Source organism: Sinohyriopsis cumingii, chromosome 2, assembly GCF_028554795.1.
Source record: "Sinohyriopsis cumingii isolate HCF-2022 chromosome 2, ASM2855479v2, whole genome shotgun sequence".
NCBI classification, from domain to species: Eukaryota; Metazoa; Mollusca; class Bivalvia; order Unionida; family Unionidae; genus Sinohyriopsis; species Sinohyriopsis cumingii.
This window is the reverse complement of record NC_142962.1, coordinates 120712941-120785029: the sequence shown is the minus strand read 5'-3', so window position 1 is coordinate 120785029 and position 72089 is coordinate 120712941. Positions and strand designations below refer to the sequence as shown.

The 72089-nt window shown below is 36.1% G+C and overlaps 1 protein-coding gene across 4 annotated transcripts; it reads right to left on the bottom strand.

The window, feature by feature from the left end:
- Positions 1 to 19069: 19069 nt before the first annotated feature.
- On the bottom strand, positions 19070 to 49033 carry LOC149805707 (uncharacterized). 4 transcript variants are annotated; one of them, XM_089950373.1, is made up of 9 exons: positions 48687 to 49033; positions 48098 to 48252; positions 46217 to 46307; positions 43471 to 43564; positions 41758 to 41975; positions 39038 to 39202; positions 32813 to 32875; positions 31500 to 31590; positions 19070 to 23415 (listed from the first exon to the last, which is right to left on the bottom strand). In XM_089950373.1, the coding sequence occupies exons 3-8, from the start codon at positions 46291 to 46293 to the stop codon at positions 31533 to 31535; spliced, it is 675 nt and encodes a 224-aa protein (XP_089806499.1). In that variant the 5' UTR covers positions 46294 to 46307; positions 48098 to 48252; positions 48687 to 49033; the 3' UTR covers positions 19070 to 23415; positions 31500 to 31532. The 4 variants fall into 4 exon arrangements, with proteins under 4 accessions (XP_089806499.1, XP_089806498.1, XP_089806496.1 ...); XM_089950372.1 differs by lacking the exon at positions 48098 to 48252 and having other exon boundaries at positions 48687 to 49030; XM_089950370.1 differs by lacking the exons at positions 48098 to 48252; positions 48687 to 49033 and adding an exon at positions 47433 to 48067.
- Between the last annotated feature and the right edge of the window lie 23056 nt (positions 49034 to 72089).

The window sequence follows — 72089 nt, the reverse complement described above, 5'->3', positions numbered from 1 at the left end:
AAGACAATGAACACAAGAATTGCAAAACTTCTTGAACTCCAGATGCACCTGGAATACGCCAGGCGCCTACTTAATGAGCTGGCCGCAGAGGCTATTGTGGAAGAGGGAATGATAAAGAAGGAGGTGGAGGAGAGAAGACAGAAGGAAGAGGAGGAAAAGAAGAAAGGGATCCTGCCTCACGTAATAATGAGGCAAAAAGTGAGGTGAAACCCATGGTGAGGGCACCTTCGCAACCAGTAGCTACACCACAGCCACATACACAACCTCTTCCACCAGTACAAAGGCCAGTAGAGGTACGTGTGGAAAATAGAACGAGGCCACAGCCACAACAGCATCCACGAATCCAGCACAGACAGAGGGAAGTCTTCAGGGTCCCAGAGAGTGAAGACTGGGATTCTGAAGCAATTCAACCCGCCTCTGCGCTCCCAATCACAACTGTAAATTGGCAAGGAGACTGGAGTAGGAGATGCGTGTGCGGTGCCAGACCAGGAAGGTATCAGCATTAGATCAGTGCATCTGGAGTTCAAAAACAAACAACCCTTTTCAGGGCTACCCAATACTCTAGAAGAGAAATAGTAATCAATTTGCCAATGTGTGAATGTGGAGTAGTGTGATTATAAACACTCACTCCTTTCATGGTGTAATTGTATGTGTTTTATATATATATATATATATATATATATATATATATATATATATATATATATATATATATATATATATATATATATATATATATATATATATATATATATATATACATATATGTGTGTGTGTGTGTGTGTGTGTGTGTGTGTGTGATTGTAAGCGCTCAAGTACGTATGTGGGGAAAGTAAATTATGGTTATGTTTTTCCTGCTTGGCGTGTGTGGATAGTAGATTTGGGTTTGGTTTTGCTGCTTACCGTGTGTGGATAGTATATTTGGGTTATGTTTTTGCTGCGTGACGTGTGTGGTTAGTAGATTTGGGTTTGGTTTTGCTGCTTGTCGTGTGTGGATAGTATATACTATAAGATGACAAAAGTAGGGGATGTTTTCCTTCACGTCCGCGCTTTTTATTTTAGAACCCACAACGTTCGTCGTTCGCACTATCCTATCATACCACTCTTCTACAACGTCCTATTCTAACAGCTAAAACCTTTACCGTCTCTACCTAGGTGACAGCTACAACAAACCTAGACCTAACCATAAAACCCCAAAATAGAACGTATAAGGTGGTCGCAAGACAAGACCATCAGGGACACCCGCAATAGGACCCCAAATTAGTACATATAAGGTAGTCGAAGAAACCCAACGACTATCAGGCACGGCGGCACAATGCTGCAAAGTAACAAACAAATAGAGTAATACCCTAAAAATTACATATATAAGGTAGTCAAAAAACCAAATGACTATCAGGTCCAGCAGCACAAGGCTGAAACCAAAAATCAAACCCAGGAAAGTAGGACCCCAAATAAAACAAAAAGATGGACAAACACCAACTCCATCCAGGGCCAGCAGCACAAGGCTGCAAAACAAATACCAAAGTTGAATTCACTGCTGTCACCTAGAAACTAACCTTGACCTCATAACCTCGATAAGCTCTCTCTCAAAAAACAAAACAGCACAGAGTTTATTATACCAATTTCAAAGACGGAATTTAGGACCAAAAATATCATGGATTGGAAGAGCACTACTAGCCTGTGTCAAGACACCACCACCCGAGCCTAACCACTTTCACCCTTTTCCACGGACAGACACCAAAACCCATACGTGCAGTGCACGAATCATAATTTAGCAGAAAAAGCGAACTTAGATTGGGTCCAATCCCACTAGTCGCAGCAAAATGCAACTGAAAACTGAGTGTGTGCTGGGTCCAATCCCACTCAACTTAGGCCTTACAATCAGATCGATATGTACACAAATAGTACCTCGACCTGACGGCCCAATCAATAAGTGTTCTGTGAACACATTAAAGCCTGGAGGAAGTGGCACCATTCCTTCCCCCAGGAGTAATCAAAAAGGTGCCTGTGGCATCATAAACCAGTGGTACATGCTCAATGCGAGCGCACACCACTTTAATTCAACTCAACAACAACAACAAATCGTTCGCACCATCATAATTAAGTAGTGCGGCCATCGCACACAAACACGGGATGTAGTGGCTCCATTCCTACAAACACGACCAACTAAATAGCCTGGTCATCAGGCATTAACAAGACGCAAAAGTACTAGTTTACATAAGCGTCTATAATTTTATATTCATTCATTCATTCATTCATTCATTCATTCATTCATTCATTCATTCATTCGCACCATTCTACGGAATAACTGAAAGAAGAAGATGGTGACTGCGACGGAGCTGTTGAATAATTTGATAGGCATTTATTATTGGATAGTGGATGTTATATTTGTAATGAAAAAGATAGAGGAAGAATTTAAGTTAGAAAAGTATCTGGACTATACTAATAGTCTAAAGGAAGCAAAAGAGTTGATACAAGGGATAATGGAAGAGGAGGAAAAGAGGTTAAGAGGCTTGATTCATCCTCCCTATTTAAGAGTGGGATCACTGAAGGAGGCCATAGATCATCTCACAAGAGTCAGGGGCTTCCTGGAAAACATTTTGGCATGGAGTCAGTGGTTATTCATAAAGTGGGGAGTAAGTCAGGTGAAGAAAGCTGAAGAACAGTTACGAAAGTGATGAGAGAAGAAGTTAAGAAGATAAAAGACAACTGGACAAAAGAGAGAAAAGAAAGAGAAAACAACAAAGAAAGGAAGACTTTGATATCCTCAGTCAGAATTGGATAAAAGTCAGGACGTTCCGAGGATTGGGTCATCCTGACTGGATGCCAGAGAAGGAGAAGAAGAAAGGAATGATGGAAAAAGTGAGAACTTGGTGAAAGAAGTGGAGGAAATAGAAGAAGCAGAAGAAGAAGAAGAAGAAGAACCCAAAAGCCATTTTCAGGGCCACTCCAATGTCTCGAAAAGACATTCACTTTCATGCCTAATTTTTTTCTTTTTAAAAAAAACGTCTATTGTCTGTGTTCTCTCCCTCTCCCCTGTTCCATTTTCCCTTGATGCTATACAGTCCCATCCCACCATGTTCAATTTCCCTTGACGCTATATAGTCCCATCCCACCATGTTAAATTCCTCTTGACTCTATATAGTCCCATCCCACCATGTTAAATTCCCCTTGACGCTATAGTATCCCAACAATTTTCCAATGTTAAATTTTCCATAGACGCCAGGGTACAAACCACCTATTTTAACATGAAAGTCCCCTTGACGCTACGGTATCCCACTTCACTACTGACATCACGAGAGGGGAGCAATGATCTATTTCCAGTAGGACAACTGACAAAAGATTTAGGCTGCTTCTCTGTTTATTTTCAAATCGTAAATAGCTATATTGACGTATCCACGTACCTACTTACCCAAGTATCTACTTATCTTCGAACTTACGTATCCACATACCCACACCAAGTTTGAAAGCCGAAAAGAGGCGGTTGGAGAAGGAAAAAGCGAAAGGACCGAGAAGAACAGTCGCATTGACGTTGGAGTGAGCCGGAAATAAACAGGTTATGAAGTTGTACAAGGCAATGACTTCGATTGTTCACTCGACTCTATGATGAACCAATCCTATCATTTAAGACAGGTCGGCTGTTTATATAAATATATTTGTTTGAAATTCGCTGAATGATTTATTTAAAAAAGTGTATCTTCCTAATTTAATGTATTATCACAATTGTTTATGTAATTGATTAAATTGTTGGTTTTCATGTACGGGGGCTTGTGTCATTCTATTATATATATCTGCTCTGATCTCTGTTTATTCCATCTATAAGTTTCACACTTTATTTTAATATTTACTCGATCCGGGCAACAATACCGAGGGCGATTACCTTATAGATAACGATAACAAAATAAAGTGGACACCTTGCAAGATGGTACAATCCGCCAATCAACCACACCACCCACGACACCGCTACAAATAGGCTACTCTTAAGTTAGAACAATTGTTTTTATTCATGTGACAGGATGTGATTTTCGGAAGGAAATTTTTGTTCAGCTGATTCTTCATTAACTACACGTATTTAAAATGAGAAAACAGCTTTACTAATTTGGTGCACTCTTACACACAAAGACACTTATGCTCTCATTATATTAATATCTCTCTCTCTCTCTCTCTCTCTCTCTCTCTCTCTCTCCATAAATTCACATCTGAACAAACACACCCAAAACAAACATTTAACAACCTCAAACCGAAAAAGTTATGTTGTGCCCCAAGAGGTTTTGATTTTCAGCTCAGTGATAACTTTCTCCTTTGCCGCTAATATAACGGCAGTATACAGTATGATATTCATCTCCAAAACTACATTTCACAGTGCTGTTCTTCTAGTGTGTCGCTATTAAATGTTATGTATATCTAAAAGTGTTGTAAATTTTATACTATACTGGATGTTTAAGTGGTTATCTATAGTAAAATTTTATGTACGTGTATAGGCTCTATTTTAAGGTACTAAGAATGACAGGATTGCGCAGGATCTATAAATGGCTTTGATCAAATTACTTGTGATAATATTGGTAGTAAACATGTTGACAAGTTTGGGATAATTTCCCATTGGATGGGTTTAGGCCATGTTGGTTCTTTTACGATGTGGGATATTTGCGAAAAGTCACGTAGGAGTAGTAGCAAAATGCGTTTCCACCTCTTATGCTTGGAGCCGGACAATTTTAGTCAGTCTAATGTTCTTGTTGCAAGGTCAGTCTTCAAATGTATTTAGTGTTGTGCTTAGATATTATCTGAAAAGAAACATTTGTTTATAATATTCATTGGAACTACAAAGTGCTCGTTGGACTAAAATGTTACCCTGGAACTATTGTGAATTATTCAAACGAGTTATGGACAATCCCTTTTTTGATAATAGGGCTCTTGGCAGCCCGGTGCATTCGAGGGTCTGAAATTCATTCTGAATACTCGATTCTTTTTGGACTTGAGTATAACCTTTTAGGATTATTTTGGATTCAATTCATAATACTGTAAGTTCCTCTTATATTTTCACAGTATAACCTTGATAATTAAATTATTTGTTAAGTTTTACAAAACTTGTTGGTTTTTATTCTTTCTGTTACTTAGTTTGTGACCATGGAATCAAGGACGTCATTTCAACTTTTTTCATTGGGGGGGGGGGAGCACAACTTGATTCATGCAAATATCAACGCGCTGGCTTAGGCTGAATAACAGATTAGAGATATAGTAATAGCAGGGACGTCATTTCAATTTTTTGTGGTGGGGGCAACACTTGAGTGTAATTTTAAACTTTGGTGCATGATTTCATGGTTATGTGCATTTTGGTAGGTACCAATTTTGTAGTAGAAATTGTGGATTTGTGGATTTTGTGGTTAGCGTCTAAAGGGATTTTAAAACTATGCCGTCATTTTGAATTGTGTTAGGTCAAATATTGTTTACAAATGGGTCTATAGGTGATTCAACGGACGAGTCGGACAATTTGTAACGTTGTAACATGTTAGGTACGTTTAGCGGGATTAGTAATATGTGGCACTAACGGGAATTAATATTGCGTTGGGGGCCGATCTATTGTCAATTGCAAGTTAGCATTGCGTCTCCAATGGTATGAGCGTTTATAGGGTTAGACGGAAAATGTGCTATGAAATATTGAAATATTGATCCACTATTCACCACTTAGCGATCATCCAACACCCAGTCAACAACTATCAAACAACACCGCACTTTACCATATCCGAAACTGTCACTGACTTTAGCGGAGATACAACAAAAATCAAGAAAAATTGTAAAATTGTTGACTTAGACAACTAAAACGGGTCTTACAATTCCGATACGTATTTCTAGCTTCTCATTAGGATTCCATTTTAAAAGTAAACGAGTAATGACACACCGTAATGATCCACTTCCACCTGGTTTCAATTTTTTTTTTTGGTTTATCAGACAGTTGTGAGATGTCCACTTTGTCTTTTTTTTTTAAATAGCCGTTTGTTTTTGGTGTGGTATGTGAATGATGCCTTATAGTAATATACTTGTTGCCAAAACAAACCATCGTCATACTTCTGTAAGACTAGCTTTTAAGAAACGTGAACGTACTTGTGCAACTGTTTCGCAACTGATGGCATACAGTTCACGAATCAATTTGGCAGGAGGTTAAGACTGACAGGAAGGTATGTTGAATACCGTTAGAAAAAAAAGAAGTGAATGATGTTTTTATAAGGGTTTTTACAGATGAACACGGAAAAGATTACTTTTAGATGACTAGACCTCATCCATGGCACAAATTATGTAACAAATTTCGTACGAACATGTGGCGATTGAGTGGCAACATCATAAGTATAATAAAGCAAAGGTTTTCATAGCTTTTTGTCCAACACTTGGGCTTGAAATTTGTCTCTTTGACTTTTAAACAATGCCACACAGTGTGCGTTAAGCCTGATTGGGTGGTGCGATTTGCTTTGTTGATATAAATTTGGAGTAACGTAAATAATACTGGCAGTGTGATAATATCTTTTTTGTGTGTAAACAAAAGTTTAATTTCTTCTTCGTCTTCTAACATATCATCGACTATGACAAGCTGTGTTTGACTTTTAAGTTAAACGATCCCGATGTCTTCGCATATAATTCATTCTACAAACGAAATGTATTGACACTGACTTTCTTTAAGTTATATACAAGCTGATTCCCACTCTTTGTAACACCACACAATAAGTTGTGGAGAACAATCGAACAATTGTAATGTGTGTTTGGTCAAACGTTTGCCAAATTCGGTGTTGCCTGAACCATTCCGTTCAGCAATCTGCATATTAAAGGGATGACGGAGACATAGTGGGTCCCAGCTTTGATGATCTCACTTTTTGTCAGTCACTTTGAGAACGGACGATGCCAGTTTTAAGCTGTGTTTAGAATTGTGAGGTTCCATCAAAGATACATGCGCAAATAAAGTGTCAGTGGTCACGTCTTTGCTACATTTATTTTTCACAATTCTGCCCTCCCCCCCCCCTCCCGGCCAAGTCATACCAAAGACTTATAAAAATGGTACTTGCAGCTGCCTCGCTAGGCGCTCATTAGGAGTTGAGTGTTATGGCTAGTCGGCCTGGTGTCAGGATAATGTGACTGGTTGGACATCATGCTACATGTCTGCGGCATGATACCCAGTCCTTGACATCACTACAAACTGCCACACTGCAGATTTCATAGTCATATGACTGACAAAATGTTAAAGCTACGTTAAAAATCCAACACACACACACACACACACACACACACACACACACACAGACACACACACACACACACTTTTGCAATAAAGATTTTGCTGTTAAATGAAATCCAGGAGACGTATTTATTTAGATGGACGTTACACGTCGTCAAACATTCAAAGGAATCGTATCATCTTGTGGAACAGTTCTTTTAAAGGTTCTAGAATAACGTCTTGAAGCTGCCATAAAATTCTTTCCATGGAATGTGATGTAATGACAGAAGCTGTGGCATGGGAAGTCTTGTAAAGTCTTTGCAGTCTTGACGGAGGGATGAGCGGCCTTCAGACATTTTAATATTAAATAATGTTTCTGACCCATATTAATACGAAAAAAGAAATAAATATAAACAAAGCTTTAAATAGATTACACTATGTTTATTCCACATACATATAAATGTACCGTATAAATCTTAACATGCCATTGCAACTTTATATTTAATATATCTCTATCAGACTTACCGACACAAACTGACATAGAGGAATGCGTAAATAAATTCATATAGACAAACCTAATCGCTATTTGACTAATAGACAAACCTAATGACCTATCTGACTAATAGACAAACCTAATTACCTGTCTGACTAATAAACATGCATAATTGCCTATTTGACTAATAGACAAACCTAATTACTATCTGACTAACAGACAAACCTAATTACCTATCTGACTAATAGACAAACCTAATTACCTGTCTGACTAGTAGACAAATCTAATTACCTATCTGACTAAAACTCCATCCAGATGATTTTTGCAATGTATTGCTAATATTCGCCAAAGGACTGGAAATATTCCCAAACTATTGCAAACATTTTCAAAATTGTTGCTCATACCTGAAACTGTATTGCGAAAAAGTCTTGTAAACATATTGGAATTATTTGCAAACGAGTCATGAATATTTGCTGATTAATTAATTTGACTTAAGTCAGTAGCATCTTTTCCTCGTCCTCATGTGAGTTGCCTTTTGCATAAAACTGTTCAATCAAATGTAGAACAGAAGTCAAAAGCTGCACATATTTTTAATGCCCAACTTACGATAAATATATATGACATGTGTTTAGCACAATGTTATGGCATTGTAACAGATGATTATTGTTCCTGCATTTACATGACTGGAATAACGATTCAGCCTGTTTACCATTTCCATGCACTGATGTTATTGTCATGAAGACAGGATACAAATCTTGCTTTTATATATAAAAAAAAGATGGCGGTGGTGGGGAATCAATCCAAAATTTTTGTTTAAAACAATATTATACTCGTTTTGCTTAGGAGTTGTCAAACTTCTACATGATAATTGCCCATAACAAATTATTTGAAGTGCATGGATACTGTCTGATACAAAAATGTAAATTGTTCCCAATTAATCCTTTAAAGTTTTAACTGCAATATTCCAAGTAAAACTTCATTACAAATGTTCGAATTGTTTCCAAAGAAGAATGCGTATTTTCCCCATTTTTGATGCACTGCATTTGTTTAATTATCTAACGTTACATCAGGACATCAGTTTGAAATGAGTAATGCATGAATGCCCCTTGTTAAATTCATTTATCAGTGCATTAACGCTTGGTCGAGCAGTCAGGAATACATTATTACATTAAGTTTTCTTTCAATTATTTTTGATGGGGTAGGTATGGCGTTGGTGATGAAACTAATGACTTCAACATTTAATGATGTATTAGCGTTTAAGTTTCTTGATCCTATGCCTATGTTCAATTTCATCATATATTTTACTGAATTTCGCTAAGACTGAGAGATTAATATTGGCCGAGAGATTCGTATATATAACTTCAGTGGTTTTAAAATCAGGATGAACTTGTCAAAATTGGTCTAATTAAGTAGTACAAAAGTTGAACAACTTCTGGTATTGACAATAATGCTGGTCACATTGGATAGCTGCTTGGAATCTATTCCGATAAATCAACCCTACAAATCTGTGTTGATACTGATGGACGATGTTGTGGGTATGATGTCACCTGTTCATTAAAATATGCAATTTTGCTGCATGCAAATCATTCCGGAACAAACGCGCTTACACTTTAGACAATTGGTAGCAGCCATATCAAGCGCGAAATTCAAAATGGCTTCAGGACAGATAGTTATGCTACTCCATGTGGATTTACAAGTCACCAAAAATATGATTTGCTCAGGAAATATTATCTACATGACACCAAAAGAACCCTTCAGCCGACGGCAGCTGCACAGCCACGAGAAATACTGGTAAGTGTATAAAATATACATCGATGTGTGTAACCAAACTTGAATGCAGATTATTGCAGCTTTTAATGAATATGTGATATCAGCCTCTCACCCGAAAATCAATATCAGAAGGGCTGATTTATCGGCCTACATGGAATCATTAACATGCTTTTTAAAGGCCAGGATGACATTGTCAAATGAGATGGCAAATGAATTGCATAGAGAGTTATGTTACTTTTATTCAGTGTTCAGTTAGCTGGGAGATTAGCATCATTAGTATAAAATTCAATGACGCTTGGACGCTCTTCTGTCCACCATAACTAAAAGCAAAAACATACTGCAACTGATACATAATATCTTTCCAACATAAGGTTAGTTCTTCGACTGTGTTTTCTGCAACATACTTTGAGCAGACATACAAATACATTTGCAGACATAGCTTGAATAGTGCTCCAATGTCACCCATCTGAAATCAGGTCCCGATCTAAAAATTCCCAAGAATTTTAAAATGTTATCCTGTGTGATGTTACCTCTGTAATCAACAATATAACAAATAAAGATATGCAGACTTACTTTTTTGAAAGGGTGCATACGGAGATGCACTTTCCAGTAACAGGGACCTTGATCTTGAAGGTACAAACCTCTAAAACAGCGCGGGTATATGTTTGGCTGTGAGCAACATGTGTAACATTTTTTGTTCAGTTGATTGCAGTAGTTGTGGAGTGATGAAGTTCGTGTCCGGAAATGAAATGGTTAAATCTAGTTTTCATAACAACGAACACGAAATTGAAGCAACTGACCCACATAAATCGATATAGTTCTTTCAGAGGCCAAGGGCAACAAAGGTTTGTAAAATTATACAATTCTATGTACTTGAATTCAAGTTAAAATTTAGAAACGAAAGTCACTGGCAAAATATTTGCCTGGTCACAGTGACTGTGATCTTGGAACTACTCTCTGTATGCATGTAAATAAGTGGTTTAAGTTGTAAAAATGAAAAGGTCAATGATGTATAAAATCTTAGGAATATTAAACCCTTCCATAGAGAACTACTCTTTCACAACATAAAAGATAATGTGAAACAATTGCTACAATTTAAAAGGCACAGAAAATAAAGGTGAAAAATTAAACTCCTGACCCACAATCAAAAGCGTTCTTCCTGATGCTAAGGGAACAAACATACTAACATCTTTGAATTCTGTTCGCTAGAAGAAGATATCCAGAAATGAATGCATATGTAAACTAGTTTTTAGCAACAGCGGTCTTGAGCGTGGAGCTTCTGATCCCCAAATTAACAGGACACATCCTTGGCCAAAATGGAACAGGTATATCAGTTGCGTTGAAATCTGTTCATCAGAACTACGGTTATCACCAGGAAATAAAATGAAAGGACTTGATACTACACAGCATGATTCAAATCATATCTTTATTTCTGCCGGTTTGTTAAAAGGTGTACTACCCGGACATCCGTTAACAGTTAGTCATGTGCGTGGATATGATTTATGGAAAGAAAAAAGAAGTTCCCGCAAATTCCAGTTCAAGGTAAGTAACGCGCGCCGTTATGAAGCTGCCGAAGAACGCGGGAGAGTTGATGCCAATATAGGTCCCACCAGGTTGAACTCATCCGTTTGTGATGAGTGGTCTCTGACGTAAACGTTTCAGAATATCTTCTCAGACCTCCATTCCATGGTTAAATAATGTCAGTTTGGAAGCGGTTGCACTCTAATACTATGCACATGAAGTACATAGGTTTGGGTTAGTTCCTTGTATGCTGAGCTGATAACCCATCGTATCAAGACAACCGAACCGGAACTGAAATATCGTCTCTTCCTTATTTTAGTAGCAACAATAAACGAGACCTCCCTCTCTTGTTAGGCACCGGCCGCTTCCCAGGTAGGGTCCTGCAGGTGCCTCCGAACGACGAATTCAAAGAAGACAGCATTGTTTTCAAGATAAAGGACTGATTCCAATGAGCGGAAGCTTGCATTGGCAACGGAAGCAGGAACCATCAGATGTTAGACATCATATAGAGCGGGCGTGGGGGTGGGGGTGGCACTTAACACCATCCCACCCCACGAAACTGCAGACAGTACGAGTCGACCAGTAAGTCATGTGCCTCACTGATTCTACCTGATGTAGCTACAGTGGCTAGGAAGAAGGTCTTGCACGCGTGTTGAGTTATAGAGATTCTGGACAGTGGTTCAAAATGTTATCCATTATAGAACACATAGAAGATTCCAGCTCAAACAAAGGACAAAAGCCTTCAGTCGGGACAGAGTTTGCAATAAGGTCGGAGAGGTATTTGTTTTGGCCTGTATCATTCCCTCTTCCTAATCTATGATGGCAAAACGTATCCGAAATTGTGGAACGGAAATACTTGATTGCAATGTGAAATAAGTTCGTTCCTCGATGAGTTACTGGAGGAAGCTAGCCTTTTATGGTACTTGTGTCGTTAAGGGAGAGTCGTGTTTTTCTGCTCGCACCACCGGGAGAAAAACTTTCCATTTCCACGAATTTTAGGGGGCTTCCCCATTATTGGGCCTTCGTTTACGAACAATGCTATCAACACCTTGTTCAGAGAACCATTTCTTTCTGAGGACTCGATTGATATGAGCCGGGTATGTATGTTCATAGCATCTGGATTCATATAGAAAAAAAAAACTCAGTTGCAGTTGTTCAGCAGGAGAGGAGTAGACACCATCGTTCTGGGAACATCTAGTCAAGAGGGCATTGACCCATGACTTTTCGCTCTTCGCGTGATAGAATGGAAAAACTAAGGACGTTTCGTCTTGTCCGTACATCGTCCGTTATCCATTAGCACACGACTGTTATACCTATTCCTTCACAACTATTTTAAGAATTGTCATGAATCTTGCTAACACACTTGTCTCAAGGTCTATCTGATCCTACATTAATATGGTGCCCTTCGGATATCCAACACTGTTGCCACCGTAGCACTTCGTATGATGCTAGGTGTTTCTGAATGAGGAACGGTGCTTACCTGACATCCAGTATGGTTGTCGTGGCGACCCTTTTGAAAATGTTATCGCTACTCCTCTTGAACGTATGGTCGTATCGACATAGAGTTTTCACTAAAAGATTTATCATGATGTTTAGTTGGTCCCACATGAAAATTGTGTCCTTCAGATGTCCAATAAAGCGGCCATCTTGAAATCTTATAGCTACTCCTCCCTTCGTCTTATTAATGAAAAGAAATGTCCTCGTGTAATTTTATACAAATATTTAATTAAGGTATATATATATATATATATATATATATATATATATATATATATATATATATATATATATATATATATATATATAATGTTTGCGTTGTCTCTATTTATCGTGCTTTATTTTAAAATACATAACTTAACCTAGTGACAGTACAAGGAAATAGACGTGTTTAAATTTACATACTGGGAAATATTCATTGTTGATATAAAATTTACGGTATATTGTAGTGAAGTGCTACTGAAATCCGATTATCACGTGTCAACGCGTTACAGTCTTCGAGTAGTTGAATAAGAACGCGCCAACATTAACTCAGTTAACATAGCAGCAGTACAATGAAATTTTTGAATATACAATATTTAACTTTTTTAATCTGCGACAAGGATTTTTTTCCCTTTAGTTTTAGTGCATTCCCAACTGTGTTTTTATATAATGTTTAAATACTGAACAACACCATTTCTACAGTTTAAAAATATCCAGTACATGGAAGAGATACTTATGCAGTTAATTGGATATAGGTATTCACACATCAGGACAGCCATAGTTTAATATAAAGTGACGAAAGGGGGTTGGCTGTCAAATTATATTCTGTTAAACAATTAATGAAATGCTTAAATAATCCTTTCCTAATTACGTCCGCAAAAGGGATGATTAAATACAAATCCGCAAACACCAGAATTTTTTGATAATCACGATTAGATGTTCATTAGTTTGTGCTTTGTTTTAGCTGAACCTTCATAGACACGTTATAATACTTTCCAAATAATATTTGTCAAGTTGTTAAATTGTTTCGAGCTTACATTCGTTAACATAAAATGGAGTATATATGGGTTAGGCTGGCCAGGATTGGTTAATAATGTAAGTTATGTTGTAGGAAAAAGAATCTTTTGAGAGCTTATCATAGTTGTAAGTGGGAAGAAAAAGAATTTAAAGACAATGTTTTATTGATGGAATTTCAGTCCTTTAACAGTCTTTTGTTTGGAACACTCATTTCTAAAATTAGCACCTGACTCTTTGGTGCGGAATTTAAAGCACATGTTTCAAACACATGCAGATCCCGAAAATGCCGCGGCTCATATCCTTTCCTCTACACAGAAGCTGACATCCAGGTTTCATCTATACTGATAAATATAGGTTTGATCATGAGCATTCCAAAATTTTAAGTTATTGAATTTTTAATATCATGGTGTTTGCATAGGTTTACTGTGGAAGCTGAATTAGTACCGTGAGTCCTATTCTGGTCTCGCGATTTGTTTCTTGTGGTGCAGTTACTTTGGTTTGTAGCGTAAACCTACTATGCATGCGTGTACTCTCAACAAAACTTAACAAAGAGAGAAGTGGTTATTTTGTTCTAAGTTGTTCTGTTTGGAAAACCCCGAATAACTATTTAGAGACCTCTTCAAATTAATAAGAGAAGTAAATAATGGAATTAGATAGGTCTCTAATTCATTTAAAGACTTCTACAATTCATTTATGGATTTGTTGAACCAATGCAAAATTAGAGAGGTCTCTAATTCTATTAGAGAGCTCTACAATTGAATTAAAGAGCTCTCTTATTCATTTTTAGTGGTCTCCAATTAAATTAGAGAGGTCTACAATTCAATTATATACTACAAAAATTATTAAGGTCTGTAATTGAATTAGAGAGGTCTATAATTAATATATCGAGCTCTAATTAAATTGTAGAGGTCTCTAATTGAATTAAAGACCTCTATAAATAAATAGAGGTCTGTTTAAACGATTGAATTAAATATATGTATAAAAAATACGCCCATAGGAATAAAAGGGGCAAACGGAAATGCGTCTTTATCAATGCCGTTTCTATTCAATGAAAGGCCATTTACTGCCCAACTTTAAGGTCGGTAGCTGCTGAAATGAGTGTCAGGCGTCTGGCGTTCCGCCTTTCAAGGAGTTACACAATGGGTCGACCCAAGTGGTTACAGATTCGACATTAAAGCAAGAGGTGAAAGAACATGCAGTTTGAAACTGCTTATTCAGTTGGGAAGGCGAGTGCATAAAGAACGTGAATCTGAACTGTGTGTGGTAGACTTGAATGTGGCAAGTACACCATCTGAGAAAATACTAAATGGATAAGCTTCTCCTTTGCCTACTCAAATAAAACAGGACAGTCGAGGTGACTGAAAAAATTAGAATGCGATTTCCGGTGAAAGTCATTTGCTATAGTCTTCATCTCCAAGGAACTGAAATGTGTGGAGCACTCTGGAATTGGCTACCGAGATGAGTATGTGATTGGTGGTGATTTCATGAACCAATGGCACAGGGCAAGAGAGCATATGGCCACAGTGACATGACCCACGAGGTAAAGAGATTCCCAGCCCTACACTGAATCCTCCAAGTGGAGGATTGACACAACCAAGATGATCATCAGTGAACGTTCTTAGGGAAGATACATTTAAAACTAAGTGCCCAGATGAACGAAGAGCTATAGATAAACAAGATAGTGCTTGCCCTTCTTGACAAGCAATTCAAAATGAACCAAGAGTGGCACAAGGGAATTCATGTTTTGATACTAAAGGATGCTCACTTTGTGCTTTTGGCCTGTAAGGTCCCCAAAATGACATTGGAAATTGATATAAGGTGTACGGGTTGAATTCATATGAATGCACTGGTCGCCTGCATTAAGATTCCAGTAGGATTTTCATGAGAATGAACTCGAAAACTCTTACTTCGTAAATAGAAACCCGTGGGTGACCAGGGCAGGATCTCTTGCTGTTGTTGTTGTTGTTGTTGTGGGGTTTAACGCCATTTTTCAGCACGATAGGCTATACATGGCGGCCAGTATTAATGGTGGAGGAAGAACCCGGAAAACCCCGGAAAGAACCACCGACCCACGAGAAGCTACTGGCAAGCTTTCTCACATGCCCACATTGGCTGAATCTTAGACTCGAACCGCCGCAGACAGAGGTGAGATGGCAGTGATCCGTAACGAAGAGCGCTTTAGACCACTCGGCCACTCGGGGCCCCAGGATCTCCTGCATTTGGTGTTAAAGGCTTGCCCAAGCTTCGATATGAGAAAAAGGGTAGCATGGGTTTGGCATTCTTTCTGCGAGAGGAATGTCCAGAAGAGAAGCTGGGTGAAAACTGGACGTTGTTGTCCAATGTTCTTGGTCTTTGAGCCAGCGCAAGGTCCGTCTCGTAGGCAGCCCGTTTACGCACCTACTCTATTCAGCCGTGGTATACGAGGAGGGAATATGGAGATTGCAATTATATTTTACCAGTATGGAAGTGGATAGAAATGTATCTTGTTCCATGAGCTATAAATCAGTGCAGTTTGGATATTATAGGACAAGTATTAAGCTGTCCTATGTGAACTATACACGAGACTCTGGAATACATTTGTCAGCAAATTTCTCAACTAAGGAGGCAGTGCAATGATCGGATAGTCCAAATATAACCATCAAGACCATGTCAAGCATGGAGCCGGTCGCTATGATATTGCAAATCAATTGTTGTGTATCAATAAAGGGTTTCCAGTCCATGCACAAAGAAAGTTTCAACATTTCAAGTCATGCAATGCCTTTGTTGACAGATGGGGCTTGAGTGTAAAAGACTGTCATGCGTGTCTTGTAAAAAGCAGGGGTAAAATTTGATGGAAGTCGCCATTATTTTCAACAAGGCGGGTCATTTTGTAAAAGATCAACAGATGATGAAAATCTACATTAAAGTGGAAATTGATTGAGCTGGGAGAGGTAGACGCAGAAACAATATTTCAGTCAATTCACGCAAGGCTAGGCCTTCCATGGATAATGTTGGATCAACAAAGGAAGACTGTGCTTGTGAGCATGTCTTCTTTGAAATCTAAGATTATTTAAGTAATGAACCCTCCTGCAAAGATAGTCTCCAATAAGCTGGCAAAGCAGGGAATACATGGAGATCTCTATGAATTTAAATGAGTGCCTTCCAAGGTCTGAGGTGGGCACCTGGTATCTGGGAATATGGAGTCACCATAGCTAGAACTGGATTGTGATGGAGCTGGGACTAGTGATGAACCGGTCGAGATGCTGGTCCACAGTGCTTACATGGGTCTGGTACTGGAGAGTGTGGAGTAACAGTTCACCAAATCCAGTGTGTCTGAAACATAGCCATGATTGGACCAAACATAATTGGGTGCCAGACACTATGTTTTGGGACTGGGTATACTGGGACATCACCATATCCGGTAGATAGCATTGGCTAATGCTGTAAAACAGAGCTGTGGACCATGGCTGGCTGACTTCTGGTGTCTAAGTCTGATACTGAATATTGAGAAAATGATCACCTTATGCAGTACCAGGCTGAATAGGTGATGGAAGGTCCAGAGCTGGTTTAGGTGTGCCACTGTGTCATGACAATACTGGCCTGGTAGTCAGTGCTGTAACAGAATATGCTGATTGTGGCAATGTAGACTGGGATACTAGTTAAATAGATTACTGTTACCAGTCATAGTAAACAAAAGCAATGAGTGAGGCTGTGCCTGTGCTGGAGCAGACATGGGCCTTAACTTTCTGGTGTCCTGGTGCCTGTCCAATACTGTCTCTCTGGGGAATGATCACCACAGACAGTGCCTGGCTCAGTATGATGTTTGAATGTCCAGGACTGGTTCAGGTGAGCATCCACATCATGACAGTACTGGTCCAGTAGTCTTTGCTGTTATGAAATGCTCTGATTGTTACACAGTAAACTGGGTATACAAGGAAAATACCCAGATCCAGTAGTTGGAGGCATAGGTTGAGGCTTTGCTAGAGCTGGTGCATAGTCCAGTTGCACAACCATATTATGTTGCTCTTGGCCTAAAAGTTCAGTTCTGGTTGCGGCAGTAATGGTGATGGCAAGGATGTAGCTGTGTGAAAAGTCCATGATGGCCAAACGAAGATCAAAGATGGTTTGGTTTTGTGAGAATAATGCCATTTTTCAGTACATGATAGGCTAAACATGGCAGTCAGTGACTTTAGTAGAGAAAGAACTTTGCAAAACCCTGGGAAGAACCACTGACCCGTTGGAAGCTACTGGCAAACTTTCTCACAAACCCACACTGGCCAAGTCATGATTAAAACCCACAACTACAAATGTGAAATGTCAGTGATTTGTAAAGGCATGTGCTTTAGACCACTCAGTAATCCAGGGCCCTGCAAAGATCAATGAATTCCTTTGGATGAGAAAGATTTCCACTTTCAAAGATTCAATTAGAATATTGGCAACACTATTGGCAATACTGATGGCATCTGCATCCTCATGCATATAATTCTTGGCTCTCTGACATGCATGGGTTAATTACATGTACTTGGCTGTGGTCGTCACCTATTTTTCCATACCAACAATGTCAGCACATATGGTTCAAACTGGACCCAGCACAACTAATACTGGAGGGTTGCTTATCCTAGCTATTTGAAACACTTACACTGCACATTCAATCCTGCCCAATGTTGCTGATATCTATAATTTGAGAAATCAGGACAGTGGCATAATCGGGTGAAATCATTCAAGTACCTTGCAGAGTTTACGGTGAAGTCAATGCTATAAATTAAGACAATGCTAGAGAAAAATTCTAAAATTGTCTTATTACATGAAAAAAATGATCATTCACTTTATGTCTACTGATGTAACCAATAAAAGGATTGAGTATTGAGCTGAAGTGTAAGTATTAAAGGCTACTGGTAATGTAATTAAGATGGTACCAACTAGGTTACCATACAACAAAGTTAGCCAACTTAAGTGAAGTAAAAATATTCTTAGCCAACTTAAGTGAAACAACAATTTTCATCTATGGTTGACAGAGAGTGAGATTTTTACAGAAACATATATGGAGTATACCCCAGAAAAAATGCTCAGCTTCTGAAACAGCAAAAATTGGGTCAGGCATGAGTGGAAGCAGTAACTGACTGATTGGATCTGGTACCAAACAATCCAAGGGGAGACCACACTAATGTGACATTGACAGATGATACTTTAGCACCTTTTTTTGCTCAAACAAGCCAACAAACAGAGTGAATGTATTTTTAAAATGAATCTGCAAGATACTGGATGAACTTCTAACATAACCATGTAATGTATCTGTAGAAATCTATTTTTACAGATTAAACCAATTTGTTGCAATTAATGACAATACGGGAAAAGTGGTCATCCAAGTTGATGGTACCTCTTGGTTCTCCAGTTTACATTGCCACAAGAGACCAAAATATCTCAATGTTTATGGACACATTTGTCATTTGCTAGGTGTTGATGCTGGGTTGAACAGTAAAAACTGTATTGAGAGACCACCTTTTGCCTACAAAATGTGGTTAATCAAGACAGGTGGTCACTTACAACAGGTCATCATAGGAGGGCATGTTTTCAAGGTTGAAGTAGGAAAAAATACCATTATGTACTGAACATATATTCTGTTCTTTATTCATATTTCTTGTTAAAATACTACAGGCATTCTTATAGAAAAATACACAGCACTAAAAATATAGGTATATCGATCATAAACATAATTTTTATTTCAAGTTTACATGTAGTCTGTTAGCATTATGCATATGAAATACAAACTGAGCTCAAAGGTAACACTCATTTATCCTCTCCATATATTGTAAAGTTAATTATGATAACACTCAATAGATTTATTTACAGCCAAGAGCAATTAACCCATGACATAAATAATAAATGGATTCACTCAAATAAACAAAAAGTTATAACAAATGAACTAAAGTGAATAGATGAACAGAACTGATCATCACACATTTGGCCACGTGCACAGGCTTCAAAAACAGCATTATCAATAAGGTAACAAAGAATACTGACCCTTACAATAACTATATAATTAGCTAATTTGGAAAAAGCAAACAGCTTAATAATAATAAGAAAAGAAAAAAGACATTATTTAATCTGGTCATTATAATTCAGCATACGACCAATTTAAGGCAGTAAGCACTGTAACATTTTGTAACTAAGCATGAAAATGATTTAAGGCAGTACCCACTGTGTTACATTTTGTAACTCAGCATACAACTGATTTAAGGCACTAACCACTGTAACAGTTTGTAACTAAGCATGCAACTGATTTAAGGCAGTACCCACTGTGTTACATTTTGTAACTCAGCATACAACCACTGTTACATTCTGTTGTTGTTGTTGTTGTTGTAGGGTTTAACCCATTTTTCAGCACACGATAGGCTATACATGGTGGCCAGTAATGGTGGAAGAAGAACCTGGGAAAACCCCGGAAAGAACCACTGACCCACGAGAAGCTACTGGCAAGCTTTCTCACATAACCACATTAGCCGAATCCGAGACTCGAACCCACGCAGACAGAGGTGAGATGGCAGTGATCCGTAATGGAAAGCGCTTTAGACCACTCGGCCATCGGGGCCCCTGTTATATTCTGTAACTCAGCATATAACCAATTTATGGCAGTACCCACTACATTACATTTTGTAATTCAACATACAACCAATTTAAGGTAGTACCTACTGTGTTACATTGAAACTAATGGAACCTTGTGGGTTTTCACAACAGAAAAACAGAAAATACCATATTACTCAAAATTAGAATTATTTTTCACTGATCATCAAGATAAAAGTTTTACTGATCTTGCCTAATTTTACTGATCCTGCTAAGAATCAGAACAGAAGCCACTTCAGTTTGTAATTCAACATTTATTATTCATTAACATCTCAAAATGTGAAATTGATATTCAAACTTCTTCAAGATGCCCTTCTTCAAAAATGCCATGATTTGCTCTGCTTTTGAGGAACCAACTTTCTGTTTTCATTTAATGCATCCCTTGGCCATTATGTGTAGGGAGCTGCATTGTATGATTCCTGGGACAATTTATTGAAAACATTTTACACCCATTAAATAATCAAGTACCCAGTGCAAATTTGTACTTCTCCCAATATTCAGAGCAAAAAATGCACAACATCACAGCCTCTCCTGGGTGGTAGTTCATCCATTTGTTTTAATGTTTCCATCATTTTTGGTACCATTTTTTTTCTCTTCCCTTGATCATATTTTCTCTCTCCCCCTCTCTCCATCCTTTCTGCCACTTTGTTGGCAGCTTAGCACCTTGCAAATATCTCCACATTTACTGTTCTCAATGCACAATGTATTGAATGTTTATTAGCAATGATAATAAATTAAAACATATTGTTCATTATAATTCTGGATTTTTTGTTGAATCAATAAATGTGACCTTTCTCAAATGTCAATGCCAGCCTGAGACTCTACCTTTTTTGTTACCATAAGCAGTGCTTGGGGGCAGTATACTAGACTAATTTTCAACTGCCATTCTGTGTTTGCACAAATACATACTTTCCCTTGAAACACCTATAATGACTTTGCTCTGATATGCAGTCACACTTTCAGTGTTAAACTTACAAATCATCCTTTGGAAGTCAATTTCGGCTGATGTTCAATGCACCATTATTACATGCTATTGGTTAGTTGGCATTGCCTATTAAGGGAGGGAACTCGTGAAATCTAATGTCACTAGTACAAAGTACTGAAATATTTTAGATGCATGGTTTTGATTGGTTAATATATTGGAACCTTGGTTAGCAAAGATGCTGATGAGTGGATGAGTGACAAAAACCTGTCCACCTGAACCATGTGCATATACTGTATCTTGTCAATTGCAGGATGTTGGAAGGTACTTAATTAACACAATAAACAGATCAATTAAAACAAAGGCAATGTCGATTCACCACTACTTATTTACAGTTATGATAGATAACCAGCAATAATTTTTGCTGCCATAATGGATTAGTGACTACTGGGTTTTACTGATCTGCCAGAAAAAGAATTAACAGGGGGATAGCATTAATTTCAAGCCCTGATACCAAATATCTGAACTATGTGCATCTATGACTGCTAATCCAGTGGCCTAGTGGTTATAGCGTCTGCCTCGGATGCGGAAAGTCGAGGGTTCAAATCCTGGCCAAGTCATACCAAAGACTTATAAAAATGGTAATAACAGCTGCCTCGCTAGGCACTCAGCACTAAGAGGATAGTGTTAGGACTGGTTGGCCTGGTGTCAGGAGAATGTGACTGGATGGGACACTGCAAACATCACAGTGATATGGCTGAAATATTGTTAAAGCTACGTCAAAAATCAAACTCACACACACCTTTAAAGATGGAATTGTTGGTTCTAATGACTATGACACTACAATGGTAGCTTGTAGCAAGTATGAGTCTGGTTTATGGTGTTCACTCTACAACTTTGCTATATATAACAAAAATAAATTGAAACCTGACATAACTTTTTCCCTATCTTTTTTGTGCACATATTGAACTGGAACATATGTTTGTATTCTGAATGCAGACTGAATTCAGAAAGTATGGTTACAAAGGATGAAATAAAAGGTCAGTGGTGTGTATATATAAACCTGATCCCTGCAAGATGAATAAGGTTGTAAATGACAGCAGGTGGTTGCTCATAGCAGAGGTAATTCAAAGCAGGTTTTACTGTATGAAATAACAAAAGGCTTTATTAACTGCAACTTTTAGTAACATATTTCACTTGTTATGACAGATTTCATTACAAAATATCAAACAATTAAAAATTAAAACTAGTTTTTACATTCCATTATGGAAAATCATACAAAACCTTGGCCATTTGATTTTTCAGACCAATCATTGATTTATTTTGTTAATCATCACACCAATGGTAGGCACAGTCGACACAGGGAAGTCTGGTGTTGGATACCCACCTTGGCAACTGTGGCTTTGCCATTGCCTAGGGCACTTTCCCTCACTTGCTCCATTTGATGCAGCTAACATTTGCCAGGAAGTTAACCTAAGATGGACTGGGGTTCCAACTTGGCAGAATCATAGCCTTTCAGTCATTCTGTATAGCAAATAGAAAAAGCTACAAGCCTTTGCAGCCACTTGCAGACTTATGCATACTCCAACCTTTAAGGTTTAATCTTTACTCTTGTGTACTGAGTTAAAAATCACATCACTGCATATATCAGCACTTGCACACTTAACAGCTCTTTAACGCTTCAAAAGTTTGTTTACTGACTCAAACATAACATGAATGTACACATAACCACTTGCAGACTCTGGAGTACTTCTGACCTTTAACCTCGTACACGGAGTTAAAAACCACACTATCACACACATCACCATTTGCAAACTTAGGTGTACTTTTCAGCCTTACTATTTAACTCAGAGTTGAACACCTCATGAATGTAAACACTAAAATTATCAACAATATTACATTGCATTCAATATTTAATTTGTAAAAATTGTTCAAAAAGAATTTCAACTACAGTGAATTCATTGCTCATGGGTATTAATGTCTGAAGTTGTGTATAAAAATAATGTTTGTACATGTACATAAATTCGTAGAATTCTGAAAAGGACCTTATTGTCTTCATGAAGAGTCCATTGTTTGTTGGGTCTTTGAACTCTGGTGTAAAGCAACCTCAAATCCATGATAATTCATTATCCAATGAATAAAACTGAATTCACAGTATATTTGAATTTATTAAACAAGATTATACCCATCAATTAAAAAATTATTTTGTATTTATAGTAAAGAATATATCTTCCAGCATAAAACTCTAAAATATATATGCATGTATCTAATATAATCAAACATGGCAATTAATTCATAGCTGATATATTTTCATTTTCAAAATCCAAATAGAACCTTCTTCTTTAAATGCGCTTAAATTATTTTACTATCTTTAATATTAAATTAATAATTAAGCAGTCACAGAAGCTCTTCATGCTGCAAAAAAGAAAAGAATATGCCAGGGTCAAGAAAAAACAAATCTCAAAATATTTAATGTTTTATGTAGTGTGCAAACTTACTACATTTGGATAAAGTGAAATATGTTGCAGCAAGCAAATAAATCTGAACATTTTCACTATTATTGATTTCCAAGTCATGTTCTCTAGGCATATAAAAAGATCCACTTTCTTGCTGCTCTAACTGAAAAACACCAACATATTATTGTTTTTTTGTACAGTGTTCAAAAGCAACCACTTTCTTGCAGATCTAATGGTATAAAAACAAAATACTCGTATTATTGTTTGTATGGTGTTGAAAAGCAGCCACTTTCTTGCAGCTCTAATGGTACAAAAACAAAATATGTGTGTACTCATATTATTGTTTGTATGGTGTTCAAAAGCAGCCACTTTCTTGCTGCTCTAACTGAAAAAAACCCCTACATATTAGTGTGTGTTTCTAAGGTGTTCAAAATCACATCAAAACATGAAAGATGATATCTTGTAGAGGTAATCGGAGTAATGTATGTAACCAGGAACACATCACTGTAGCCAACCCTGCCTGCACTGAGCATAATTAAAACCTTTCTGGTGGTGAGTCTGCTTGCTAATTACCGCATGTACTGAGTCAACACAGCTCATAAAAATAATAATAATAATAATACAGAACCTTTTTTTAATTCTAAAGTATAATTTGGGCTAAATCTGTACAGGGACTACACCCTCTTAAAAAGTCTAAATACCTCAATTGTGCTTTACACACTGTGATTAGAAAAATTATGTCCAACTTAGACATAATAATTAGAAATAATAAATGTAATAATATCTTTTGGAATACAAAATACAAATACGATTAATGTTTAGCAGAATATTAATGTCATTGAAGACAGCTACCATGTATGCTCATTTATAAGTCAAGTAAAACTGAAGAAAAAAAACCCCACAGTGATCTGCTATTATATAATGTGCTAGCAGATAAAGATCAATGTTGTCTGATTACTCCTAAAAAAACTTCATAAATTTAGATCTACTGGCATCTTATACAAAATGGCAGATCTATGTGCAGTTTGCAGCTGGACTCAATTTATAATCAGGTATATATGGTACCTGTTCCTGAAACGTGCACATTTCATATTGTGACTGCACAAACACTTGATCACTACAGTGTTCTTTCACATCTCATTACTAGTTTGGATACCTGATACTATAATATATATATATATATATATATATATATATATATATATATATATATATATATATATATATATATATATATATATATATATATACACATATACACATCATCTTTGATTTTGTTTCATATGGGCTATTTCATTTAAATATAACAGGTAGGGGAAATAAGTATAATAATTTCTTTTGTACTGAGTAGGTGCAAATCAAGGATGCTCAAAAAGTATAAACTTTAATTTTTTTCGTCTAGTAGATAATAAAAATAGCATTTGATGTCTCTGTCATAAATTTAAACAGAACTGCTCTAGGCCAAAACTGATCAACAAATCTTGCATAACAAGCTGACGTAGTATGTAAAAGTACATGTTCTCAAATCAAAGGTTAAGGAAAGCTGATTTTTTTATATGTATTGATAACGTATAAAAACTTTTTCTGTTATCAAAAGTTGTGACTTTAAATCTTGAATTCTAAGTTCTTCAGAATTCAGTGAAAGAAATAAGGAAGAGGAAGTGAGTGGAAATAATAAAAAATATTTTTAAGCAGAGGGATCATACAAGGGGATGATATCTGTGCAAAAGCCATCTCTATCCATGACATTTTACTTAAATGCCAGAAAAGATGCTATCTTTATCTTGCCATGAAACAGTGCTTATATTCCTTTCCCCACTGATATTCTGCCCAAAGTAGTGGTTTTAACCACAGGCTTGTTTGTAGGAAAAACAGGAGATCAATCCTTTAAAATCAACTATTTTGCTACCTCAGTACCTTCTGATGGCCTCAAATATACCCCAAGTTACAATTTTATGGCCAATCACCCACATGATGTACATATGTACAAGGTTTAACAGCACATCAACACAATCCTAGCCATCTTAAGTTTTAAAAAATGTACAATGTAACTATTTACAAGTTTCATGCTAGGGGGGAGTGTATGAAAATGTGGTCCAACAAGTCAATAGATAAAAGGTAAAATTATAAAAAACAATTAAAATATACATAAAGTAAATGATAAAGGTAAAAATGTATTTAAGAAATTCTTTTATATATATATATATATAATATATATATATATATATATATATATATATATATATATATATATATATATATATATATATATATATATATATGTATGTATGTATGTATGTATGTATGTATGTATGTATAGTAAATGATAAAGGTAACAAAAGGAAGTTCTTAAAATGCAGGGTCATCTGATAATTTATCAAGTGAGCTGATTCCCCAACTTTTTCAACCCTCAAAACCAAATAATGTATCGTTAAAGAGGTTTAGAAACTAATAGCTCTGAACACAATATTCAATTGATCCAATATTTCACTTGAAAACCTAGTGGGATGAGATGATTTGCTTTAGACATATTAATCACCTATTTTCAGGAACAGTTAGCTAATTTTGCAGTAACCTTCTTAGACAACTGATGTAAATATACAGCAGTTTTTCAAACTTGTGGCTGAAAGTTTTAAATATTTTCATAAAGTATAGTGAGTATTTCGTGTATTGCTATTTAATTTTGCTGAACTGTTTAAAAACAAATTGTCATCATTACATAATTTCACCTCTTTCTTTTCCTTTTTCTCTGATCATATTCTTAGACGGGAACCAAAAGTCGATGAAATTTATAGTCAAGCATGCTGCTATTATATGGTATATTGATATTTTCTGAAGCAAGGGAATAACTCTTTCATGCAAGTGGCAGTTTTAATTTGCAGGTTTTTTTTCAAGCACAGTTCACAGTATTTAGATTCTAAGCATACTTTGGACACAGTTCATGATTTCCATTCCAAGCATATTTTGGACACAGTTCACCATTATCAAAAGTTTATTCTCCCATTTATGTATTTTAAGGGTGAGACTGCAACAAATGGAAACTTAATAACAGGATTTATTTTTAAATTGGTTTTCTTCTCATGTTTATTGTATTTTAGAAGCAGCATACCTGAAGAGGGGCAAATTAATTTGATGTGGCCCTACTAGAATGTACTGTGTATACTCACTCATAAGTCCTACTGCAAACTGTACAAATCCAAATCTGCTGTCTCATAATGCGCCTGAAGATATGGGTCTGTGCAATTTGTTAGGAGTAATTAATAGAAGAAACAGCATATATCCTGATCTGCAGGTGCATTATGCTATAGCATATCAGGATCTTTGTTTGCAGTATGACTCAATTTATAAGCAAGTACATATGGTAATGAAAAAAAAAAGTCAAAGTTAAGCAAAATAACCTTATCTCTAAATGTTTAAAGATCAATAAAAGTTGGTTCTCTACATTGTGTCCATATGACATTTATAATTTGCATTGCAACCTCCCACAAGTCACCTCCCTTAAAAGTCAATTGTGGAGAAAATATTCAAACTCACACTTTTTGTAGAACATAATGTCCAGATTAAAATTCTGTTTCTTGGCGATAACTGACTCCAGCCAAAATTTACTGTTAAAACTAATGAAGTTAGATTGTCCGAAATTACTGACTGCATTACCTCCCTTGATTAAGGCTAGCTTTATGTTAAGTGTGATATTATTCTAAAATAAGCTGACCAGCCACTAATATAGAACTGTATTAAATGTACAGTCATTTCAAATAATTAATGATTCTGTACAGTATATAACAACAAACTGTGATCAAAGATAGAAAAAGGAAAAAGGGCTATTGTTTTTATTTTAAATTTCTAAATGAAGATACAGAAATTAGGGATATTAAATATCCTGTGTCAAACTGGGAAGAATTAGGGGTCTATGACAAATTTTTGCCAAGCATATTAAAACAATCAAATCCTCACAAATCTTTCTCAATGATAGATATAGCATTTAGACATATCATTAAGACAATAATCAGGGCAAAATGAAACAGCTAAACTGCAAGCAAGTTAGATGGTGATGATTAAGAAAAAGAATATTGAAAAATAAGTCATCCCCTTCCATAGAATATAGAAATTTGAACTGTAAACACAAATCTTCATTAAATCTTTGCTTTATAAATTTATAATTGATAAATAAGAGCAGCAAATGTAGATCTGAATATGGTGAAATATTATGCACAGAGAACATAGATTATAATTAAAGATGATAGACCTTTTCAAACAATACAAGATTATTTTTGAAGAGTTACTGTTGATAATTATGACTAAATATTGGGATCTAATGTATTCTTTTTTTAAATGTGGCTCATGTAAAAGTTATAAAATACATCAAGATCATGATTATTTGTTTGAATACACTTTTATTCAGAATTCTTTCTAATAATAGCAATCACTGGTCTTCTTATTTTCTCTCCACCAAATGATGACCACACAGAATCTAGATGTAGCATTAGGCCAAATAAAAAAATATGTGTTTCCAGTCAGGTGACTGTCCCAGTTTTACATTGCCAACCCAAGCATGTTTTTTCACCCAAGGTTAAAAAAATTTAACAAAATAAATACATTTTTAAAAATGTATTTTTTTAAACAAATATTCCCTGTGCATCTAATTGAGCTTGTTTATCCCAGTATTTTAAGTGTTTAATACATCATATATACTAATCATAATAATCTAAATAATGTTTATTTTTAAAAACAATAACATTAAATCAACATTTAACAAAAAATCCTGAAAGACAACTTAACCCCAAATGTTTAAACATTCTGACACTTACACTACCTTCAAACCTCTCATTCAACAACTGACAGCAGTAAATACTGCATCTAGTTAAGACTGTATTCCAATGACCAGTGGATTTTATCAACAGAAACTTGGTGGGTATTTTTAATGTCTGCATGGTTGTTATTTTGTAGCTTATGTTCAACATCTATGTTTGTGTGATGATGGTATTGACAATGCTAAAGGAGCAATCACTTAATTTTCAGATACGTAGTTTTCTTTTTTATGGCAAAAGTTTTCAGCCACCAAAAAGTTTGAAAAAATATTCTTGCTCTGATTTACATAAAAAATGAACAAATAAGACCCATTATATTAGCTGAAAAAAATTAATTATTTTGAAATAAAAAGACAAAAAATATACTGTTTCAAAAGTAAATCTCATGTCCCCCTCAAACATTACAAACTTATATGACTACCAATAATTTGTCAGTTTCAGTGTGTATTAAATGCTATAAAGAAAACAGGTATTTTATTTTCTTTTATACTAATTTCAATTTACAGTCATTTTCTACAGGCTTATGAGTAGATAACTTTATATCAATTGTAGAACATCTCTTTTAGAATGCATGCACTGACCCCCATTGGGACCTCAAAACATACTTTGAATCTCAAAAATACCCCCAATACTGTCTTGGAGGTTGGCAGGTATGTACTAGTGTCTCATACATGTGGGCTGAATTGTAGTTTCTATATATCTATTGAAAAGCAGCTACTATTTCAACCCTTTTTTTGTCGATTGTTCCACCCCACAGCTAGGTCCATATATGGAATTTTACTGGCAGTAGGATAAAAATGCAGTTTTAAAGGTCATAACAGCACATACCATTTGTATTTTTCCATGTTCTATCCACACAATACAGAAACCCGTCAGAACCAGTCAACTCGTGACTTAAACTGTTCCACCAATGGTGTTCCATGATGGCTTGGAAGTCTCTGATTACAAATTGGTAGACTGTTGGCAGAGGTGAGAGCAGAAACTCTTGCATACATATTTTGATTTTATGTCTTTTTTAATGGTCATTGTATTTTTCTAGATGTTTTATGAGGAATATCTAAGCTTGCATCTCTTTTTGATCAATTTGTGTCAAAATGCAGAAATGTATGCTTTCTGCAACTGAGAAAATAAAATAAAAATCATCTACATGGAAATACCATAACAATGCTTGTAAATCAGAGATTAAGTGCAGGTGAGTATCAAAGTTCCTGAGTTTGCATTGTGTGTTTCATGCAAAGAAGAATTTAAGAATGTAAAATGAGGAAGAAATGTTATCACCATACACATGAGCATAGCAGCAATGGTTCTTCTGTAACAAGCACATCCAATAGGAAGACCTTATTTGAAACTGGATCAAAATTTCTGTCACGGCCACATTCCAAAGTTGATAGCGAGGGGACATTCTCCATTCTTTAAAAAGTACTGAGTGATTTAAATCTGGACTAGAGAACTATTGAGAAATTGCTAAGTGTGAAACTTAAAAATCACAATGAATGTCATCAATGGTTCCTAGGCCATACACTTGTGAAAGAAACAAAAAAAATGCTTGTACATTTTATTTAAAAAATCCTTGCACTGAACTATGAAATATACAACTCTTCCTTTTTTGTATAAATTACATAACTCAAACTCATATTAATTTGTTATTATTATAACATTTTATATAATAATCTGATTCCTGTTCCAACTTGCTATTATATTGTAAAATGAAGAGAATCCATATTATGGGAAATAATGCACTTGTTTTATTTTTAGTTCCCTTATAATACATAAAAAACCCTACTGAGTTAGAGGCCAAAATACTAATCACAATTTTGAAATCTACTGATTTGATGTCATGGTTCATTCATATGTATGTAGGTCTTCATTCCAGCCTTGTCCCATTAGGTTCATGGGCCCCCGCAGGATTTTGTGCAGGGGAGGTCAGTCAGTCATGGCTGGGAGAGTTAGCTGTGCAGTTCCATGCGTAAACTGTCTGAAACTAAAGCTAATATTTACTAAGCATTTTGAACAGAATCTTGTGACATACTTTCAGCTTCATTGGCATGATTAAACTTATAAGAATACATATATATATATATATATATATATATATATATATATATATATATATATATATATATATATATTTGCAGTATGATTTCCAGCAAGAAGCAGGGGGTCACAGGACTCCCCTTGACCTAGGCTGCGGGCGCCCATGATTAAGCTGGATAAAAATCAGCATGACTCCATGTACACCATTTCCAATTTTCTTCCAATGATGTTTCCTCCAACACCTAGGCCCAAAAATGCCCACTTCCTGACCATGTTCCACAAACATTCAAGGGCTCAGAGAATTTCCAGTTGGCTACTGGTCAAGCAAGGCTGGTGACCTAGAACTTGTGCTACATTAATTTTACTAATCCTACACAGTACATGTTACTGAATCTGCTTAAAATGTGACTTGTCCAATCAGTCCAATCCGAAACATTAAACTGACCTGCCCTTCATCAGCCACCACCATAAATATAAGTCAAAAGAAAATATGAGAACAGGGTGAAATGTTTGAACTACATTCCCATGTGCATGTTTATTAATGACTGTGCACCCAAATGTGAAAAAATGTACAAAAACAGTAAATACTCTTGAAAGTAGAGCTTTCTGCCAAAAAATTATGGCCTCTCAAGACAGGTGGTCTATCATAACAGGTCATAACACTATATAATCAATCAATCTGTGCTTTGAGAACCTGGTCTCTCATGACGGGTGGTCTCTGATACCAATAGCCTTTCAAGGCAGGTTTTACTGTGCAAGCATTTTCACATCCCCTCATCGGCCAAGACAGTAACTTGAATCTATACAGACAGTGAGATGGCAGTGATAGGTAAAGGCAAGTGCTTTAGACCACTTGGCCACCCAGGGCCCCACATGCTAACAAGGTGTTTGTCACTAATGTTCCAAAAGTTAAAAAAAATAACACTTTTACTGAAAATTTAACAAGTTTATTTCCTTATGATTTTGACAAATTACATAAAAAGTCATGGCTCTAAATTTAATAGCTTTTGTGCTATTGATCTACAATGGACTATTGATAGATCTGAGGATGGACAGCTGCAAAGACAAATGCCCCTTCTGCTATTGCAAAAAGAAAATAAATTTAAATACTGGTATGGGCCAAGCATATGAGCAAAGTAGTTACAAATGCAGAAAAAGGTCAGATTTACTTTTTACACTTGACTATTTCAATATCTCTAACCTATATTTCATCCTTGCTTTTCATCTTTCTCTATTATCTTTTTCCAACAAGATCTTTCCAAAACTGCTCTTTTTTTTCTTCCTTTGTAAGCCTATAAAAAAGTAAAAATGTAAGTTACATGGATTTACTAAATCATGGCCTTAACAAAGCATTAAAAAAATCTTTCAAAATGTTACAAATCACTGTCATTAGTTTTTAAACAAATCATAAAAACTGAAAAAGAAATGTTAAAGGTATGTCATTCTGAATCTGTGTAAGTAATATAGTGAAAAATTATCCAAGTGTTGAAGCCAGTAGTGAAACTGATTACTTAATGCCTCAAATCTAGCAACATAAAATATTGGTCCACTGAAATTTACAATGTGTTCAAGTATGACTAACAGGTGGATGGATTTGGTGATTATTAATTTCAGGACAAACAAGGACGATTTAACAGGATTGGTGAGATTAAGAGAAGCTACATGAAGAATACTGGCATTAAAAAGAATCAGGATGCAAAATTTAAAGACGGAAACAGAGCACAACAAATATAAACTTCATCTTCAAAAATTGGGAGATGAATTTTAACGAGAGTATTTTAATCCTTATCTGGTTTAGAGAAGAAGTAAGAATTTATTTTGCCATGTACATTATAGATGCAACTTGATTTCAAAATTAAAGGAAAGGGCAACCTTATGGGACCTTTGTTACTGTAATGTGTATAATTTGGGATGCTTATGAAGGAAAAACTGTTGTTGTTGTTGGTGTATGGTTTAACACCATTTTTCAGCACAAGATAGGCTGTACATGGCGGCCAGTATCAATGATGGAAGAAGATCCGGGGAAAAACCAGCAGAACTAACCACCAACCCACGAGAAGATACTGGCAAGCTTTCTCACGTACCCATATTGGCCGAGCCTGAGACTTGAACTCATGCAGACAGAGGTGAGGCAGCAGTGATCCATAATGGTGAGCACTTTAGACCACTCGACCACTCTGGGCCACAAGAAAAACTGTAAGAACAGGTGTGGTACAGGTTGTATAACTATCATAACTAGCTAATCTGGTATACAGTTCTCTCCTACTTTGTGCCCATGTAAGCAGTGGAAACTGTTCACAAAGCAGAGAATCATACCAGATATCTTGGTAACTAAGATTTTCACTTAAACTTTCTGCTTTTCCTTTGTACTTTAACAAGTATCAGAAAGGAAATTTAATAATCGAGTAAAGGAACCACAAGCATGATCCAATAGGTGTATGATACTACAATAATTGACATGAGCGGGGAAAATATAATGAAAGTGACAACAAAATTGTGAATTTGAGTACATACTTATCATTAGCCATTAGTCTTTTACTCTTCTCAGTTATTTTGGAAGCATTGAATTTTGCATACCTGAAATGAAAAGCGATTAAGAAAAATATTGCTGTTCTTTATCTTCAATGTAAATTTCTTATACTAACAGTAGAAACAATCTTGGTTACTTAAGGAAGTAGCTGTTGATAAGTGAGGGTAGGGGTGAAATATTTTAACGATAACAATGATAACAATGGGAATGAAAGTCAGTAACTGGCCAGACATTAAAGTTAATTGCTTATGGTAGGTGAAAGTTATGGCGGGTGGACTGTAATTTCTGAAACATAAAAGTTAAAACTCTGAAGATAGTTTTCTCAAAGGGAACAATTAAATGGCATTTACCTTGTAACATGATTATGATTCAATTCCAAATGCAACTGCATAAACCAAGATATGCTGCTGTATAAAGTACCATCAGAACTGGATCTATTTAGTTTGTTAGGACAAATCTGTAGAACAAACAACAAAGACCCTAATATGCTTTCACATAATGTGCTGGTAGATCATGGTCTATCGATTGCAGTTGGACCCAACATATACATGGTATCTTAAGTGTTGTGGTGTAGTAATTTATGCCTGATCCCATATTTTTTAAAAAGCTGAGCATAGGGCTATACAAATCCACTTTCCCCACTTCAGGGACATGCTCAATTTTGGCAGGCAAGCTCATGTTTTCAAGGTACTTGCATGCAAGGGTGATCATTTTTAGTTCGTAATTACTTTTTTTGTGTGCAAATTTTATACTCTGTGACCTTGCCACAGTACACATATCAGCACCTTTATGTCACATTTATATGTACCACATTCTTCAAATACATATCTGCCACCAATTTCTTTCATCTACTGATCCTTTATTTCCCATGATATACAGACTTTGTCATTTCTTGTAGTCAATGTCAATGTCAGTCTCACATTTTATTGTGCAGACATGATAATGTGACTGTACTATTTAAAATATGATGTTCTAATTAAAGTAAACAATCACAAATAGAAAATAAATATCCTGATCTAACTACAGGCAGTGTGGGAATTCCAAAGAAGCCAAGACTGCCAACTCTGGACAATTAGTGTGTCAAAGATTGTTTTTATGCATGTCACCAAATATGAAGGTGACTAGGTTATAATGATTAAAAATAAAACCCATAATACTTCTTCTTATTAATTGGAAATAAAAGGCACTCATCTTGAATGATTAGAAATCTGAAAATCTAGCACCATCATGCAGTGTTTATTATCAATTGTTAACATAATTATTACAGAATACTGATATATACTTACAGTTTGGAAAATAACTAAATGTACACAAATCCTAGAATGAATATTGTTACCTGCCACAGCCATTTGCAGTTTATGAAAATAAAAATAGCAAATAAGTTTTTTATACTCCTAAGATTGTGGCCTTTTCACAAGGCCTTCATCAGTGTGTGTGTGATTTGGATTTTTAAGTTTTGGACTTTATAGTGATGTCTAGCACTGGGGCATCATGTCGCAGACATGTAGCATGATGTCCCACCCAGTCACATTATCCTGACACCAGGTCGACCCGTCCTAACACTAACTTCTTAATGCCGAGCGCCAAGTGAGGCAGCTGTAAGTACCATTTTTGTAAGTCTTTGGTATGACTCGGCTGGGGATCGAACCCACGACCTCCATGATTTCAATAGCTTCCCTTATTTTTTTAAGGGTCTCAACCTAGAGCTCTGATGCTATCCCAAGAGAAATTATGCACTGATTCTTTGCAATGTTCATGAGTTGCTGTTACACATTCTCTGTTGTCAAGTGTTCTTTAACTCTTATTTCAAGGTTTGTAGTGGTCTCTCCACCTTAACTTTCCCACAATTATCACACTGGATCTTACAGATGATTAAGCCCTTCTTATTCAAAGGAGTGTTGTCTCTGGATTGCACCAAGACTGAGTGGATGATGTTATTGGGTTTATGGATAATATTACCTCGATGCTTTCAGAAGATTTTATTTATAGTCTTGTGGAAAGTCCATCAATAAAGGTAAAAGGACAGCTACACATCTTTCTCCTTTATTTTTCAGCTGTTTTTCACTTCTCTGTTCTTAATCAGGAAACACAGACATCCAGGCTTTGTAACCATTGGCTCTTACATCTTTCTTAATGTGACTGACCTCCATCACACAGACTTCCTCAGTACGAACAAAAATGAATGCTGTTAACCCAATGCAACAGTTCTCACCACTTATCTCTTATGTTTAAGACAGTGGTGTTAGTTGAAGTTCAGATACTGGTCTGTGTGGGTAGGTCTTATGGTAAATCAAAACTTTTGTTACCCCATTTCAAATGTGAATGCAAGTATCCAAAAAACAGCTGTCCTGGGCAAGGTGATCTTTATAAAATTTATAAGACTCTGTGAGCATAAAACTCTAATTCATGTTCAAAACCAGCAATTCAATACAATATATGCCAATGTATAAGTAGGTCCAATTACAAACACTTCAAATACTTTCTAAGGTCAAAGGCCATGTCAACATGTTTACAATATTATTTTAGAGTAGAACACACAGTCATGGATAAAAGTTAGTTATCTAAATAGGTTGTTTACGAAAATAAAAACATTAGTATAAACTAAAACCTACAATCGTGGACAAAAGTTAAGCACACAATACAGATCTACATAACAATACACACATTTTATACCATATTTTAAAGACAGTAAAATATGGAGAAGACATTCATTTAGTATTATTTCTGAAATAAGTTGAAACTTTGCCAAACTGACAAAAATAAAACTGATTTCAATGTTGATACCCTAGCAACTAGACAACAACTAAATTGATTAATCAGGCCACCACTAGCTGCACAAATTTACACTGAATATCCAGGAATGAAAAGGTGTGTGTGTGTGTCCCCCCTGCCCCATATGAACAATAAGAGATTTTTCTGAATATAAGAAGGATTTAATGAAGAAATTAATTTTTTTTCTAGTAAAATATGTTTCTTTATGAATACTTACCAAATCACAATATTTTAGAAGAACTAATGCTACCTCAATTATCCAAACCTCCCAAGTTAAAAATTTCTAATGACTGGGTAAGTATTTGCAAAGAAACATATTTTACTAGAAAAAAAGTTGGTTTCTTCTTTGATTATGTTACCCAATCATAATATCTTCTAAGAATAGGTAAGTGGTGGAGGGAGACACTTCCATGTACCCTGGATATGCCAGCTCCGGCCAGTAAGGGTCTGTGAGACAGCTTCTAGATATCCAAACTGGAGAAGACTCCATTTTTCGGGAGCACCTTCAAAATGGGACAATTTTTCTTCCCACAAATCCAGCAGAAGCCATGAAGCAGTATCTTATGAAACTGTTGAATGACTTGAAAATTGGATATGTTGAGCCATGGCTACAGGTCTTACGAGACTAAGTTTAGCCCTTTGGGATAAAAGAGTTCTTAGATAAAATCTGGAGAATGTGGACTCAGATATCCATCCCACAGCCTGGTTAATGTCAGTTATAGAACAGTTCCATTCAAATGTTAGGCTTGTGGTAACTGCTCTAACCTCGTGAATCAAAATGAATAACAAATTCATTGAACTTCTCATTGAATCTCTTCCACCTGTTTTAAGTTCATAGTTGATATGGCAACAGTATGTTGTACCTCTATGGTATGAAGTGGACCCTCCTATGAATAAGTACCTGCTTAGTTCATTGAGATTCATGGTGGAAGAATATAAGCTGTGGTCTGCATATTGAGAATCGAAAAAATATTGGATACAAGGTTGATCCCACTGTCACAACACTATGAATTAACTCACGAGTATTCAGATGGAAAACAGGAGGCATTTGTGATATAATACACCAGTCCTGTAGATGCTTGGAACTTGTAACTGATAATGTACTCAATCATGAAATATCAATAACCATTCAGATTGTGGAAGCAATTGAAAGTAGAATCTCCCATAGATAATTCTCACCTGATTTCTGAACTGCAGACCTGGCAGGTGATGTTGAAAAACAGGGACAGATCTCATCCATGCAAGATCTAATCACAATGAGTGAACTTGAATGTCTATTTTGTCATCTATTGATTAAAGTAGTGAATTCGGCATCTCCTGCACTACCTGTGAAGTAGTTGTAGCAGAATGTCGATGATGGTGGCCCACTGCACTTTCAGCACTTATGAGTCAGATCCCATTACATGTCACTAAGCAGAATCTCTTGGGTGGAAGAGGCTTGAGGGTGAGTGACTAATCCATGTATCACTGGTTCCATGAAGTGGGTTCATTGGTATCATGGCACTAAACTGATCATCATAGTCAGGAAAAGCTTGGCAGCACTATGAGAGTTGTGGAATTGGATAAGTCTGTTTTCTGGTGGTTGATACTGTAGATCGGTCGTGGTCATGGCCCACCGTAATTAGTTATATGGCCAAGTCTGGTAATGAAGAAACATGACCATCATGGCTGGCATGACATAGTCCAGTTCCCGAGGTTGGGACAGGGTATGGAATATTGGTCCATGTATCCTGTCCATAATTCTGATATGTGAGATTGTAATTGCTGCTTGCTGCTCATCTCAACCTCAGTACCCAGGAATGATATGGTGTGAACCATTACACGCAAGCAATATTTTCGGCCCTCAAGCGATGACTGACTGATGTCCGTAATAGGAAAGTCTGACATGTATTGCAGGAATGACAGAAAGAGAAAATTACACATGTTGAGTGGTTGTCAGACAGGTCTCGTCCATGGTCTAAATCTGCAAGACAAAACAGAGCAGGCCCTGTATACGTTTAGTGTAGTGGGTGTCTGGTTTTGAGTTTGTAAGAAACTGTGCAGGGTTACCCACTATGACAAACATCTGTAGAGGGGCAGACATGACCTGTACAAGTAGAAAATTATCCTCAGCATTAATAATTAGATGTGGATGCTAAATAAACAATTTCAGTCACAAATGACCTGTAGGCATTTGAGTTTGATTGCCTGTCCAGGTAGAATCACTGGAGTGTCACTTATATTACTTACATGTACAAATGGAAAGCAAAAAAATCAATTATAGTAACAGTTTACTGGTAGGAAGGCCAATTGTTTAGATGCCTATGCAGATAAAACACACTCAAGTGTCACTGCATGAGCTGGATACTTAGTAAAACAAGTATAGGAGACTGACCTGTACTTATCCAACCAGACAGGAATCTAAACATTTATATAAACAAGCTTCCTATATTACACAGAAAAGTTCCTATAAAAAAGAAACGAAAGCACCATGCAATGTAGGTGCTACAATATCCATTATGAGACAATTTAGCTGTAGGAATAGGTCCAATGACGTTCTATACAGGTAAAATGAATAAAGTGTAGTGTATATGACTATGAAGTTCAAGCAGAATGCCTGATGAAGGCAATGAAGCATCAATATATAATATCAATTCAGAAACTACCTGTAGGAAGGTTCTCAATGATGGCCTGTACAGGAAATTTCAGGGAAGCTCGACACCCACATGCTAAATGCATTGGTAAACTTACCAGTATGTATCAGGTTGTAGCGGAAATTATACACAAGTTGAGAGTTTTCTATTGCCTGCTAAAGGCTTGCACGCACATATAAATTGAAACTATAACCAGAACTTTTGTGAAAATGTATGGGCTACCCATGCAAGTACGTAAATATTATCAACTGACAGTAAAGTGATTTAATGCAAAGGCAGAACTTTGTCGTCATAGCAAGAAAAAAAAGTTGGAAATATAGAATGAATATACTTTCCTTTGAAGTGAAGACTTGTCCAAACTTGTGAGTTCAGAACTTTCAGAAACTTGTCAGAGGATTTTTGCGAGACCCCTCTTTTAGAGAGCATGCTAATTGGCATGAGTGGAAGTTGTAACTGATATATTCATGGGATTTGGCACTTATTCCTCTACCATGGTTAGATCACTCTGCCCAACCTCCACCTAGGTGAGCAGATAGCCTTTAGCTTTTTAGCTAAAAGTTTGTAACCTGGGTGGGCTGGATTTGCGAGGAAGTAGTTCTCCTATGGTATTATGATTGGGTAGTGTATTCAAAGAAAAAATAAAGGCAGAATTTGCAAACAGGATATGTAACTTTTGCACATATCATTGATTTTCATGTAAAACTTTTATAGAACAAACACATTTTTTTATCTACTCTTTTTAGCTTAAGGTAAGTTTCATGCTGAAAATGTTTTGAGAATAATGAGGTTCACTGTAATACATACCAATACGCTGATAAGAAAAGTATTATTCCACACAGAATTAGACCCAAACACATAATAACAGTGAGGGTTGTTCCCTTCATCCGGATGCCAAGCACTTCCCTGTAAATAGGATAGCTTTTTACTCTATTCCAGCTTAAATCTTGGTATAATTCATCCTGCATTTCTCTGAAACAGTATAAAAAAAGGCTTTCTGTTGATAAAAAATGCTTGCCTCCTTGTATGCTTTGTATGATGTGGAATACTGTACAATAAATAAACAGGATTCAAAACTATTAAATTAAATCTATTCATTATTTATTTAAAGATTTTGTGAATATCAATTGCAGCTATATTATGACACCATTGTTATTTGAAAATAACAACCAAACAAGAAGCTAAAAAGGCCTGATACTGCTGACCTAGCTGATGCTGACTTGAAAAAGAAAAAAATGATTTTTTTAACCAATTAGGATAGATCGATTAATGCATTATTATTCATGTATCATTTTGTTAACCAACCAATTGCTGTATAGCTAGAGGTTTTGTGGAAAGTATTATTGTTATTACCTTCTCCAGAGGGAATGTTTTTGTATAGTGTTGTTGGGTGGGATGCAGTGCCTATGCCAAAGAACAGGTGCTAAACTCAAGCAGACAACACTGTAGAAGGATAGTTACCACGAGATTTAATACATCATATGACATGATATAATGCTGGCACTTGGCTATGGTGGCCACTGGAACAGGCATAATTCCCATAGTCAAGTATATCTTCTCACAGAAAGGGGTAAAAAAATACATACTATCCTAAAATAGATCCCTGTAGTCGGCCAATCGAACCTCAAGAATTGTGTGTAATAATGTAAATAACGGTTCTGTTGAATGCAATCTCTTGCCTATGAATGTTGTTATGAGGACAGAGTTTTCTGCTTAAGCAGGCAAGACAGGAAGCATGAGCCTAAAAGTGAGGAAACTTCAGTCGCACAGTAATATTACTGCAAAGTTTCAGTTAAGTACAAAAGTCCCATTTTACAAGACCATCCATTCAGCAGCAGGAAAGTGGCCTTCTGAAAGGGATAGTCTTTCAAGAGGAGGGTCACACAGATGTCAGTAATAATTACATACAAAGTAAGAAAGAAACAATTTGTTTAAATATTTAATATTTTTCAATTAAAAAAATCACAAGAATATTAAAGAATCGATGTGATAAAAATTATATTAATATGAATACTCATCAATAGCAATGCAATAATCATTCAAAAACTTTTTCAATAAAATAAAACTGGCTGAAACAATAAGGATAGGACTCTCCACCTTTTCCCTTTGACAAATTGCTTTCACATTTTCTTTCTAAACTCAGAATGGCAAATGACATTTATTGGTGAGAAAATAATGTAAAACACCTACATGCTTTTTGCCTATACTTTTACTTCATATGCTGAGTAAACTTTAACTTAAAATTCTAAATTAAGTTGATTAAAACTAGCTTACATACTGATTTTTGTAAACTCATAATCAGAAATAGACCCTCTTGGACATAAACAACCTCATAATCCAATCAGATCCATAACCACCTAATTTATTTTGCAAAGATGCCAATCATTACTGGAATACAGTATTGGTTACTTCACAATGATGCAGCCCTTTTCAACATTTTCTAGAAAATGTATAAACTGATTCATACATGCCAACCTCCTGAGACAAATAAGCATTATTGCTATTATAGGTGGCAAAAAGCATAATTTGGGTGCAAAATGTTTAATCTTTTTACATGCCCGAAATACAGCACATATGAAAAAAACCTGGTTATGCAACTTGTCAAAATTCTTGTCACAAAGGGCAAAATCCATATGGATTAGAACCATAATACTAACACAAAATATACTGAAAAATTATTTATCTTCAGCATTCATTTCAACTAGTGTACATGTTTAACTTTTGCTGAACGATCATGAAATAGAATTCTGCAATCATCATGGTCAGGTGCTCAGAGTGTTGTATTACATTACTCTCATATTCTTTTAAAGTATATAAAGCAGTGTTGATTTTGTCTCTTCTTCTGATCTGTCATGTTTGGAAGCTGAAAAATTCATCTGTTCTAACATTTTCTGCCATATAACATCCACAACTCACTCCATAAAGCGTTTCACTTAACATCTGGTGCCATTTTCTTTAAAAATAAAGATTGGTTCACTAAATAACTAGCTTATCAATAAAATGAATCTGCTAGGCAAAGTTCACTTTTGAAGAAACCCATCTGGCTTCTTGGAAATGGGTCACACACAGCTGCTATAAATAGCAAATAAGGCAAGTACTCTTATGCAATTCTTATGCTGCTGTCATCTTTTTAAGAATATTCTTATATTTTTATGAGTGGAATTAAAAAGATGATAATTAAAATGTCAAAAGTAACTTTTTATTGCTTTATTTTTATTTTATTTTTTCATGTAGCAAGAAAGTGTAATCTATATAGAGTCTAGCAGAAAACAATTTCGTGAAAAGAATGTGACGATTATGCTAAAAGCATAATGGTTGTCATGTATGCTGATTAAAAATAATCATTATCTACCTTACAACAAATGTCTTGCTGAATAAGTCTATCTCTCTCTCCTGATTTTTAGATTTATATGATTTGGTTTTCAACTTCAAATAATTTTCCTGAAACACAAGTACAGGTTATTTACTTTCTAGCTGTAGCCCAGAAAATCTCTTACTAATGTTCCTGGATTAGTTGTTGAACTTACTTAGTATGATAAAAAGGTTTTGTAACAGGAGCTCGGCCACCACTGTAGGAATAATTCTGTACATTTTGTCTCATCTGTTTCTCTCGAAGGAACTGCTCTGCAAGTGTTCTGTCATAGGACCTCCGCAATAAGGGTTTGCTCAGAACACTGTAAGCCTCATTCACTTGCACAAACTTGTCATGAGTTTTTAAATCTGCTTTGTTCATGTCTGGGTGCAGCTATAAGTAGGAATATGCTTATATGTATATAGTTCATGTTATTTAGATGCTATGTAAAACATTAATGATATAGGAAAATTTAATAACATATATTGTAAATATTCACATGTCGTTTGTTTAGCAAGTTGCAAGGATGGTTGATTATTCATAACATTGATTTTAAACAAATCTTTACATGGGGCTTTTCACAGCTTTTAAGGTTTACTAAACATCCTGGTAAATGCAGAAATTTTGGTTGTAGATTTTGAGGGCATAAAGGCTTCTAACAAGTAAAGGACAGCAAATTGATGAATGTACAGGTTTCATAGCAAAGGCTTTCAAGTTGTTTATGGATTCAAAGATATGTCGATTGTATTACCATAAGAGTAATACTAATACAAGTTTTATAAATCAGGAAGTAACCACTATAAAATCTATATAATGAACATTCAAGCACCACAAGAATATTGTCATTCAAAGCCAGGTGTCCTTTATATAGAGGTTGCAAATGATAATAAAATTAAGAAAAAATGGATTAAAAAAAGTTTGACCTCCATCAGCAGGAGTTCTATATATAGAGGTATCAGCAAAACCAAATTTCAATCACCAAAGATATCTTCCAGTTAGATTTCAATTGACAGGAAATAAATTCACTGTAAAGAAAGTTTTTTTTCTTTTCAGTGATTAGGTCATAGATTGATTGATTTGTTTGCTAATTGTTTTTTTTTTATTTTCCAGCTCATCAACACAAGAAGGTTATATAGTGCCAAGGCAAATGAAGTAAAGTGTCATGCCTAGGGACATGCCATAGCAGTTGACCCAGGCTGATCCTGCAGCAGGACTCAAACCAGTGAGAGTCTCTAGTTGAGAGTCTGACACACTTACCACTAGACTGAGCTGATAATGATGCACAGAAGTTTGGTCAATGCTTACTTCTTCTGATCACTACTAATTTACTAATCTATAATCTACATATCAAGGTAAAACAGATTTAAAATAAAAAATATAATACAGCAATGATATCAATGGAAAGTGATACCCTACAACGCAATTCAACAGCTTTGTCACGCATGTCATCACAGTATGTTTACTATGGCTCTTGAATCATCCCAATCTTACTAAACTATTCACAATTTTATCCAGTCTCCAAAATGACACACCCTCCATAAAACTGTATTCTAATGCAATCCATTAGGTATGTGTAGATATGAGAGTAGTATATATGTAATCTTTGTGAAAAACAAGTCGGTTATTCTAAAGCATCAAACAAAAAGCCTTGAATATTGAAGTCTTTTTTTCACAATGCCCTCATTTTTTGTCATTTGCATTGTATTTTAATCATGATATCATCTCTGCCATTTTACCGTTTGTTCCACATTACTGAATGTTGTGATATGTCCTCCATTAGTGATACTCAGTTTTGTGCCAGAACTAAACCAGCTTATGTCACTGAACTATGCTCAGCAATACTTTACATAAGAAAAACTGTAAAAAAAAATTTATATAGGTCATTTACCTGCTTTGATAGTTTTATAAATGCATCCTTGATCTCGTCAGCTGCTGCCTCCTTGTGCACTCCTAGGATATCATAATAACTTCTTGTCCCATACCTGTGAAAAACGAATACAAATATTGTTAAATGTTTAAACCAAAACAAAGCAGAAGCAATCACAGCATTTCTTATTTCTTGTTGACATGTACCTCAAAAACTGCACAGCTGAAGAAAAAAGATCACTTTTGATAAACAGGATTACCATGATATTAAATCTGCAAGCAAGAGTAATATTTTGTTCAAATGAGAAATATGGACGAATACATCTTTCATTTGATGTTTCAATGTGATGTGTTTGATAGTTCAACCATCTTTTGTTCTGATAATTCGTAAGAAAAAATGTAGGTAGTGAGCAGTTGAAACATTGCCAGTTTTAGTGTAAGATCTCTCATATTACCAGTATTATAGAAAATATTAACATCTCTGACTGTGGTGGGTTTATGCTTTAGTTCAGATTTGTGATTGCTTAATACCTTTACTTAAAGGAGAGCCTCACTAGTATCTGCTTTATTATAAAATAAATTCAGACAAAATACAGCTGTATCATGGCTCCCCATTTTTGTTTCAGATGTCTTTTATTCACTGACACTACTCAAATCATCAGCTGAGCTGACAAACAGATAAAAATAATTCAGTTAAGTTTCAGAATCTTACAGATCATAATTAATGATCTTATGCAGCAACAACTAATTTTCATCCATCATGGTACTGTGTCTTAATCCTGCTTGCGATATAAATTGTCAAGTAGCAAAATTATTACTGTCATTAAACTGGTGTTTTATTTATTCACACACACACCCCACAACACTTGTACATGTAACAATCAAATTTTCAGAGATTCTCACTATACCTCAGTTCAGTAAATAATGCAGTCAGCAGTTATGGACCCTAAATACCATTACAGAAAGGTTCTCCATCTTCATATTTTACAGTAAAATGCACATAAATCTATTTACAATTTTGTAATGAAATGTGAAAGTCAGACTTCTATTTTTCTATAATGAATTTCATGCTCTTGAAAAAATGTGTTTTTATCATGATTTAATCTGTTAATCTTAATGCAGATAAGTTTGAGCTGTGTAAATCTTAATACAGAGAGGTTAAGGCTGTAAATATTAATGCAGAGAGGTTCAAGCTGTGTAAATCTTAATACAGAGAGGTTAAGGCTGTAAATCTTAATACAGAGAGGTTAAGGCTTCAATCTTAATGCAGTGAGGTCTATGATGTAAATCTGAATGCAGTGGTTAGAGATATAAATCTTAATGCAAAGAATTTTTTGCTGTAAATTTTAATACTGGGAGAATTTTGATGCAAATCTTAATGCAGAGAGGTTTGTGCTGTAAATCTTAATACAGACATATTTGTACTGTCCATCTTAATGCAGAGAGGTTTGTGCTGTAAATCTTAATACAGACATGTTTGTGCTGTCAATCTTGATGCAGAGAGGTTTGTGCTGTAAATCTTAATACAGACATGTTTGTGCTGTCAATCTTTACGCTGGGAGGTTTGTGCTGTAAATTTTAATGTTGAGAGTTTGTGCTGTAAATCTTTATTTACTGATGTTTATGCAGTAAATCTTAATACAGACAGGTTTGTGCTGTAAAATGTAATGCAGAGATGTCTGTGTCAAACTTGTAACAATGAAGACAAATTTATATATTTAAAATGTGAAAATGAGTCAGCAATGTTTCTTGAAGATATTCATAAGGAGCAAGTATTTTTATAAGCAAATATATACATGATGAATCGTACATAAAAAGAAGAAATTCTGCGACAACAAGCTCCAAGTTGCAAAGCAAAAATAATAACATAAATAAAATAAAATGTTGAACTAAAAGGGAATATAATGAATTGCTTCATCTCAAAACAAATATTTAATTACCAAAGCAAATGCTTACCTTCTTCAGGATATTTATTCTCTCCCTCTCTATATACATATATATATATATATATATATATATATATTAATTTTTTGTCAGGGTTCATACAGGTTCATATCACAAAATTCAAAGACTTTTCAAGGACTTTATTTTCAATTTTCATGGAGTCTTAAATCTGAACTCATCATAAATATCTACATTTGGAACAACCTTCAGACTGACTTGTGGCTCATGTAACTGTATTTTCCTCTCCCAAAAAACATACTGCCCCGGCAGCATTTTCATGTACAAACCAAGGCCACAAGGTGCTACGTAAGAAATAGAAAGCCATCATACTGCCATTCCCACAATGCTGCTAAATGGAAATCTTGCATAATCTCCCTGTCTCTAGTTATCGACCAAGCCACAGAAAGTAAAAAGCATATAGTTGATCGGATATCTTCTGCAATTTTCCACCGAGGTTTCTTTTATAAAAAAAATTTTGGTCTTTTATTTTCTTAAAAATTAATGCAATTTTTAAGGATTTTTGCTCATTTTCAAGCACTTTTTAAGAACTTTTTCCCCAATGACATTAAAAATAAAGACTTTTCAAGATGTTTTAAAAATATAAGCACTTTTCATCCTGCAGTTGAAAATTCAAGTACTTTTCAAATCTGTGCGAACCTGATATATCTATATATATATATATATATATATATATATATATATATATATATATATATATATATATATATATAATATAGAAGATACTGATAGTACAAATTCGCAATGTAAAACATAAACAACTGCTTATTCAACAAGTTCGAGGACTCTAAAACTAAAACACTTACCATGTCCTTAGGCACCAGCCAATTTGACCTGTTTTAAGGCCATTCAGGCATCTACACAATTTTAAGGCAACTGCCATGTCACATTTTGAATCTGAAAAATTACAGATTATGCAGTAAGTACAATATATATATATATATATATGCATGATTTCTTTAAGATAGATATGCATTTTTGATGGCCACCATAATTTTTCATGAAAGTTTTGCATTTCATTGAATGACATGTCTTGTGCTTTGCAATATTCATCATATTTACTGTCTTGATGTTGCTCATCCACTTTCAAAATTAAAATTGAAAATTAAGGTTTGGTGAGGAGTAGCAATTATAACATTTTTGTGGGGTACAACTAATTTTAATTTTGTAATAATCACCTGCAACTGAAGGTCTATAGAAACTGCCCAGTCATTTGCCTTTATGGCATTCCTGACTCAGGCTGATGACTCCATATTGACGTTCTTAGAATAAACTTGTTTAATAAGGCAAATCATTAATATGATGAAACTTTTCCAAAACATTTTAAAACAAGGAAGCTTTGGAAATAGAATCCTTGGCTTTGTTGAAGACCCTCTATACTATCCCCTTCCTTTGAAGAGTGTAAACCTCTTCCCTTAAGGATTCCAGATTAGACACAAAGACACAGTGATCACATTCAAGAGGGCTCTCAAAACTCACTTATTTCGACTGCAAGAACAAACTTAATGACCTAATAATGTTTCCTACCTGAAATATTCTCAGCATATTTTTTATTTTGTAATGTTTTTTCTAATTTCATGGTGTTTGTTTTTGTAATAATATTATTATATGTTTTTTTATCTTATAGATGTTGTCTAATGTTGTAAAGCGCTTAGAGCTTCTAAAAATTAGGCGCTATACAAAGTCCTCATTATTTTTATTATTATTATTATTAGTTTGGTGAGACTAAATGGGAGGTCCTCGATGGAGATGGGGAGTCTTACTGTCGAAAGAACTCATGCTTCATCCATTAGATTTGACCAGATCTTTCAAAAGTGGCCCAGTCTGGCACCTTTGTCAGGAAGATGGGGACTTGGTAGAAGCATGCCCAATTTCCAAGAGCTTACTATCTCTCACCTTTAAAAGGGTGGAGGAATCCATGTTTCATATTCTAGCCCTTACAACTGCCCTGTTGAGCAGATAAGAATGAGGAGTGATAATGAGTTTAAAGGGTGCAGCAAGCAGTTTGACAGGAATCCCTACCTGAAGCATTTATCCTGGGGATTCCTGAATCTTTCATGCTGAGAATACTTCTTTGCTGGTATACCTAGGCCTGAAGCCACATCCAGTACCTAGTATTACTAATTCCTTACATACTGAGAAGCCAATATCAAAATTAATCGCCCAAATAAGTATAGAATGTCAAGTTGCCTCCCTCAGAAATCTTTGCTATTATCTAGAAAGACCTTAGAATACCACTGATTTACACGCAACAGCTTAACCAACAGTGCCATAGACAATGAGAACAAACATCTTACTGTCTTGGCTACTGCCTCCCCGTGTCTCACTAATGAAGCTACAAAGTCTCCTCCATTAAATTAAGAAAGAATGCTGCCAAGGAAAGTTTGGTATCTAAATTCACAGGAGTCTGACTTTTATCAACAAAGTAAGATGAAATCTCTGACAACACAAAAATCGCCTTATCATTTATGGCACTGATAAGGTGATTTGTGTTGTCAAAGATTTATTTGTGCTTTATTGATAAAATATCAGACTCGTTGTTGTTGTTGTAGTAGGGTTTAATGCCATTTTTCAGCACACAATAGCCTATACATGGTGGCCAGTATTAATGGTGGAGGAAGAACCCGGGAAAACTCCGGAAAGAACCACCAACCCACAAGAGGCTACTGGCAAGCTTTCTCACATACCCACATTGGCTGAATCTGCATAGACTCGAACCCACGCAGAGGTGAGATGGCAATGATCCGTAACGGAGGGCCCCTTGTCAGACTCGTGTGGTAAAATCTATGGTTACTAGTCTATATGTACATTCCTCAAGTTCCACAGTTTTAATCATCTTGACCTGGAATGCAGAAATTCTGATCTGAGAATCTGATGAAGGAATGTGTCATACAGTCGCTTATCTCAGTAAGTATCAGCAAACTATAGGTCAGTGCAACGTTTATGAAGGGCAGGCAAAATCACAGGGGTTCGTATGGTTGCTTACAACTGACCTGTCATACATGTACTATATAATAACTGTAGCTATTATATAGTACATGTATGACAGGTCAATTGTAAGCAACCATACGAGCCCCTGTGACCAAAATTCGCCAAGTTCTCACGTTTCAGGACCCGTAACTTAAGCTTGGTACAACAAACTTAAAAGTCAACTCTGGCTTGATGAACAGAAACATATATCAGAAGTAAAATGGGCCATAGATTATGGCTGCGAACGGAAGAGCAGTCTGAGATGACGAGTAATGTGTGGAATGGGCTGTTTTGGAAATTACTTACAGTACTTAGTCTTTTAGCCAATGTCATTGTCAGGTTATAGTTGCAAACGAAGGAACTTTTGTCACTCCATACTATTTTTTTCCTTTAGACTATTGATTTTTTCCTCTCAATATTAAGCTTTTGTTAGCTTCCCGTATGCTTTTCAAAATGCAAATGTAACCAAATTTCCCATTTACTAAAGCTTGGCACAAAACTAAGCAGACGGTTACTCTACGGTCAAGGTTTTAGTTCTCTAGACGAAAAAATTAACTTATAACAGGAAATTCAATCGTCTCCATGATCAAGATTGAGGTCCTTGGCCGCTTGCAACATAGGTAACAAAAACAGTATGCAGAGAACTTTCCCCATGGAGAACTCGCCCTGGGAGAATTCGCCCCAACGCATCTGGAGAAGTCGCCCACTTCGTCTGGAGAAGTCGCCCCAAAACCCAGATAACCATTTTAGAACAGAATTAAAACATATTTTACATGATTCATATTTAGATTTTTATTTATACGCGAGCACAAAAGAGATATTAACTGGTAATCTTAAAAAGCAGCAGCAGAGAGACTGAGCCCACCAACTATTTCGTCCAACAGGACCATCTATCGAAAACTTTTCTGATAGAAGGTCTTATTTCACAAAAATAACCCTTCTATTTAGAAACTATGATGACTAAATCCTCTTTTCTGGCTAGAAGGGTTATTTCGACAAAGATAACTCACTATAAAAATACTTCTTGACCCAGGGAGACGTCGACGAAACACTTGGGCTCAGTCTCTCTGCTGCTTCATGTAAATATTCTAGGATTTCTGCTGTGAATTAAAAATTTAAGTTAACAATAATGGCCAACATTGGAGAAGCACATTCTGCAGGACTAGCTCGAGAGCGACTAGAAGCAATAAAAAAATTTCTTCCTGTACGAGATAGTGTTAGAGAAAAATTACAAGCACGTCAGCAAGCACAAGTTGAATTTGCAACAGGTGCAGAACAGCTATTTAAACCAATTACTGAGCTAACAAAAAAGATCGTTGAAGCCACAACAGCAACACAGCAAGTTATCGCGGAATTACCAAAACAGATAGCGAAGCAATGGAGTCTGCTGATAAAACACGTGCTGAGATCCAAGACGTTAAAAATACTGTCGAGGATCTATCTAAACCAGAATTAAAAACTAAATATTTTTCTCAGCAGGGTTATGTAGAAGTTATAACCAATCCTGTTAAGGTCGCTGCAGCGGGATATCAAATGCGTCATCAGCTTCTAAAACCAGAATTTTATAACACTCCAGAACATGAGTGGAACGCTAAAGTATTTCGTGAGCATAAAGGTATTTCACAGATCAGCAAAAAATATAAGCGCGAATATGATCAGTTTGTTGAGCGAGTTAATGAAATGAAAAAGGATATTCCAACACCAACGAAGCAGCGATCTCGGCCACGAAGACAACCATCACCTGACCCGGGTGTAACCGGTAGTGGTCTTGGTGGTCACATTACTTGTCCTGATAATGTTCTCAATGATGTATCACGGCTAGAAGTTCTCTTAGGAGGAAAACGAGCTGGAAATAACTCACCAGAAATAATTAATGAAGCGGCTGATATCTGTCAGCGACTATTTCGCGGCGGCATCATGGATGCTTACATCTATCGAGAACTTATTGATGAGCTTATCGACGATTAGAGAAATATTAATTAAATAGCATGATAGTACACAATTCTCATCGTAGACCAGTTATGGTCAGGGTGGTAAATTCACGAGTACCTGTATACAGGATGACTTATGAAAACGGATTAGGCGATGTTGTCAAGGGTTTATTTGCGAGAATGGCACCTAAAGCAAAACCGATCGCAAAACAATTATCGATGAAAGCCATTGATGTTATTAAAGATAAAGCTATTGGCGCTGTTGGTAGCGCTGCCGGAAAAGCATTCACGGCGATCAAGGACAGACTAGCACGACTGATACGTAGAAAACCTCCGCCGGTAAAATTACCAGCCGCCGCAGACATGCCAGCAAATGTTAGCAAAGTAATAAATGAAGCCGCAAATCAAAAACTAGCGGCGCTGATAAATCCTGAACAAATGAATACAAGTTTGATTGCGGGAAGTGGTCTTCGTTTTAGACGATAACTTCTATAATAAAATGTTTAAACGGGAATCCGACCAAGCATTCGACATAGACGAACCGGTTCTTAAAAATGAATCAGTACGTGATTAATCAGTATTACTCTTATGACGCACGAGAACCAAACAGACGAGGACGAATTGAACTTCAGGTTCAGGATACCAGTAGATATTTCCTGCCCGCTGAAGCATTTATTGAAATAGAAGGTGAAATTATAAAAAACAGATGATACAAACTATGGACCCGGGTTTAAAGTCGGTTTTGTCAATAACGGAATTATGGCCTTGTTTGATAGTGCTACCTACATGATTGATGGAAAAAATATTGAATCAATTCAGAAGGATGTCGATGTTGCTACAACAATAATTGGTCTGGCAAGATATTCTGATGATTATACAAGATCAGCTGGTCCATCAATGATGTTTGCCAAGGATACATCTGATCATCCTAGCAGTGATCAGTTTATTATTAGACGACCAAGAGATCGTGCTGCTCCTGTTGATATCGAAGACATGATTATTGGCGCTAATGCAGAATTTAATTTAGGTTTCACTGCACGTAAATTAATGTTGAGGGAAGATAGTAGAAAATTTTCTTGTGCGATTCCGCTGTCGCATATCTTTGGATTTTGCCGAGAGGTCAGAAAGGTAATTTTCGGAGCAAAACATTCAGTCGTGTTTGTTAGAAAAGGCGACGACAATGACGCGCTATGGCGAGAAGCTGGTGCTGGTGCTGGTGATGCTGGTAAGGTAAAAATAACAAAACTATCACTGTGGATGCCGGTAATGGCCCCTGCAATTGCCGAAGAACAGCGACTGCTTTCTTTTATGGATCAAGGTGGTAAAACGCTGCTATCGTGGCTTACAACAACCACAGATAGTTTTCAACATACCGTCAATGGTTTATTCACATGGAATATAGCATCACAGCAGGGGGTTTCTGCACCGAGACATATTTTCATTGCTCTTCAGGATGTTACACGATTAAACTCACAAACACGTTCGCATATGATATTTGATAAACTTGGTATCACTGACGTTTCTCTGAGAATAAACGGACATCAAGAACCATCCGAGAACGTAATGCTAAATTTTAATGACAACCATGTTGCACGTGCATGTCAACGATTGACAAAGTATCTAGCGCGTGATCTAAATATCGACACTGGTTTGCAAATATCACAATTAGATTTTATATCTCATTATCCAATCTATTACTTCTCGCTGGAGCATCTTGATTTAACCAGACAATCTGTCGTTGATATTCACTTTCGGGCTACCGTAAATAGAGACCTACTAGCAGCAGGAGCTATAGCTAATTACAGAGCCGTCGCGGTCATACTTTCCGATAAAGCAATGTTGCTTGAAGGTGCTGGCGGCCGAATGATACTCGTTGATGCCCCAGTAGAAAACCTGTAGGTTTTTAAAAACATGTCAGTTAGATCAATCTATGAGAAATAAAATGTCATATCATCACGCTAACGTCGCTCTGACCCCTGGTCAGATCAACAAATTAAAATCAAAGCAAGCATCAGCGTCAGGAACTTCAATAACACTTAAACACATACAACTTAGTGGTGGTCAAAATAAATTATCGGTCACTCAAACACAACTTAATCAAATCAACAAAGCCAGAACAGCAGGAAAGGGAATCAGACTTGATTTTACTGCCACAGCTGTCCGTGACATGGTTAAGTCCGGTGGAATATTTCCACTTATTCCAATACTTGCCGCAACACTAGCACCAGCAACAGTCGCAGCAGCAAAGGCAGCAGCGTTAGGTGCAGTTGGAACCGCAGCAGGAATGGCACTTAAGAAAGCAGTCGGAAAAGGATATAACAAACGTGGAGGAATGTTTATACCTCCTGGTGCTACAGTGACTTCTAAACGGCTTTCTTCGCTATCAGAAGCACACCCGTTTATGAGACAGATGGCTGCAATCGCACCAGCAATAGCTAAGGCTGGCTTTAGTAATCTCCGTGCTCAAATAACTCCGATCCTGGCCGCAGCAATGTCGAAAAAATCAGGATCAGGATATAAAAAACAGGCCGCGGTCTCAGACTCCCAGGAACTTCGGCGTCATGGTATCCAAAACGGTTTTAAAAACGCTTCCAGCGAGCAATTTTGATTTGCTTGATGCTGTTAAACAATTGCGTATAAAGAATTTTAGAGGTGTATTTATGCGAGATGAATTACCAGCACGACCGAATAGCACAGAAACCGGAATTATTAATCTCGACAACAAAGAAGGTCCTGGAACTCACTGGGTTGCTTACGCGATCGATCCACGTGGAAATGTATATTTTGATTCGTACGGGCTAGCACCACCAGTTGAGTTTCTCAGGTACGCAAATAATACTTCACAGCGACGAAGACTCCTATGGCAGTCAACGTTACCAACACAAACACTGATTGATCCTCCCATTTGTGGTCAGGAGGTTTTAAACGTTCTTGCCGCGATAACAAAACACCCAAAAATTCCTCCGCACAAAGTCGTGCATGAATACACCACAGATGTGATTTCCAAATTTAAACAATCCCATAACTAATAATGGTTGATATTTACGGAAGATCAAGCAGAACCAAGGAAGAAAAAAAAGATATCGATTTATCAAAGTATGCGACCAAAGATGAAATTGATAATCTTTTAACGTTAACCGGGATAGACCCAGATGAGGTTGTTATTTTTCAGGACAGGCACGGCAAACTAAAAACCAGTAACATTAAGTGGAATGACATAATTCGCAGGGTTATTGGAGCTACCACGGACAACATCGTTGTATTCACTGACAGCGGCAGAATCAGAGATTCACTGATATCAATCGCGGCGCTTCGAGATGATGCACGAAAAGCCGCAGGGGAACGTGTAGCGAAGACCGGTGATACAATGACAGGTGAACTCAGCATGAACGGTAACAAAATAACCGTTTTAGCGGATCCAACCTCGCCGGAAGATGACGCAAACAAACAATATGTAGACACCATTGACGGTAAACTAACCACGTTGCGTGCAGAGTATGATGTTCACGTGGGCGCGTTTACAAGACTTCGAAGAAACTTCGCAAAAACTGATGAGGCCGTGGATAAGTTCTTTGGGGTTCCTCCAGTCATCGACATGAAACTTTCTGAAATCATACCAAATCTTACTAATAACGCCAACGACATCAATAAGATCAATACCCGGTTAGGTGTAGTCAGAACAGAAAAAAGTTTTTCAGATCAAATCCAGATAATGGAAAACAACATTAACACGATCAAACAAACACAGCAAAACATCGTAGCGGGGATTCCTGAGATCGTTAACAAAACCAGTCTGATTAAAGTCCACACTGGAGTTACCCCCGGGCATATCACCAACATCGTATTCAAGGTATCATCGGGATTCGCAACATGGTCCCGACAAAATAATACTATCAAATATACAGCAACAGCCACTGGCGTGTATAGACTGTCTGTGTTTTTCCGCCGCTAAATTTGAAATCTTCACAACATATCCCTGGAGACATTCAACCGATAAGTATTCCGGGGTTGTAGCTGTAATACTAAACAGCGGAACCGAAGAAATATTTATACTTGAAGCCGCAGACAAGAAATTAACCGCAACATCCTACTGGTGGTGTTTGGAATTTGTAGCTGAAACACCTCAATTGGTTACCGCGTAAAATAATAAAATGAAATCAGCATCAACGACAACATTAGATGCTCAGCAATATAGATATGATCAGGTACGCGAATGTCAGTCAGAGTTAAAAAAACACTATTGACAAATGCGCAACAAAGATAAAAAAATACAAACGGCGTGTAACTGTATTAGACACAATAGTGTATTCGGTATCCGCGGTAGTTGCATCCACGGGTGTGTTATTATCAGCGCTGACACCAGTGACAACTGCAATCGCGATTACAATCACAATTTCAGCATCAACGACGATTGCAGGAGTTGCTAATATAATTGCGAAAAAAATATCCTCTTGTGCGCTAACAAAATTACACGAGTATGAAAAGTTAAACAACGCGGCCACAAGCACCTACTCGAAATTGTCCTCGTTGATATCATCCAGCCTTGACGATACAGTTATATCCGATTCCGAATTCACGCTGATCGCAGCAGCATACAACGATTACGAGCGCACAAAGAATTTTAATTTGAAAACGATGAAGATAAATAATGACAGAATTACTTCAAGAGATAGCCGCGAACACAGCTCCGGTAAAAACATCAATGATAACAATATCTTCGACGCAACCAGAATTCGATATTAATTTTCCAACTGCAATTCCAGTAAGCGAAATCGCGTTGGCACAATTACGAGTATATCACAGCTGGCCCAATATCAGGTCGACATCATTTCACGGACAATCGCCGAATAATTCATTTGTATTTTCGTATCAGAATAAACCTGATGGCACACCAGATTGGAACGTCGTCACGTTACCAACAGGGTCTTATCAGATAGAAGAAATCAACAAAGAAATACAGTGTCAAATAAAGCGTATCACCACCAAGGAGGCAAAGATATCAATAACCGCACATGAGCCAACGCTGTCCGCGGTCATCGAAATCCCAACACCGGGTTACGCCGTGGATATCTATAACAGTTCAATCAGAACAGTATTAGGATGGCCTGAAGAAACTCCTGGTGTAAAACTGCGTCAACCAGAACCTGTAAAATCCGATTACGTAACTGATAACAAATCTTATCATGAAATTCAATCAACATACGGAAAATTTGTAAATGCAATGAAGAATCCATATTATAGAGAAACTTATACCGATTATATTATTGACAAACCTGATGAGAAATTTTATTATGATGGACCCGGTTGGGCTTTTTATCCAGAACGTTCACTCCCTCTAGAAATAACTAAGGGTCTTATATATTATGATATAATTCCACCGGATATTGGAAGGCATTTTGATGAAATTAACAAATTGTATAAAATACAACTTAAAAATCTACAACAATCCTTTCAGAAACATATTTCTGATTTATACGGTCCACGTAACGAAATCATTAAATATAATGAGATAATAAATCAACTCGTAGATGATATGGAATATATGAACCTCCGATTTATTCAGAGTGTATTAAATGCTAAACAGGGTTCTTTTAGAACACGTTTTGCAGATTGGGGTAAAATACGTGTAGAAGATATTCCAACATTTAAATTCCCCGGATATAACGTACCCGAAATGAAAAAATCCCTTAGTAATCTCATCGATCAATCCTTCGAGGATATTCTTGCCGCGTACAAACGATTACTACCAGAACCTGTTATCCTCAGACACGATAATTCCACAGCGGGTGATAGCAGACATATTTCTCCGGGAATCGTAAATATCACTGATGTCGTCGCGGTCAATCTTGTATGTGACGCAATCGACGGCAGTTACAACATAGACACGACAACATCGAATCAAGCCCAGCAAGGGTTTATATTGTATTCATTTACTCCTAGAGAACCACCTCGATTTTTGATTGTGCAAGAGCCAATCAATCCAGTATTTCTGCGGTGTCTGAATCCAACGCTGACAAGGATGAATTTTAAAGTCACTGACCAACAGGGTAGACTTTTGGACCTACGAGGTGAAACTATTAGTATTAATTTGCTGGTAAAGTCGTAAAAATACGAAGTATTTTTCAAGGACTTTCAATTAATAATATCATATCATAATAATGTCCAAAAAATCTTCGAATTACCAGAAGTATGATGATGACGAAGATGGAAATGTCTCCGACATTTCCACTGACAGTGATTTTATTGACAGTGACAGTGAAACACAAAGTGTTTCCGATTACACTGACAGTGAAACACAAAGTGTTTCCGACGATGATAGCCCGGTGGGAAACGCTAGCGTTTCCAGAGACATCACCATCAGCGACAGCACTGTCGTAATAAATTATATTAAATGAACGCGAATAACATAGCAAATGTATCAGAACGTGAAATGTTCCATCGTTGACAAGCGCGCGCTTGAAGAATTCATCCGAAAATTATTTACCGGAAACTATTTCCCAGGCCATGTTAAAATAATCATCGATAAGTACGGCAATGATGATTTTTTACTGACAGATTTTCAGCTGAAGCAATTCCGCGAAAACAATATCACGATGATTACTTGTGACGCAGAGCAAATCTTCAATGTTGTTCACTCGTGCATTTCACGGGATCATCTTGATAAGATACTGCAGTGAAAATCCTTTAGGATTTTTAAAAATGTCTTTGACATTTCCATTCTTTGAAAATATTTTACTTTATACACATTTTTTTGAAAATCGAAGATTTTTCACTGACAATTTTCCCGATTTCATGGGGTATTTTGCTATGAAAATCAACAACCGCAGACAGTTGCAGAATTTTACTATAATATAATTTTTTTTCACTGACAATTTTCGCTGGTATTTGCTAGTAGCAACCAGAAAAATCGGACAATTGCATAATTTGGACGGTAAAAAAAAGTAATATTTTTTTTTACTTTCGATTTCACTTTCAGGTATTTGACTTCACTGACGAAATCCAGGTGAGGTATTTACTTCTGAAAATCCTAAAGGATTTTCGTGACTGACTTCGTCATCCGTGACAAAGTCATCCTTGATTTCAAAATCCGTAGGATTTTCAGCAGACATACAATGTTTCAATTTTCTGACCCGATTATTTATTATCTTTTTTGTTTCATACTCAGCTGCCAGTGCCAGCCTGATCTTTTCGGTTGCACGAGACAGTGGAACAAATTCATTTATTTGTGCCTCCGCTACGCTGGCTAGCGATTTATACAAATTATTTTGGATCATCTTTATGAATCGATATAGAGCAGGAAGAATATAACGCCCTGCACATTTAGCTTCGTATAATGATTCAAAATCAGACAGAATAGTTTCAACATTTAGTAATATATTAAATCCTTGTTTTTCTAATTTTTTAATAGCATCAATCACATTATTGATATTTTCTCGATTCATATTTATATATATTTTTATATATTTAAAATAAAAAAACTCAGGAGGGAGCGGAAACACTACCCCCATATGAGCTCCTAAACTGCCAAATAACAGTCTAGAAAGCCCAGAAGGTGTGTTTGCGAACGACGAGACATTCCCCATTTGTGAACCTCCTAGCTTACCATTTGATATGCTAGCAAGGCTCATATGGGGACAACACATAACATTAACTTATCCTAGTACTTAATTCTAACTTATCTTAAGACGGTACAAACACATAACTTAATTCTAACTTATCTTAAGACGGCACAAACACATAGTATTTACAATATTTACAGTAGAAGCATATTTACAGCAGTTGTATTTACAGTAGAAGCATATTTACAGCAGTTGTATTTACAATTGTATATATATATAACTTATCCTAGGACGGTACAAACATATAACTTAATTCTAACTTATCCTAGGACGGTACAAACACCGATGCGGGGTTATAATTCTACGTCCAACAAAGTTGCACACCCACCCCTGAAATCAATCCCGTTTTGGGGTAAAAGATTACCCCGGAACGGGGCGATAACGGAGAAAGTTGTGCAACTTCGTTGGGTTTCGAAACCCCAATATGGTATCGGGACGATATTGTATATAAACTGACTGATACTTGAAAGTTCAGAAATAGCTCAGCGTGATTTGTTTAAAACGTATTTTCTTAAATATGATCGTGAAAAAACCACAGATGTACCATAAACCCGAACAAGTATAATAAAATAGCGATATTGTCTGTAAAAAAAAAAATACGCGTTTGCCTGATAAAATCCAGAAGATAAAATCATTCTTGCGCTGTCACCTTGACAGCGTCAAGGGGAAATGAAGGGAAGTTATTTACTTCCTTGTGCAGAAAATCGTCTGCTCGTACCTGTCAAGGTGACAGCGGGGAAATAATTATATCATTGACTTTCACGCAGTCGCTGCAGAGTTATCTCCGTTTGGAAAATTCTCGGATTACAGTAAATTACCTAACAATAACGAAATATAATTTTCTGATTATTATACTTTTTTGCCAGAGCTGATTTGGTAATATTTTCTGCAACTTTTTGTACTGAGGGCGCACAAATACCGAAATACTTGCCAGCTGCATATATTGATTGAAATATTATTTGTTCATTCGTACCTAAATTTATTGAAACAACTGCCCTAGACTCTCTCTCTCCCCCCCCCCCCAGTATTACAAGCCCTACAATTTTCACTCTGCGTCACAGCTCTCAGATTGGATAAATTATTATTAAGTTTCTGTCCATCAATGTGATCAATTACAAGACCACCTTTGACACTCGAACACGAACTTGTGAATATAATAGTTTTTACCCCCAGAAACCTTAAATCGGAGATAACCAGTATTAGTAACAACGCCAACTGGTTTTTTCAATCTGCTATTTCTGACTATCCCTTCGCGAAATGCTTCATAATTTTTAATGGTTGGATGTGAGACAAATTCTTGATTCATTTATATAATAATATATTTGTCTAATTTATAATTTGTCTGAAAACTTAGTTATATAATCACTCTTGGATTTTAGCGCGTCTCCGTTATTTTTTTTATTGTAATATCGCTTGAGTTCCCGGTATCGTTTTTCCCCGCATCCCGCACATAATTGTGTTTTACTCCTGACGCCAATGCCACATCGCAGGCAGGGAATAGGTCCTGTGCTTCCTCGTTTGATGCTCTGTATGTGTTCACCGCAGAATTCCTTTCTGCAGGACTTACCACAGACTGTTACGGATCCAACTTTTAACCACTTGCAGTTATTCATTTGTATATATAATATTTCTTATTTAAATATTTGTCTTAAATATAATATGGAAGAGTTTTCAGGATTATCTACAGTTGGCACCGGGAGATTCGATCTTGACAGGTTAACCCCGGATCCACGACGACGGTATCTAACTGATCTGTTTAATATTATCAACGAGGGTTAAAAAGAATTCCGCGACGACGGCGCATCTCATGTATGGTCGTCATTTAAAATTATCCGCGACGTTGACTCAGTCAATATCATTGACGAACTCTTCTTCGCTGATGAGGTCATCATCGATGCTACAATGACTGATGCCCAAGCAAAAACAATTATTGATTACCTCGCTGATGGATATGAAAGAGATGGACGTGTTAAGAAATATTTTTTTCAGAATAAAATTTATTGTGCAAACAGATTCCGATGAATGGATTATCCGTGACAAACTCGACCCTGTTCTTGCTAACGGAAAGACCATTCTGTTAAGTAGTGGCTGTATACCAGGAATGCTAACCGGGATTGATAAACCATATTACGCTCGAGCGTATCCTGTAACCGCAGTCATTTATGGAATATATCCAGTAAAAAAAAAAAAAAAAATTGATAAACTCGCCCCGATGCGATTTTCAACGCTGAATTGTGTAGCTGAACGAGTAATGGAACATTTTAAAAACGCAAAACGAGAAAACGGTTTAACCGATCTGCGACGTGAAAAAAAAAACAGCCTGGGCTGAATCGGTTAAAGATACTGGGGCATCAATAAATGATGTTGCTGCGCTATCAAGTAAATTAAAATGTTCAATAACAGTAAAAACACTAACCGGGGAAATATTATATAATTCCAAACATTATAAAAAGTCAGGAACACCGATTGAAATTATTGATCATAACTCTCATGCCTGGACTGATGCAGTTACAATATTTCCACGAGACCGTGTTGTCAAATTTTATCGCGGGAATATATTTGATGCTATTTACACGTTGAGTAAAACCGACCCTGTGTCAGTGTGGTTATTTAGGAGTTCCGAAGATTCCGAGTATGATCAATTAGTAAAACCCAACGGGGAATTATACCGGACAGAATCGTTGCAACAACAAATGAAAAAACTCGCAGAACAATATGTGAGAAATGCTAGCATTTCCGACAACATTGAGCAGTTATTGGTTAATTGTTTTACAGTTCCAAGTGTTGCCGCTCACGCCGCCAGAGAAAGAAATTCGTGGAGACCAACCCGAAGTCAGTTTCTTTCAGATATACAATTAAGTTGTGTCGAGTATGGTCATGGCGGGTTATGGAATACCCGATATGACTACCGGGATATGATTTCCGTGGATATGATTGCTTGCTACCCAGGAAGCTTTCTCGGGAACGGCGAGTGCCGCGAATACTTTGCGCGGTTTGGACACACCACGAACTCGATGACACGAGTCGCCGTAAACGGCAGTTTACCCGACGCTGATTTGACAGGATTTGCTCGTGTGACTTCGTTTGAATTTGCTACGGGGCTTCATCAGATTTGTTATGTTTGGTTTGGCAGACACTTCAGTGAAAAGCGCTTGGTACCAACAGTGTTATTGCGATATATGCTTGACAGCGGCATGCTGGTATCGTTGGCCGTCAGTGAAGCAATCATATGTTATCAACCGCAGACCTCAGTTTGGTTACCAACACCGGAGCGTGTTACCCTCGAAGAAGTTATCGAAGAATGGACACAAGCACGTCCAGAAACTCCTCTTGATGCTATCCGCGAAGGAGCTCCTGATGTACTTAAGATTAGACTCAAAAACAGTGAAAGTACAGCGAAAGATCTTGGACGAAAAATAATCGGTAAATTTACTCAGGGTGCAGCATTTGATCATAAAATGCATCACTCGCGGTTGATTATCGATGAAGCTGAATTGGATTTTATAATCGCCGACGCGGTTGCCAGAGACATATTTTGTAACAGGGAGGATGTGTTCTTGTCCGACGGGAAAAAGTTGGGCACAATTGTAAGTTATATCGACGGAGAATCACCTCAATACACACATTTGAGATCTTCAATGCTGGCTTATGTTTCTATAAATTTGTTATCGATGGTAAATCGATTTCCTGACACCGCAGTCAGAGTTGCATCAGATTCATTTTATACCGATAAAAAATATTCAGAATCACTGACCGATATAATGAAATTCTGCGGCGGAGATGAATGGAGTTCGTGGAGAATAAAAGCGGAGATGTTACACGAGTATTGTGAATCCGCTGATGTTGCAATAGAGGATAATTATTATAAATCCTAGATGCCAGAAATATCTTCTGCACCGTCTGTATATGATCCAATCACATGACACAAAACTGTTTATTTGAACGGGCCGGGGGAGTCTGGTAAAACAACTCGAGCGATTGAATTATTTGGAAAATCAGATATGATTGTGCTAACACCTACACACAGACTTGCCAGGGAGATGAAACAGCGAGGAGTCAATTCTTGTACTTATCACAGCTTTTTCAAATATAGCGGCGGTGTGTGGACGTCAGATCGAATGGGAACAAAATATATCAATGATATAATAATTTGGGATGAGATCTGTACGGTGCCGCTGGAAACGTTAAAAACATTTCTTGATTGGCTGTTAACGAAAAATACTGCAGTGATTATGTGCGGCGATCACGGTCAACCACCTCCGTTTGTCGGCGCATCTCCGCATGATTGGCTGAGGAATTTTGTTGATTATTACGAAGAAGTGTCTGATGATTACCGAGCACTTGATGTAACGCTGAAAGAATTTAAAACATTAATCAGGCTACAACCGAATAAAATTCAATGTGAAATCATGCGCAAGATGATTCCTGAAACTTCGATGAGTGACTTTTTACGCGTGTGGAAACCAGACGATTTGATAGTGGCAAGTAGAAAGATAGTCAGAGACACACTTCAACAACAGCTATTTCAATTACAACAAGAAAAGTTTCCAATGCTGCCAACGCCGTTATGTTATAGACCAGCTGATACGCGGTTACAAAATATAGATGTTGATATTCCAGGAAAGACAGAGAAACAGAATTTAGTATTGAATGATATTGTGTTAGTTGACATCGATGCTGTCGAGGATGCACTAAAAATGAATAAATCCCCGTGGACGCTAGGATACGCTATGACCATTCATTGTTCTCAAGGACTGACTATCTCTGATACAGCTGTCTGGATTGTTGATGATCGAATCGAATGGTCAAACCTAGTTTACTTGGCTGTGTCCAGAGTCAGAAGAATATCTCAACTACGAAGGATTGTCTTGAATGAATTAAACGCTGATAAAATTAATAATGAAAACAACAGCGATGGTGATGTAATAAGAAAAAAACTCGCCGGTTACAAACAGAGTGACAAAAAAAATAATCGCGATTTTGATCTTGATGTTGAATTTATTAAGGCGTTGAAACAACAACAGAATAATCACTGTGCGAGCTGTAATTGTATAATGCTGTGGCATTATTCGAATAAAAATTCAAGACAATTTACCGTAGACAGAAAAGATAACAATCGCGGTCATACACGTGATAATGTCATGTTGACCTGTCTTGAGTGTAATCGACGTCGGGGTGCCAGCGCTAGTTGTCATTGAAATCACTTCAGTGATTTTGGCGGCAATTGTGTGTCCTCGGGAATTACCTGAAGTTGCTCACGGGTGAATTCACGTTGAGGAGCAGTTGAATCTAATCTATAGATTGCTGGTCTGCCAGTGGATCTTGTCACGGTGGATATCTTATGTGTGGTAACACTCCAAATGGGATCAGTCGCTCTTCGTTTACCACCTTCAAGTTCACCTGGTTCATATAAATATCTTACAGTAACATTACCCAGTATTTGCTGTTTTTCTTTCTTTCGTTGTAGTGGTATATTTTTTTTTCGTGATCGCGATGGCAGGTTTCATGTTGGTTGTTCGAGTTATTTCATTATTTAGCGCAGTTATCACACCTGGTAATCTTGCAACCCATTCGCGCGATCTCGTATCCTGAATAAATTCCTTCGCGTATTGATATCCAAATAACCGCTCAGCAAGTGTTCTATTGAATCGCTCAACAATTGCCTGATCACGGTGAATTTCAGTGTGTCCTCGTCGTATGGTGACGTTATGTTGCTTCATCAACGATGATACTGCACCTTGAAATTCTTTGCCAGGATCAACTTGTAATAAATTTGGCCATCGTAGAGGTCCTCGCCGATAAATTCTTTCAAACGCAGAAGCAACCTCAGATGCTGTTTTAGTTGTTAACGGTTCCGCATCTTTGTATCTACTGGCAACATCAACTATGGTTAACGCGTACTTGTATGTGCGTCTTCGGATAGTATCATGTGGCAGAAATAATATATCAGCTTGATGAACCTCATTTGGTACACTAACTTCGAAATGCGCGAAGTGAATTTGTTTAGGACGCGGTAAATAAATTTGCCATATTGCCTGTCGGGATAACCAATTTTTAGCAGTAACTGCTGTAACTTTTGCTGCTTCAGCGAGTTTACTAATTGCCATGTTACCTCTCCAGTATCCGCTTGGGGAATAATAAATTGACTCCATTATAATTAATTACCAGCGCCTAATACAAGTTTAGATTTCATTGTAGTTTTTATCAACCAGGATGCTAGCCTCTCCTTGAAAGATTTATCAGGGATGGCATTTAACGCATGAATTAATTTCACGTCCGCGAGATGGCGCTGTTGCAAATCCTTGCTTCGGTAAGCTACATCATGAGCATGACACGCCTTATCAATAGCGTTTATCGGATACTCACCTGGTTTTGGCTGATCCTGAGCATCAAGTCTGATATCAAGTCGGGTTCCTGGACCACAGTAATTATATCCTGGAAGATGTTTTTCTCCTGGATATTTAGCCCACGGAGCCCCTGGCAGCGCTGTTAACTTGGCTGAGATATCACCTCCATTTTTTTAATAATAAATCTAAATTTTTTTGTGCCACATCGTTCACACTTGCCTGTAAGCGCTTGTCGATTATTTTTTGTTGTAATTGTTGTTGTATCCGAAGTTGGGGTATGTGCTCGACATTTCACGCAATATAAATTCATATTTATTTTATGATATATCTAATGGAGATCACTGACTTTTCTGCGTCAAAGCGACAAGAGCCAATCAAACATAACTCAGTGCTACCAAATTCAATTCGAATGATTATTATAGGTCCATCTGGGTCGGGTAAGACACAGTTGTTACTTAATTTGATAATGAAGTGGATGAAGTGGGATAAATTATATTTGATAGCCCCGTCAGTGGACGATCAGCGGTGTTATCAGGTATTAAAAGATTTTAACGAAAGTGCAAAATTGATAATGGAAAATCAAAGTGATTTTCACGAAGATGTTATTGATTTTATAACTGATATCAATGAAGCACCGAGTATCGATGATATTGATGGGAGTATTAATAATTTAGTTGTGTACGATGATATCATGCTGGACAAACAATTAAAACCCTGCCAGGATATTTTCACGTGGCAGGCAAAAAAACACCGATGTGATTTATGTAACTCAACGTTATACACAAATTCCGAAAGTGATCAGAGATAACTGTAACATTCTTGCGGTATTTAACGGCGTTGACACACATACGTTACAAAATATTCATCGGACTTGGTGCAGCGGTGACATGGACATCAGTAAATTCAGAAATTAGTCGTGCTCAGGCAAAACCACACGGATTTGTAACAATAAATTTACATGATCCTCGGACACGGTATCGAGTTGGGTTAGATACAATTTTTAGCTAGAAATCCTAGAATATTTACATGAAGCAGCAGAGAGACTGAGCCCAAGTGTTTCGTTGACGTCTCCCTGGGTCAAGAAGTATTTTTATAGTGAGTTATCTTTGTCGAAATAACCCTTCTAGCCAGAAAAGAGGATTTAGTCATCATAGTTTCTGAATAGAAGGGTTATTTTTGTGAAATAAGACCTTCTATCAGAAAAGTTTTCGATAGATGGTCCTGTTGGACGAAATAGTTGGTGGGCTCAGTCTCTCTGCTGCTAAAGCAATATCATAGTAATATTTCTAAGACGAAATTAAGTTTTTATATAATCTAATGAATGACGACAGTATAGTGATTAAAAAGGATGATAAGTCAAACACTATTATTATTCTCAATCAAGAAGATTATGTTAAAGAAGTTGAACGTCAATTAAATGATGAAAACTACTACATTGTCGAAGATTCATCAATAGAAATTAAATAAAAAATTTAAACATGTATTAATGAAATGGCTAAAAAAGAAAAATCCGTTTATGAGAAATTTGATACTTTCCCTCTTAACATGCGTACACCTCAATTCTGCATGTTACCCAAAACTCATAATTAAATCATACATTAAAGATACAACAACTTTCATTAAAAAGTTGAAGTCTATTCCACAGCTATCTGTTAATTTCAATTCTGGTATTATTAGATGTAACATCACAATATACCAACTTTCCGCATGCAGTTGGTATTAAAGCGTGTAAATATTTTCTTGATAACAATCCTAATAATAGCATAGTATCTTGTGAAGATATTCGTATAATAATAAAACATATCTTGGAAAATAATTATTTTCAATTTAATAATATGAATTACATACAAATAATGGATACAGCAATGGGTATTAATATGGCTCCTTCATACTCTTCCCTTTCATGGGTAAATTTGAAAAGGATTTTCTTCAAAACGAAAAGTTCAATCCATCTCTTTGGTTTAGATTTTTCGATGACATATTTATATCTGGAAGCAGTCAACTGAAGAACGGAAAAAAATTATTGCTGGATTGCCTAAATCATTTTCATCAGACAATTAAATTTACTTATACTGCATCTAGTATGCATGTTTCATTTTTAGATGTAAATGTGAATAAAATATTGATAACACTATCTCTACAAATATTCATATCAAGGAAACTAATATCCACAAATATGTGAAATATGCTTCATGTCAACCCATGTCATGTAAAAATGGTATACCATATAGCCAGTCGAAAAGATACATTATTTCAGATGATTGTCAATTACAAAATTCGTTGAATAAATTACAAACATATATTTACAACATAGAAATTATCCTACACATATAATTGATTCTGCGCTGAACAAAGCCCGTAATATTATTCAACATGAGGCTTTAAACACAGCAGAATGTAAAATAGAGAGAGATGTAATTCCTTTTACAATACAATAGAATCCTTCATTATCTAATCTACATAGTATAATTAATAAATTTTATAGTCTCCTAAATTTATCAAATAAAACCAGCGTAGAAGCACTTTACAAAAGTAATTCGATTATCGCTTAAAGAAGACCCAAGAATTTGCAATATTTTTTTATTAGTACTAAACATACATAAAAATAAAAAAAAAAATTTTCGTCATCTAAATGTTACATACACTGGTGCTATCGATATGCAAACATAAGAGAAACTACTAATATGAATAATCATCGCTTTCATATATAAAATTATAAAGATCCGCAGTTTTCATCTAATATTTTAACACAGTTTAACACCACTAATTACTCTCTAAGCAAATTGTCTTTCATGCCAATAGATATTGTGCATGGTGACATGAATAGACTCAAAAAAGAAACCTTTTGGATTCATAAGTTAGATACTTTGTATCTTAATGGCCTTAATACCAATGCACTATATAAATTTGTATAATTTTCTTTTTTAATTTATAAATTGTATATCCTTTATAACAATATAATCATATGTATGTTTGTCTCTTTTTATTTTATTATTTTACTGTTACGTAATGATGTAATTGTTGTTTTAAATTAAAAGACGTTATTCATTTCTTTTAAAACATTTCATGCCTGAAGAAGCACAAATTAATTGAGAAATTATTTGCACAAAATTTTCAACCCCACACACGTCGTTCTCCATTTTCTCTCGTAGGTTTTATCTCCATCCATCAAAGAGCAGACCGTTCATTGTAACATTTGATTTAAATATTTTTAATGGAATTTAGTCTTGCCTCTTATTTTAGTAATATCTAAATTATATCGGCGAGTATTCTTTTTAATAGAAACAAACCGGAGTTAGCAATACTGAAATGGTTTCACTAAAATATGTCTTGATTATCTGATGGATTAAGTCAGTCTGTTCACGTACATCAGCACCCCTGTCAATGGTTAGCAAATCTCAATGAAAAATCAGATTAAATTGTTCAGTTAGAGAGATAATAACATAACCCTTTAGCATATTGATGGTCAGTGCCAATTCAGTCGATTTCGGGTTAAAGAAGTCAATGCCATAAAGTCATCTCATGATGACTTAGGTTATTAGGTTGGAACAATTTTATATATAAAACTGCAGACATCACATCATGCTTACATCCTCTCTTATTTTTCCAAATAAAATGCATCTAATGATTTGAAGAGCAGAGCGAAAGTCACAGATAACACTTATTTTTCGTTAAGTACAGAAGCGGAGTTGATCAAATGGAAAAGTTGAAAAAATTTCACATTTTATAGATTTAATAAGTTATTAAGTTGAAGAAATCAACAATAAATAAAACCGTAACAACCATGTGGCGACATCTCAGAAATAATATATATTATCCTTGGGGCAACTTCTCTAGACAAAGTGGGGCGACCTCTCCGACAACCATGGGGCAACTTCTCCTGACACCTGGGATGAGTTCTCCCAGGGCGAGTTCTCCATGGGGCTAGTTCTCTGCTATTCACAAAAACAAAGACGTTGGAGTTTGAATAATAATCAAAGGTAACATTACGGATGGTTTCGTTTTACATTTGAAGTAAGTATGGGAAAATGCATTAGCGACAATATTTATCTCCAAAGTCAAATAACTAATCTTTTTTTTATACCTCGTTTCTGCACTCTTTATTGCTCTTTAAGATAAGGCAATGAAACTTGGTTATTTTTAATGTCTGCCCTGTTCATTTACAGCCCTATCTGAAAAGACATTGTCAGATTTCATGATTGTAAACTTTTATGACCTCACCGTGTTAGGCAGTGGACAAAATTCACAGAATTTGTTTGCATACCCAATTTGGCCGGAAATACTTGGGTAGACACCAGATTAAATACTGTTTAATATTCTGTTTATTTAATATGTTCTCATTTACCAAAGTTTGCTTAGTGTTTTACTATTTATGGAAAGATATATTTTATGTTTTTTGTTGTGTTTAAGGTTTTGTTTTTGCTTCTAAGTGAGAACTATGCATTTGAATTTTACTTATTTATGTTAAATAACGTGTTTAACTTAATTTTATTCTTTTTACCCCATTTTACTAATTTTGTTCTGATTTGTAAATGATGGGTAAAAATTAAAGTTAAAGGTTGCATTTGTCATCTGTTTACAACATTATTCAAGTTTGTATTGAAGGATTTGGTCATATACATCTGCAGAAACTGCATGTCAGTTTCACTTCTATGTATTATAAGCATTATTCACCCTCTTTCACTTATTTTAAATTCAGTTTTGACTTATTTTTATTACAATTTGTAATGAGAAGTATGAGGCTAATGTTTGATATCAGGCCAAAGTTTAGAAATACTCTTGTTACCTTAGAGTAAACTATTTTATTATTGCTTTCAATGGACACAAAACATTTTGTCCATAATAAATGTGAAAAGAGTATTAACTTCATTTGTGTACCCATCTGTCTTCACTCCTTGTATAGGTTTGCAATACTTTTTAATGCACGCTTACTGCTATGGTCTTGATATTTAGTGTGCATATCAAACCTGGAGAGAATTACTCTGTCATACATAAGTAGGTCACCATGAAATACTTTTCACACTTTATTGACATATTTTGCTTTGGGCATATATTCAGTGTGGCATACAGCTTTGTACATTGATGTGGGTTTTTTTATGGATTCATTATATTGATTACAAGATCATGAGATCAAAAATAGGTCACTGTGACCTACATTTCATGCTTTTACTTTGATTAAGCTATGCTTTTACATTAGTTTTTCAAGGAGTTGTTTGGTAGTGCTGTGTACCCTTGTGTCGATTCTTAGTAGGTCATTGTGATCTTTATTACATGCTTCATCCACTTTTCTTAGACATCATTGTTTGTGATCAGTATGTTGTTGACTCTACAGGCAAGTATTTGTTAGTTTATTGACCATGGTGAGTAACTACATAAGTCCCTGTTTAAAGGGTGCTGTGTTTTTATTTCTACATTTAGTAGCTATTTCTTACATTTGCTGAAAAATGAGTGGTTGATAGTGTTCCAGTAAGTAAGCTGTGCTTGCTGTCAGAGTGGTTTTATGGTACTTTTTATGAAAAAGTTATTCACTAATTTTCTTTCAAGTAATTATTTCCTTAGAAATTAAAACAATTTGGTTTTCATCCAATGTTACGGGTTGACATTGGTGTACTGGCAAGACATGCTGTCTTCTGACATCTTGTTAATTCACTTGGCCATAAGACCAAGATAGCCCGTTACAGCTCTGAATCTGGCATGCATGCTGTGTTTATTCATCAGCTCTTGTCCATCAGTAACGGCTTTTCTCAGCTTCTCAAAATCCACTGGACCAACTTGAGGTAAATTGAACATCATTCTGGCATAAAGACTTTCAAGTTTCTGCAAGTGATCCCAGTTCACCATCTTTTATGGCTCTGTTATTAAAAAAATGTTTAGAAATTTCAAACAACTTCTTCTCAGCAGCCACAGAACAGAAAAAAAATCTAAATTTTTACAAAAGTATTATGGCATGAATGTGTATATATATTGTAAAAATTATTCAGACCCATCATCAAATACGACTACAGTTTAAAATAAACAAAAGACAAAACTACATTAGACTTAACAAAATCACCTTACAGAATTTAACCAAGATTAACTGAATCATCCTGACACAGAGGTGTTTCACTTTTATAACAAAGTCACTGAACAGAATTTAACCAAGATTAACTGAATCATCCTGACACAGAGGTGTTTCACTTTTATAACAAAGTCACTGAACAGAATTTAACCAAATTTAACTGAAATCATCCTGACATTAAGGCATTTTACTTTTATAACAAAAACACTGAACAGAATTTAACCAAATTTAACTGAAATCATCCTGACATAAAGGCGTTTCAGTTATATAACAAAATCATTGAACAGAATTTAACCAAATTCCAGTGAAATCATCCTGACATAGAGGTGTTTCAGTTACATAACAAAATCACTGCACAGAATTTAACCGAATTTAACTGAAATCATCCTGACATAAAGGCGTTCCAGTTTTATAACAAATGATGCTGATCCATCTTCAAATGTGAAGACTGCCATTACTAAAATTAGAAAACCTTTAATAGGCTTCGTCTCAAAAATAGTAAACTGAATTTGGCCAAATTTGACAAAAAGCATACTGACATAAAGACATTTAAATCATTTGTACAGATTGCAATGCCATTACTGCAGTTACTAAAAACAGGAAAAACCATTTCAACGGTGTATAAGTAAGGGTGAGTAACCCAGATGTTTTGGACAACTGCCTGTATACTTGGCTCTTTGGTAGACGTCATGCCAAGTGAACATTTTCAGGCCCACTTGATGCTCTTATAATTAAATATAGAAGTATTTTATGGAAAGGTATTCTTTTAATATTGCAAAAGCTGTCTGGAATATGGTGCATGATATGTGAAGCAAAAGTAAAGAATTCAGTGACAGTGACATTGCAGTTTTTTGATAACAAGTTATAGTTTCTTGTTGCCTTCCCTGCTGACAGTTTTGTCTTTCTTTTTACTAGCTTCTTTACACATGATAAATAAAGTAAAACCAGCAAGCAAAACATTGTTTACAATTCCAGTCTTTGTTTCTTTCTGTGGCATCCAGATTTGAATAAATCAGATCCTAAATTCCATGAAAAATGTACAATGTCTTAGGTAAGCCTTCATTAAGAAGAGATTATGACATGACATTTGGCCCATATATTTCAGGGAATCCATACAGTACAGCAGAAGAGAGAATTTTTGAACAGCAGTTTGGTTATAAACCTCCAAGACAATCACAAGAGACAGCTTCAGGACCCAGTCAGTATGGCTATAGCAGGTACATGATATAGGGTAAAACAAACCACCTGACCATCTGAAAATTAGGTAACCCTTTAGATTTTAACCTTAAAATGTATTGGCAGATTGGATGAGCACTTTTGGTTTGTGCATGTGTAGAGGTAAATTAGTCATATTAGTTTAATTAGAGAATATATTTAGTGCTTGTGATCTCATACATGTTATGGTTCCATCTACATTTTCTTTGAAAAGTTAAGTGTATGGCAACTTAGAAAACTAATATATAACCTTTTTCTGAACTCTTCAGGGGACATAAACAACAGTTAGATAAAACAAAAGTTTTGAATGATCAAGTTTCAGTTCCTACTGTCCTTACTTGCTTGTAAGTCGAGACAAACAGCATACAACAAAGATCCTGTCTGCCATTATAGTATTATGTGCCTGCAGATTAGGGTCTATATTGTTTGTTCTACTACTAAGAAACTTCACAGACCCAGATTTGCTGGTACATTATGTGACAGCAGATCTGGGTCTGTGCAGTTTGCAGTTGGACTCAGTTTTATAAGTGAGCATATAT

Coding starts and splice junctions, on each gene's coding strand:
- LOC149805707 (XM_089950370.1), bottom strand. CDS start 47,469: ATGAAAGATTCAGGAATCCCCAGGATAAATGCTTCAG. Junction 32,876..39,037: donor CTTTTCTTATCAGCGTATTG/GTATGTATTACA, acceptor TTTTCATTTCAG/GTATGCAAAATTCAATGCTT. Junction 31,591..32,812: donor AGACTAATGGCTAATGATAA/GTATGTACTCAA, acceptor ACTTTTTTATAG/GCTTACAAAGGAAGAAAAAA.